Source organism: Sitophilus oryzae, unplaced genomic scaffold, assembly GCF_002938485.1.
Source record: "Sitophilus oryzae breed Bouriz unplaced genomic scaffold, Soryzae_2.0 scaffold_806_pilon_pilon, whole genome shotgun sequence".
Lineage (NCBI taxonomy): Eukaryota > Metazoa > Arthropoda > Insecta > Coleoptera > Curculionidae > Sitophilus > Sitophilus oryzae.
Window position 1 is genome coordinate 242128 of NW_022147424.1, and position 58663 is coordinate 300790.

A 58663-nucleotide genomic window follows, 5' to 3' on the forward strand; every position below is an offset into this window, starting at 1 on the left:
ATTATTTTTCGTGGTTCCAATTTTCGGAATCGGGCACTAGTTAGGTTACTAGTTTGCGCACATAGCACGCCCACTTATGGTCTCTAAAATTGTGCACAGCGCCTGACCGGCACATTTATTAGAGAGATATCGGAAAACCGAATATCGTCATCCAGTATTTACGCCTACCTTATCATGGTTACGATATGCGCGAGTCAATTTTTAACGCAACACCCGCTAATAACGTTACCGCCTGACGTAATTTGCGGATCAATTACACCAAGCGCTATTTCTAAATAACGTTTAAAAATTGCTTGAAATGTAAATTTCTAGTCTAGGTTGGTTTAGGTTCTTTTTTTGCAATGTACTGATAATATCAAAGAAACAGAATGACTAACTAAGTTGATCGATTTCAAAGATAAACAGATAAAATCTGAAAATCTGACAACGGCGTATTTTATTTATTCTAACCTATGATTTTAGGACGCTAATCAGCTGTGCTAATCAGGCTTAAACATAAACAAATCTGATTAGTTCTTTTCTTGCATTTTTGCCTTTTTAAAGTGTGTTTTCAGAGTTTTTCGATATATTATCGTTTTGAGAGTTTTTAAGATTTAATTTTAGTATCGTTTTTGTTGCGTACTAATTTGTAATTATTGTTAAATATGAATACTGAACAGGACACGAGTAGAGCAGGAAAAGACGAGATGGTGGCAATGTGTGTGCTTATAAAGACTGCAAAAATAGGTCTTATTCTTCGACAAACATAATTCACTCTTTTCCAAAGAATCCTGAAAAGTATTTTTATAGAAATATACTATATAATTATGTTATTAAACTAAATGTAATCCATAGATCGAAGACATGGTTAGAAGCTTGTAATATATTTTTACAAAAAAAATTGAGTAACTCTATTTTTTGTACATAAACTCCACATTGTGATATTACACTTGTTCAAGTCCATATGTAAAAAAAATACACGTAAATAAAACATTTCTTACAAATCGACTTGGTCCCTTTATCTTGTTTACCAACGATATACAAAATATTGCTTTTATCATCTTTATTCCCCGACAAATATGTTTCTAATTATAATTTATTTTATATAATATTTAGAAAACTCATTTTTTTTCGTTTCTATTTATTTCTTTACCCATACAGTAAATATTTATAAGCTATACAAGCAAGTTTTAATAATAGTCTATTTCAAATTTCCCGCGAAAAAATTATGAAAATTTAAAGGGACAAGCGAGACGAGGTCACTCTCCCCACCACGCAAACATGAAAGGTACCGCGCGAACTGTCGTCTCTTGTCTTATCTACTCTTTTATTAGGTAATTTGATATTTAAGTAGCTGGAATTAGTTTTAATTAAATAAATATGGCCCAAAATATGGATTCCATCTCTTCCAATATTAAAGAACCTATAAAGAGGCTTATGTTTACAGCAGATGACGACTTAGCCCTTCTAAGAGAATTTGTTGCTTGTTGCCCTAAACCCACTGGCAAGCGTTGAACAATAAAGCACTGGAAATAAGCACTTTAAGCACTTTAGCCCTTTAGTTTTAAAATACTACTACTAAAAGTAAACAAAACAATTTCAAAGTTTTAAATTCAAAGTTAGTTTAAGTTTAAATATCGGACGCGATGCGAGCAGAATCCTTTCCGATCCGATAACTATAAATCAAGAGAGTTAATACCACCTCACGTAAAGGAAATAACACCTGGCGACTTATTAGCGTCCATGCACGCTATTCGGTTTAGCGATATCTCTCTATTACGCTGTTTATTGTTATTTTACGCGAGTTTATTTTTGCACACAGGAAATTTTACTCATTTGCACATCGTCATAAAAAACAATTTTCGTACCACGAATTAGGGACAAGATTTGTATCTGTATACTTATAGGATACCTAATCTGTACTATTACTATATTATTTACTATAAACTTACTAAATATTTTGGAATATTATTTTTATTTTTTTATTCTTTGACATTGTAAATATTTATAAATGTTTATTTTAAACAATAAGACTGACAATGTAATTTGTATACTTGTTTTGTATTCTCTTTTGTTTGTTACTTTACTTTACTTTTGTCTACAAATTGTAAAAAAAAATTGACAATAAAAGCATTTATTTTTATTCTTTGCTCAATTTTGTCAGTTTCTCTAGGCATCCTTTGACCAACTCCGAACTGATGAGAACCCTACATAGTAGGCCCTAAAATTTAATAGTGAAGAACGCTCTCAGTTCTTCCCGCTGATACTCGGCTTACCGGGACATCTTTTTAGATTTTCTCTTTAAAGGGCTGTCAAGTATAATGGTCCTTAATGGTCGACGTAACGCGGCATTTCCCTAAGGGCCAAATTTCTTCCTCGAAGATCTATTAAAAAGGATTCGTTTAAAAAAAAACACTGTATATACTTGTATAGGCAAATTTCTTCTGTTTTTTATAGAAGGTAAATACGTTAAAAATATCTTTCTTCCATAGCAACTGTTAAAATTGCCGTATATCTATCAAAAATAGTACTTTAACCCCAAAGGTAGATTAAATGATACTTTAACAGCGAGGATAGGTTAAAAACTTTATTTTTCTCGCACGTTTTTTAATTGCTTCCATTTTTGAAAATTTTTGTATTCCTTTTCATAAGTTATTCGGGATTTAAATGGGAGTAGTTTGGATATGGCGTTTGTCGCCTCAGCCTGAATATCTGTTGGTAATTTACTTATTTCGTTTTGAGCCATTTCTGGCTCTAATTCAATCAGCAATCGACACGAAAGAGAATTAAAAAATATTGACCCAAAACTGACAACTAAAGAGACAGCTTTATTTATTTGTCAAATTACATAGAAACCAACGCCAACCCAGCACAATATTTTTCTCTGCTCATAATAAATTCCTTGAAATAATAATAAAATTAATTGTTGTCCTGTTTTAGAGGTTACACGGGTTTGAATTTGAACCAGCGGAAATCAGAAATCAGTAGCGGCTCGCTAGGAGAAGCAGATAAAACAAAATTCCACTTTAAATATTGTAGTATCCAGGGAAACATATCAGTTAAATTATTGCTATTTAAATTTAATCATTACACGTATTTTTTTAATTTGTCTTTCCTCTTTATCTTGAATGGTATACTGCTGGAACTAGACAGAGAGAGGTCAAGGCAGTTGCCTATGCTGACAACAATTTAAGGTATGTTGATATTTGATTGGTTCTGCATTGTTACCTGTTCAGTTTTAATTTAAAAATAGATGCAGTTTTTCTTAAATTAGTTAGAATCGACTTGTCCAAAATTGTTCAAATTTTACCTTTTAAAAACCTATTTACGACTTCGCTGTATGGGATTTTCAATGTTTCCAACGACGATGTACCACCCGGTATACCGGGTGCGTCTCAAAAGTGGCTCACTCCTATAACTTTTCTATTTTTTCAGGTAAAAAACGAGATTTGGTATGTTAGGATTAATTGACGTATTCAATTGTTTTTGGTCAGTTCCTGTTTCACCGGAAATGACTACAACTTTTGATTTTTAAATGGCACCTTTATTCGATAGAAAAAAAATGATACTCTGAACAGAATGATATATCATATGTCAACTTTTGACATTTTCGAATATGGTTTATTTAAAATTGTTACATGCGGTTCATAACTACAATTTGACTCGAAATACCAAGTGTATATGGTACCAAATTATTCGTAAAAAAATGTTTTTTTTCCAAATATGCTAATGAGTAGCGATGGGAACTATCGAATGAATTAGACTATCGAATGGTTAATGAATGAATGATTTCAACTATCGAATGGTTTTATTCGAATAAAATCATTCATTCATTTGTATACTAAAGCATATGGGACAACCTCGCTGTGCGACTAAATGGTTATCGTTGAGCCACGACTATCGAATGCTTTTGACAAATGAAATTTAGTATTCGTTTGATTTTTGTATGCGTCAGTGCATTATTAGTTCTTCCAAATTTTTATAACTTCGCCGTATAAATACTGTGCTATTTTTGCGTTTATTAAAATGGTAGTTATTTTTTAATTTTATTTATTGACGATTGTGTGCATGTGCAGGTGGTCAAAATTTTTCCGAAAATTTGTGTGGTTTTCCGTAGTCCGATCTTTCAATTATTTAATTTTATATGGTATATGGTCTATTTTTTAATGGGAAACTTTGAGAAGTAGCAATTTTTAAGAGAGATGAGATGAACTTACAATTAATTTTAAAAATATATATTTGTATTTTAGATGTTTTAACAATATGAATTAGTTGAACTTAATAATCATATTTAAGTAATGTGGTTAAGTAAATGGTTATCGAACTCAAACTATGGAGTGAGAAAATTAATATGAAAGTTTTACACGTGCCAATTAAAAAAAAAGTTAACGATGTTTGTATTTTGTTTATGCTAATTCTCTTACATGTAGTTTTTTGCGAAGAAATATTTCATTTATTTTTTAAAGTAAATGCCAGTAAAAGTAAATATAATTTTTAAATAGTAATATAAAGCACCTAATATAAATAATTTTGATTTCTAATTTTTATTTATATTTTTCTTCCATTACACTGCATGCTTAGAAAATTAATAAATGTTTATATTTCATGATTTTAAAATTTGTTGTTAATATAACAAATTAGTTCTGTAATTATTATTATTTAATAAACCAACGTTGCCACACACAAAAAATTTAGAGACTATATTATTTTTAAATAGGATCTAATATAAATAATTTTGACATCTAATTTGTTGTTTATATTTTGCTACTACTTAAAAAAAATATTTATATTAAATGATTTTAAATTTTATTGTTAATAGGTATAGCAAATTATTACTGTTATTATTATTTATTAAACCAGTCTTTGCTTAAAAACATTAAAACTTATTTTCCTACATCCAAAATAACAAGTATTATTGCAGTGTAAGAATAGAATATTAATAAAAAAAATGCAGAATATATAGACATACTATCCCTAACTAACTAAATCCAAACAATAATATTCTTTGCTAATATCAACTAATACCAAAATATGGCAACAGCGCCCTTCATAATGTATTTTTTGTGTAAATACTAGCACCTCAATAAAAAAAATAATGTGTCCTTATCTATATCTGACTCCGCAAAAAATCAAAGATGCCGGCTTCTTTCATAGCATTGCCACCGACCGCTGTCGGGTTTCTCGGAAAGAAACCTACGTCACCGGGCGACAACTAAAATTCAGTTAATATTTTATTATAATCGATCCTGACGAATAAATGAATTTCATAAATGAATGAATTTTATAAATGAATGGTTTTTGCTGCCGAATTACTAGAATACAATATTTCAAGGCAGATGACGGATCTATTCGATATTTTTTATTCCAATAGTTTTCAGCGAATGTTTTCTTACTAACTATCGAATTATTCGAATGAATTGCAACTATCGAATGTTTCGATAGTATTCATTCGATAGTTCCCACTACTACTAATGAGCCACCCATGTTCCATTTGAAAAAATTGAGATATGATTATAAATACGATTTGAGCATCTTATAATAAGACAGGAAAACATTAGACGATCAATTCTATTTTTCCAAATCTCCTTGATTAAAAATTAGTATTTTTAACCCAGCCATGCCCAGTCTAGATTGAAATTTAAAATACGATTTTTTTTTATAAGCGAAAATGTCAAAAGTTGACATCTGATATGTCATTCTATTCAGAGTGTCATTTTTTACCGAATAAAGTAGAAATATACCGAGGGTTATTGATTTCAAAATCAAAAGTTGTAGTCATTTCCGGTGAAACAGGAAGTGACCAAAAACAATTGTATACGTCAATCAATCCTAATTTATGTCATATACTAACATACCAAATCTCGTTTTTTTATCTGAAAAAATAAAAGATATAGGGGTGAGCCACTTTCGAGACGTACCCGGTATAACAATGCCTTAAAAAGTAAAGACGAATAGTAGTTTAACATTAAAACACATAAAACCCAGAGAAAACTAGATTTGCTTAAAAAAAATTGTATAACGAAATCTGTAAGACTCCAAGTCAACATTAATGTAACAGAAAGAAACGTAAGCAGTTCAGGGTTAAGGAACGCCCTGTATACGTCCCTATCCGCCTCTGTATTCAAAATAAACCCGTCCAAGTCCTTTGCAATATCGGGGGTTGCCGAGGTAACTCGATATCGGGGCTAACAATTGAAGGGCGCGCGCTATTTCCAAGCCCGCCACGATTTGCGATTCCCAATTAGGACGGAAAACGGGCGTCGCGTCGGCGATTAGTGCTTGTCAAACTTAAGTGACACGGGGACGTGGTGAATGTAGAGATTGGAATAACATTTAGAGCTCTGCGTATGGGCAAGTTATTGGGCTAAATTGGTTAAATTATACGCGTGGCAATATGAGATTCGGGTAAAAAGGGATAATTCATCTTTGGTGGCAAATTTAATGAAAGTAGGCTGTTGACAACTGACAATACATATGACGCTTTTAAAGAAAATATTTGGAAATACCATACGTGTACATGTAGAGAGTATCCCATTTTAGTTGAAATCATACGGTATCTCCATTATTCGTGAAGATAGAATGGTACGGTTTGTACAAACCTGTGTCACTTTTTTGTCAAACGGAAGATGCTGTCAACAAAATTTTCATAGCTCTCTTCGTTTCTGGACTACAGGGTCTTTTCGAAAATTTTGCAATTTGGGACAGCCCCCGTATCTCCGTTATTATGGATGATATCGAGAAGGTGTAAACTGATTCTTATAGAACTTTTTACGTAGAATACAGTGGCATAGTCTGCTATTCTACGAAAATAATATTTTTAAAGATATGAACTAAAGTTATGTTTTCTTAAATGGAACACCCTGTATATTTATGAATTATATGATTTGGCTTGCCATAAGCTTCTCAAAAATATATATCACTCTATTTTCACTATTTAGTGCAATATTTAAAAAAAAATATATTAAAAGATCGTATATATCAGTAGGCCATGATGGATAATAAAAGAAACTAAAGAATTATTTAAAGTATACTGCTATCTGTCTCTTGTTTTATTTTGAGAGCCACTAATAAATTCTTTATATATTAGGGAAATTTAACTCTTTACCGCTATTTGTAAATCTTGGAAGCTATCGTATCGGAACTTTTAAATATTCCTTTAGCTAATTTAGGCGAAATATACTTTCAGCAAGATGTGCCCCCCACCCCCCTCCTCACAACTTAAGTTACAACGAAAATTATTATTTCTCAAGTCAATGAATTGGAACCAATGGACCTATATGATGGCCTTCCTGATTTCCGGATTTGTCCGTACCCGATTTCTGATTTTAGGTATTTTTGAAATGTGAAACATATTGTGGGGCAACTACAACAATGTCGAACACCTGGAAAATGCTTTGATAATGCAATTTTAGATATTTGCAAACCCATCTCGTTATAGTAAATTCCGTTATATAAAAAAAGAAAAATATCTTCAGAGATTCAGTAGTAACAGTTTTAGATAGAAGAGTGCGGTTTGCACAAACCTGTGCCACTTTTTTGTCAAACGGAAGATGCCATAAACAAAATTTTTATAGCCCTCTTCGTTTCTGAGCTACAGAGTCTTTTTGAAAATTTTGCAATTTGGGACACCCCCTGTATCTCTGTTATTGTTAAAGGTACTGAGACGATAAAAACTGTTTATTGTAGAACTTTTTACGTAGAATACAGTGGTGTAGTCTGTTATTCAACAAAAAGAATATTTTTAAAGATATGAACTAAAGTTATGTTTTCTTAAATGGAACACCCTGTATATTTATAAATTATATGATCTGGCTTGCCATAAGCTTCTCAAAAATATATAACACTCTAGATTTATTTTCACTATTTAATGCAATATTTAAAAAAAATATATTATATAATACTAGCTCCCGTATATAGCGTTTGACGCCTTGGGAGTAGCAAGGTACAGCTTGCTATACTAGAGCCGTTCGGTATACAAGGTATAAAAAAATCTATTAAAAGATCATATTTATTAGTAGGCCATGATTGATAATAAAAGCACAGATAAACATCACAATAAAAGTAATTAAAGAATTATTAAAGTATACTGCTCTCTGTCTCTTGTTTTATTTTGAGAGCCACTAATTAATTCTTTATATATTAGGGAAACTTAAATCTCTACCGTTATTTGTAAATCTTGGAAGCTATCATATCGGAACTGTTAAATATTCCTTTAGTTAATTTACGGGAAATATAACTTAACTTACTACGAAAGTATTAGAAATTAGAATTGTGGTAAATTATTATTCCTCAAATCAATGAATTGGAATCATTGTACCCATATGATGGCTTCCCTGATTCCCGGATTTGTCCGTTCTCGATTTCTGATTTTGGGGATTTTTGAAATATGAAATATATTGTGGCAACTAATACAATGTCGAACACCTAGAAAATGCTTTAATAATGCAAGCTTTTAGATATTTGCAAGCCCATCCCATTATAATAAATTCCGTTATAAAAAAAGAGAAAATATATTCAGAGTTCAGTGGTAACAGTTCAAAAGTAAAATATATAAATTCCAAATAAAGTTTTAATATGTGTATGTCTATTTCAGTAAATTCCATTTTGATTTTGTTATTTATCACGGCCTACTAATAAGAAAATGATGTATTTTAAATATTGCAGTAAATAGTTAAAATAAATATAGAGTGTTATATATTTTTGAGAAGCTTATGGCAAGCCAGATCATATAATTTATAAATATATAGGGTGTCCCATTTAAGAAAGCATAACTTTAGTTCATATCTTTAAAAATATTATTTTCGTACAATAACAGACTACGCCACTGTATTCTACGTAAAAAGTTCTACAATAAACAATTTTTACCGTCTCAGTACCTTTAATAATAACAGAGATACAGGGGGTGTCGCAAATTGCAAAATTTTCAAAAAGACGCTGTAGTTCAGAAACGAAGAGGGCTATGAAAATTTTGTTTACGGCATCTTCCGTTTGACAAAAAAGTGGCACAGGTTTGTGCAAACCGCACCCTTCTATCTTCACGAATAACGGAGATACCGTATGATTTCAACTAAAATGGGACACCCTGTACAACGAACTAGTGGTCAGAAAAGGCAGTCTAATAAATAACACAGCACTGGAAATAATCTAAAGAAGAAAACATTCGACCAATCAGTCATGACCATTCTACATGCATCCGAAACCTGCACATGACTGCAGGTCGCACAACTATCAATGGAACAAAATATGCTGGAAATAACAAAGAGAAACCGTAAAAGAATAAAGTGGATACGACAAAAGACCCAGGTATAGTCTGTAAAACGAATAACTTTGAATTTGACAGTTTCCGCGGGCTTTTCTAGTGTTAATTTTATTAAGTTAGCAACTTGCGGCCCTGCTGACGCAATGCCGTCTCTAATAGAACAGCCTCGGAGCCAGATTTATGATGTCACGCTAGTTAGATACTACGGATTAATAAATATGTTGTAGAATACATGGAAAACATAATTATTCCTCGTATTTTTGGTTTGTATTTTAAAAATGATAAAGTTTACATGAAATATACATAATATACAGTTAATAAATGCAATATATATACCTATTTATAGTAATAAATATTTTGGCAGATAAACTATGAACCATACAAATGCAGCAAATGTTTTACAATATGGCTGAAATCGTACTCCATAGTCAATGTAGATAGTTTTTGTGTTAAGAATAATAATTTAAAAAAATATTTGGTCATCTTTTGACAAGTTTATATTAGTTTATTATTTGCAGTAAACATTATAATATATAAATAAATTTTGTTAATGCAAATAATAATACATCACTATTAGTAGATATTGAATGTTTTTTGTTAAATTAGATCGATTTTCAAACCCCAAATTTTAAAATATATTTTACATTTTACCCATTATCTTATGTACCACCTATTCATTATTTGTATATTGCTCCGTGGCTGTTCTATTAGAGACGGCATTGGTCTAATATTTAGAAATGTCAAAAGCTGATGACATTTTACTTTTGTCAATTATGACATTTCGTGTTGATTTTTTCAAGAAGAAAACTTGACTGTCACTTGTTTTATTATTTTCCTTTTCTATTTCACGAAAGTAAAAAGAGTTACCTATCTGATTTGTTTAAGCATTCAATTTAAAGAATATCAGTAACTTTTTTGACAGAGGGATTTTATATTTGCCATGTTGGTAAAAAATAACGGTCAAAATTCAAAGTTATTCATTTTATAGACTATAATAGATGTCATCCACAGAATCAAATGAACAACAGATGAATCACAAAAATGACAGCGTGGTACCCACGAGGAATTAAGAGACCAAGAAGACCGAACCTGAGACAGGACCATGATATTAGGAAATTAGCAGTGATAACTTGGGCCCGCATAGCCAACAATAGACAACAATGGACCCAACTACAAAGAGAGAATGTGAGGAAGGCTACACCGTAATTGGAAATGGTTGAAGGGTCTTGTGCAGAACAGGTCCCCACGAAATCGTGGTTTTTTTAATTTTTAATGTGGATCCCATAGTTAATGGAATGGTTTAAAAGAAAAAAATTGTTGGATGAACCACTTTTTCTACGAAAAAAAATAATTGAAAATTCCAAATTTTCACTACATTTCAATGCGAAAACTCCCTATTATAACCTTCATAAAGACAGTAAAATACAAGGTTATGCACAGTGTTGCCATACTCACCCTGTGTAAAATCGACGAAAACGTTCTACTTTATATTCGTTTTTTTTACATTTAGTACGCACTTTAAGAACACGAAAAATTAAAAATATAATAAACGAGGCAAAACAAAAACACTATAAAAATAAATTGACAATAAAATCATTACACAGTATTTAGCACAATTGTTTAAAAATATATTTTTCCCGGATTTGTTCAGTAAGATTCCGAAATGGATGTGATCTGCGTACTTCCAAACACTCCCCACCAACCTAACCTAACCAATGCATTAACACCCCCAAATAACCAGGCTAACCAATGCATTAACACCCTCCAAATAACCAGACTAACCAATGCATTACCACCCTCCAAATAACCAGAATATCTAACCTAACCTAACCTAACCAATGCATTAACACCCCCAAATAACCAGGCTAACCATGCATTAACACCCTCCAAATCACCAGGCTAACCAATGCATTAACACCCTCCAAATAATCAGGCTAACCAATGCATTACCACCCTCCAAATAACCAGCCTATCTAACCTAACCTAACCAATGCATTAACACCCCCAAATAACCAGGCTAACCAATGCATTAACACCCTCCAAATAACCATGCTAACCAATGCATTACCACCCTCCAAATAACCAGGCTAACCAATGCATTAACACCCCCAAATAACCAGGCTAACCAATGCATTAACACCCTCCAAATAACCAGGCTAACCAATGCATTACCACCCTCCAAATAACCAGGCTAACCATTGCATTAACACCCTCCAAATAACCAGGCTAACCAATGCATTACCACCTTCCAAATAACCAGGCTAACCTAATTGAGCCTAATGACAAAACTTCATTGATTACGCGTCGAAAAACAGTATATATTAAAAAAACTTATATTTTCGTAGAACCTGAAAAATCCGCAAATTTTATTTCAGAAATTGCTTTAAAATAATCCACACTAACGAATAAGCTACTAGACAGTTCAATTTTTGTTGCACTAAAGTGATAACTTACCGTTTTAAGTCCCTCCACAACAACTTTATTTCAGAAGAAAATCATATAAAGTAATTTTATTGACAACGTCGCAAATTCTATGCGAAGGCCATAGATGACATACCGATGATCGATTAACTGTCAATCGAAAAAGTCATAAAATTGCTAGCTTGAGCTGATGTAAATAAATATATTTTCTTAATTTTTATGCTTACAAAGAAGATTCGTTACATTTTTGTGCTTAAATTAGATCATTCCACGTCTATATAAGGTAATAAAGTACTAATATGTGATGTTTTTACTGAATCCGTGTAGAAAATTTAACATATTTACTGTCCGTCGCCTGTACCTAAAATACGTTTTTTGCCGCTTTTTAAAGATAAAACACATTCATCCAACAATTTTTATGCTTAGAAATATTCAGTTTAAGATAATCTTGCAAAAAAATCCCAAAAAAGTGTTAAATGCGTGGGGACCTATTGTGCCTGGTTGAATATGCTAAAAATGATGATGATGATAACGACCATACGTGTAGTCCAAAGGCAATAAAACTGAATATCTCTTAAACAAAAAAATATTGTCGTTTCTTGTTCAGATCTTTTTCTGATTTTGTGTTAATCATACATTATAGTCTGTTCCTTTTGTCTGACATTTGCTCTGTTGAGTCTTTCCACCCCTGGCTCACGTACCCACGTTCGAGTATATAACTGAATCATCTCTTACCCACCTATCTCCTTATTATGGTCGTTTTATTAGATTTGTTTTGATTAAGGAGGGATTCCGTGCACTTACAGTGGGGAGGCGTGGTATTTAACTTTATTAATCCGCGCTACTTTGTAGTGAAAACCAGATGAATAGGCTCGCAACGAGGGGGTTAAGATATTTGAAGAGGGTGGCGTGTGACGCCTAATAAAAGACCGCCGCTTCCGAGGCTCTTTGTTGACCTTTAGTGGCAACATATTCGCCGGCTTTTACGACGAGATTTTTATCCCACACTCTTTCGACACGGCATATAAAACAATTTCTTTTATATGCCGGTGCTTTTGATTCTTCTCTGTTATTATCTTTCAATGTATACAGTGCATAATGAAACATGTGGTATACTGATAGTGATATAAAATGCTTGATAATTTATTTTTGGACCACGTTAAATTTTATTCCTAAGTTTTTCTTATTATTCTAGAGAAAATGAGAATTTATAAAACATTTAAAATAAAATTTTTGAGAAAACAGGTATTTAGAATACGTTATCCTTCTTTCTGAGAATAAAAAATTGACGCCGGGGGGCACGTATAACCGCCCATACTAAAATATGTTAATATCTCGAAAACTGCGACTTTGACTGATTACAAATTTTATAAATGTAATATACCAATTTTAAAATGTAATATACCAAATACCCTGCGAATGCGATAAATTTTACATTGGTGAAACATCTAGACCCTTAAATGTTAGAATTAAAGAACATAAAGATTATTTAAGAAAGGGAGATTTTCACAAATCTAAGATTTGTCGGCATTCATGGAACACAGGGCACAGAATAAATTTTAATAACGCCAAAATTATAATGAAAGAAGCGATAGCATCTAAAAGAAAAATAAAAGAGGCTTTTTTAATTCAATCTAATAAAAATAAATGTATTGCATCTTGTAGATGTTAGTAATGTATGGCAATCGCTTCTTTGATTTTAAAGAACATTACATAAATAAACATAACATACGTGAAATTTAAAAATAATCATACAGAAAGTTTGGGCTTTTTAGTTTTACCTTATTAAGTAATTATCAGGTAGTAATTGTTAATTTTGAAGTTTAACTTAATATAATGTCATTTTAACAGAACGTCAACGATTTCTTGTAGACGTATCTGTTTTAAAAAGTAAAGTGTTCTCGAATAGTTCAATTTAAATATTTTAAATAGTTTTTTTCTTGTTTCTTTATATATTTTTTTGCTTCCGACGACGGAAAGAGAAAACTTTCCGAAACGTTAAGCATTTTTTTCTTTGTTAGGCAAATTTTTATTACTGTAAACACAACTTCTGACAAGCAGCCTCCGTTTAGGTTTAACGCCAGAAGTGTTTACAAAAAATAACTATTTTATTTTGTAGATTTTTCTTGCAGTGCAGTGGCGAAAAACCCATAAGGATTTTTTTGGATAGATGAATCCACCACATAGGTATAGACAGTTTTTAAGCTATAATATGTTTTTTTTTTGGAAAAATTACTGAGTATAGCCAATTCTTATCTTTCTTGACTAATTTCACTTAGTTGGTATGGTATTCTTATTATGTTATTTATTTAATTATTATAAATTTATGACTTATAAAAAGACAGAATATTTTATTAAACAGTTTTTTTACAATTTACATTACACAAACTTAAACTTAAACAATAATAAAACTACATACAGTTTAAGTTATTTTAGAAAATATTCAAAAAATATACCGCATAAAAAAATATAAAATAGATAGGTCAGGTGATCGAGGAGGCCCATGCAATTGGTCTACCTCTTCCTATCCTTGAGTTGAAATAATTATGATGTAAATAATTTTTAAATTTTTTTTTCATTGTGGAGAGAGTGTCATAATGAGAGTCATGTTGGAATCACTCTATTGATGCGTGAGTCTCTAAATTTAACTTTTCTAACATGTCTTGAAACCCGTTCTCTAAAAAGCGTATGTAACGTATCCTCGAAAATGTATGGCCAAGAAAAGTTGAACTAATAATCCTACACGCTTTTCTTCATTTGAAAAATTCATATTTACAATTTTTGGCTATTTTAATTTACAAAGTTTGGATGTGACAGTTGACATTTCTGAGAGCAACGACGATTAAACTTGTTTCCATGGCTAACTAAGTGAAATTGTTTAAAAATTATAAGAATTGGCTATAACTCAGTATTTTTTCGAAAAAAAAACATATTATAATTAATATCACTGAAAATCTTAAAAAATGGCGCTTTTTATGAAGTCATGGCCAACTATGGTTTCCATTTAAAAAAAAACATAAGCTTGTGTCATATGTCAAAAATGACAGGCTATAAAAAAAGTAGAACACAATCTCATTAAGGATATGATTATCTACAACTTTTATTTGAAAACTTTTTGTGTGTCTAAAATAGATTATAATTGAATTAGGGACAATTTTTAAAATTGCCAAAATATGTTTTTTTTAAATATCTAGAAAGCCATAAGCTTTTTCAAAAATCTGAAAGGCGCATATTTATGACCTCACAAAACTCCAATTCTTTCCGCATTTAATCGACTCTCTATCTCCGGTAGTTTCCGAGATACCCATAGAGAGACTCGTAGAAACTTACCCTGTATATTGCATAGTAATCGTAAATAAATAATATTATTGTCCAGAAGGTTAAAACATTTATTAGATTTGTGTAATAACATATTGATAAATTATATTATAACAATGTAATAATTAATACAGGTAGGTAGTACTTTATTACAGAGGTTCTTTTAGTGGTCTTAGCATTAATTCAGCTACCTAAAAACAAATACTTTTATAAGAGAATTCTTAAGATAGTTTTTGACTGTTATTCAAGAGGGTTTGGCCCACAGTTTAGAAATTTATCCGAAACAGTGGGTCAAAATTCTCTAAATATTTTTATCTTTTAATTTATTTGCAAAAATAAATAAATCTACATAACTCACATGCAAATGCGGTGGCGTAGATAAAACATACATAACACTATCGACGATGTCCTCTGGTTTTAAAAAATGTTTTATTGGACCGTCGCCATCTTTGCCAATATTGCTTCGGACGAAGAATTCTGTATCATCGACAGGGCCTGGACTTAAACTCTGCAAAATATACACACTGTTATACAGGGTAATTCAATTTAATGCCTAATAATATGCCGTTTAGAAACATATTCGAGAAAAAACAAAAATTGGAGATTTCGATTTTTTCTCGCGTTTTTTGAAAAACCTCGAAACTAAAAGCACATTTTTTAACCGTATATGTATACTGAATATACTCTGTTTTTTTTTCTCAGGTAAGATTTCGACAGACGATGACAGAAGAAAAGCAGATGACGTCCCATACCAATCTATTTATTTTACTACAAAAAGTTTCTAATAATTTTTAAGTTATCTATGGATGGGTTTAAATATAAATCCGTCATGCGTCGTGTCTTGTTTTTTTAACCAGTTTTATTGGTTTATTTAAAAAATGACAGATCGTATTTCAATTTTATTGGTTTGACGGAACGATGAACGACAAACGGACGCCGATGCGTATGAACTCGCCTTTAGATTTTTGTTATTTTTGACGCTTGTCAAAGTCTTGCCAAATTATAGGTTATAATTTTGTGTCAACTTTTGTTAAATACCCTGCGTTTTGGAACATTTTGATTCGTATTATTACGTGTGTTTTGTGTCTTTTGAAGTCAAGTGGAGGAAAAATCGAGTGAAAATTAACTGTAGACCCAGAGCACAGTTATGGTTACTCGCTGCCCAGGCAGAAAGTCTTATACACCAATAAAGTTGCCATCGATAAAGTTTGTATACCATTTCGTCGTAGATAAGTGCATTTCGTATATGGTAGAAGGATCAAACTAAACACATACTAAAAACTGGAGTAGCTGTAAAATATCGACATCACACGATAGGTAAATAATGGATTTTAGTACTACAGAGAAATAATGTCAAAAGGTACTGGTTTAAAAAAATTAAATTTGGTAGGTGTTATTATTAATAAAATAGTTTCTTTTATTTACCTATGTTGTTTTATTTATTCCTGTGGAATATTACAAATTTGTATTTTACATAAGTTATATTGATAAATATAATCATAAATGCGGGTAGTTTCATAAAGCTTGAAAGTAAATAATAGTTCCTTTTTATATTTTTTGGTATGTAGTGGTCTTGTTCCTGTTTGTTTTGTATTAACACATACCGTTTTTATTAAATAAAATAACTCGATTACATTTTTTCAGTTTTATACAGTTTTTTTCACAATATTTTGAAGTAATCACTTGTCATCTTGTCAATCAAATTTTAAAAATATCCTGCTATGCGTTCCAGTTGTACCAACTTATTTCTTTGTAAAATAAAATAAACTACTTTGAAATTAAAATGACAGACACATATATCACTGTCAAGGATCTTCTCGTTGGACAGACTTATACACGTGCCAAATTCAAACAATTTTCAACAAGGCAATTTTAACTAATTGAGAAAAACTGCATTTATTTTCAAATTGAAACTGAACAGTTAACAGTGCAAAATCAGGCAAATGCTAACATACATAAATTGTGAAACTTTGATTCTGTAAATGTCAAATTGTATTTTCTATACAGTAGGGCTTTTGCCTAATTCGAACAAGTTTTTGATTATAAAATGCATTTCGGAGACACTAACAGTAGGTACTATAACCTAGTAGTGTAGACATCAGCACAAGAAATAACATTTAACAATGATAAAATCATAGGTTAACAACTTAAGGTGTATCGACATTTTCATGGTTTTGCATTGAGGTAACAATTTTAACAGTATTAATTTAAAAATTGAGGCAGTTTTTCTTAAATTGCTTAAAATCGGCTTGTCCAAAACTGTTCAAATTTGCCACATGTATTTAATGTACCACCCGGTATACTTACTGTCACTTTGATATCCGAATCAATGCCAATTAATTCCAGTCTCAAAGTTTCCGTCAAAGCGGTCAGGGCATGCTTCGATGCCGGATAAATATTCGCTTTTGGAATATTGTATACATGGTGGCCCAAAATACTGTTTATGTTAATAATCTGACCAGCTATTTTCTGTTCGGACATAACCCTGATAGCTTCTTTGGCGACAATGCATGGTCCCATTACGTTGGTTTCTAAAAAAATATTTTTTTTATTTGAGCCAACACCCTGTAGACAAATAATTAGCAATAATAAAGAAAATATAATATATTCTTTACCTAGAATCCTTCTCCACTCTTCACATTGTCCGTCATAAAGGTTTGTTTTTCCCATTGTTCCGGCATTGTTGATCAGTATGTGAACAGCGCCTATTTTTTTAATTTCTTCAAATGCTTTTTTAACATCTGTCTCATTGGTTACGTCGCACCGTATGGCGTGGATTTTTCCTTTCAAGTTTGAGCATTTTTTCGAAAATTCCTGAATTTTTTCAGCTCTTCTAGCCAACCCAACCGCCTATACAAAAAAAAATAATAAAGGGGCATTCACGACAAATGTTACATGTGTTTTTTGGGCCCAAAATATAGTGTAAAAAATGTGAGAAAGTAACAACGATTAGAGTGGCTAAATCAGAGCGAAGATGAAGGATTTTACTGAAAATCAGATGGATTTAATAGTATCCACAGTCACTCTGACTGAATTAGAATGGATGTTCCCTATTAATTTTAGTAGATCATTTTTTAGATCACTTGAAAGATTCACGTGAGATTAGACTGTTGTCCTAGCCATTTCCGAGAGTTTCACATTTTTGAAATATGTGTCCTCTAAAGGTAGCTACACACCTCCAGTTTTTCCTTAAGGCAAATATTTCTTTAACCTATGTTTAAATGTCTCGAACAAATAATGATATTCAAATAAGTTATAAAGTTACTAGTTGCACTCTGTATAGAGTTTGACTTACAATAATACCACTCTCTGCCAATTTTTTTAGAATTTCGGCACCTATACCGGCACTAGCACCAGTAACAACTGCCACTTTTCCAATCCAGCGGTCTAGAGATAGTACCATCTTAAACAGGTGCAGTCTGAAACGATATAATAAATGCAAAAAAATAAAAATGTTGCTTAACCATAATGAAATTGATATTAGTGCAAATCTTTTTTTTATTTTAATACGCAATAAACTATACTTTAATGTATTCTATTTCATTGTAATTAAGAATCATTAACTGTATTATGAATGACTATGCATATTTTTCAAATGAAAACCTATCTTTCTTATTTTATATGTCTAAAGTTCTATAAGGTACCAGATGCGCAATTCTACAGGACCTCTAACATGTAATACTCGTATGTTCCTTTATCTGAATTTAACCGTTTTAATCTTGATTTCAGAGTTCTGATTTTACAGTTCGGATCACCCTGTATATCTCCTTCTGTTAGAAAAATAATTCAACCAATTTTATATATTTTTCGTAGAAATAAAACTAGCTTTACAATTTTATAACGTCTCAAAAGTGGTCATCTTTATAACTTTTTTTTTAATAAAAAAGTCATAAGGGTCACTTTTGAGACGCACCCGGTATAGATATTCTATATTTCTAGAAACTTTTTAAGGCAAGCTCAGTCAACTTAATATTCGCCAAAAAAATGTACTCCAGCTCGAGAAAATTCAAAATATAAAAGAAGAAAAATGTACCAACTTACGTGACTATTGTTCTTTCCAGCAGCAACAAAATACCACTCACAATGTACAGAGTATTGATAAATACTGGTCAATTATTAATAAACCGATTTAAAAGCAAACATACCTTTCATTTTCCTTGAAAAATAGTCAATATCAAATATCAATGGCGTTCTATATTTCTTATTTTCTCATAATTTAACGAGAATATATAAATTAATTGGAGTGTGGTATTTATTTTTTTGCGTAGATCTAGTTAATACGCGTAAAATTCTTCTTCTCTATGTTTTAAAAATATAATTAATTAAAAAACATGTCTATTCTTTATGTATTAATGACCGTTCTATTAAAAAAATCGTACAAATGTCTCAGCAAGAATGCCTTGTCGAGTTAGTTTCTACAGGGTTGTTCACCACACGGAGTACGACACGGAGTATTGTCACAGATTTGTGGTATTGTAGCTAAACGATTAGATTTTTACAAATTGTAAGTTTTGGGCTCGTTGAAGGACTATTAGAGCTACAATTTAAAAATATTTTTACAATACACAGAGTGTCCCAAATAAGTAAAAAATATTATAGTTTTATTTTTCTAAATGGAACAGCCTGTATATTATTATATTTTTAGATTCTACGATTGAAATAAAGGTAAATTTGATTAAGGTTTATCACACTTAAACCTTACCGTTTTAGAAATATTTTCAATTTTGTAAAATGGCAGAAAAAAAATTCTCCAAGGGTATCAAACTTTTTATTACTAAATATTTACTGAAGATTATTAATTGATCAGATATTGTGTTGCAATAATAAAAATTATAGTACCATATACCAAGCGTCCAAAAATGTATATTAAATAATTACTAGGTTTAAACGGCAATAATTTGTATAATTTAAATAGAACACCCTGTATATTTTATGAGAATCAGATGCACAATTTAATTGTCTATCAAATTGTATTATACCATTTTTTACCTATCTCATCAAGTTTTCAAAGAAAATGCATTTTCTTATAATTTAGACCTCATTCATCACTATACCCATGGAATATTGACATTTTGAATTTTTTTCGCCCATTTATTTAAAGCCCATTTATTTACAAAAAGAAAACTATTTAAATCTTTATAAAAGAGTATACCAATTGAATATACAACCATTATTTTCGCATTTTCCGCCCACAACATAATTAACTGCATACTTAATTGTTTTAATTAATAAATTATTCTAGATAAATGTGGGTTTCACTAAGAAATCGATATAATAATAAGTTATGAAAATGAAATAAAATTTATAAGATGTGTTACTTTTTACCACACTGTCTAATGCACATACAAAATTCAGTTTTTTGGTATTTGGAGCAATTATTATTAATCAACGTAAACCGAAAACAGTCAATTAATGTAGTTTGATTACTGGGATCATATTAATTGGTCCCCTTTAACAAAAAATATTTAAACAGTTTTTTTAATATTTTTTAATGAAATAAGCAAATTATATCGACAATATTAGTATCTGAACACTTTGAAAATTTGTTACATCTTTCAAAAATAATCTAAAATGTCAATATTCCATGGGTATAGTGATAAATGAGGTTTAAATTATAAGGAAATCCATTTTCTACGAAAACTTGAAGAGATAGGTAAAAAATGGTATAATACAATTTGATAGACAATTAAGTTGTGCATCTGATTCTCGTAAAATATACAGGGTGTACCATTTAAATTATACAAGTTATTGCCGTTTAAAGCTAGTAATTATTTAATATAATTTTTAGACACTCTGTATAAGGTAATATTTTGTTTATTATTGCAACGCAATATCTGATCAATAAATAAACTTCAGTAAATATTTAGTATTAAAAACTTTGATACCCTTGCAGAAATGAAGCCTTAAAATTCTTACTGCAATTTCATAAAATTGAAAATATTTCAAAAACGGTAAGGTTTAAGTGTGATAAACCTTAATCAAATTTACCTTTATTTCAATCGTAGAATTTAAAAATAGAATAATATACAGGGTGTTCCATTTAAAAAAATAAAATTATAATATTTTTTACTTATTTGGGACTTTTAAAATAATAGCTCTAATAATCCTTCAACGAACCCAAAACTTACAATTTGTAAAAATGTAATCGTTTAGCTACAATACTGTCGTATGTGGTGAATAAGCCTGTATACGTAAGCTAAAAGAATTATTCTTTGGTAAGCTGATCCAAGAAGATCGACATGTCCCATAGTTTGAAATTGAGGCATCATTGGTCATTTCAAAGGCCCGAATTCCAAATAAAAATTATATAAACGTACCAAAAAACAATTGTGTTAAAAAGTTATCTGCTCTTTTTTTACCTCTATATGCATAATATGAAAAGCAACCCTCGTATAGAGAAAATTCTACTGGATTTAATACCCTGAATGAATCAAATTCTGTTCTAAATTTTCCCGTTCGTCTTTCCAATATTTTCCATTCCCTTGGATGCAGGCCGCAAATTGCTTGTAACGAACGCTATTCTGTCCGTAATTTTTCCAATAACGTTCAATTTTCCTCCGATACGCTGCGCATTACCCAGACTCGCTATCCTTCTTCCTGAGCATATCGTTTTTTCCAGATTTTCAGCTTTTCAGCTTTATTTCATTTCCCTCGTCTCGATCAGGTTTCAGAGTATTCTTAAGAGTCCAAACACAGTTTAAAATGTTAATTTTTAAAGACTGTCCATCCAAAATATGAGAGAAATTCTATTGTGACAGATTATAGTTACTGAATGTTCCGAAAAATTGTTCAAACCCACAACAAAAGTGCGAATAAACTAAAATTACAAAGGAACTGGTAATACATTGTGAGACAGGAAATTGTAGAGAGAAACAAGCCCTATAACATAGGATACAACATTTTAATGAACAGTGCTTTACATAAAATCAATAAAATGAAAAATATACGAAATAATATACATGTACTGATTTCTTTCGAAAATCGACAACTATGAAACTATGAACCCTTCCCGGACACAAACGGTACATTGTGAGACAGGAAACTGTAGAGAGAAACAAGCCCTATAACATAGGATACAACATTTTAATGAACAGTGCTTTACATAAAATCAATAAAATGAAAAATATACGAAATAATATACATGTACTGATTTCTTTCGAAAATCGACAACTATGAAACTATGAACCCTTCCCGGACACAAACGGTACATTGTGAGACAGGAAACTGTAGAGAGAAACAAGCCCTATAACATATGATACAACATTTTAATGAACAGTGCTTTCCATAAAATGAATAAAATGAAAAATATACGAAATAATATACATGTACTGATTTCGTTCGAAAATCGACAACTAAAAGAGAAAATATGTTTCTTTTATCGAGATACCAGCCCTGAAAATATTTGCATTTATTTAAGACTCACCCTGTATATTCATAATTTTACGACAATGTTTACTATTTTTCTAAGAGCCTTGAAAACTTGTAGTCAAAAATATTCAATTTTTCGACTTATTCCATACATGTTTTCACATTTTAACACATCCACTTTAACACACGCATTTTTCACATGTAGGTAACATTTTATCTACCATGGAGAAAGGTTCTAAAACATTGGTTCGAAAAATCCAATTTCTTACAAAACCGAAACACTTAAACTATTAAATCATTATAGAATCTAAATCTACATAAAATTTCCTATAAACGCTGAAATTTCCATAATTTTAGGACTGTGTTTACTATTTTTCTAAGAGCCTTGAAAACAGTCAAAAATGTTGAATTTTTCGGTTTTTTTCCATACTCACGAAATTTATCGATTTTGGTCATGTCACCGATTTTGATAAATATACTGTTATTTGCTAATTAAAAGGTATAGAATCAGAAAGTATACGTTATTTTGGTCTAAGGAAAACGATACTAGATATAGGCAAAGTTTTAACCATAATCAAAAATCGGTCATTAAAACATTAAATTATTTTTTAAAATTAACAAATATTATTTTCTCAATTCTTTATAATTACAATATAATTATTTATAAGACTAGAATAAAATAAATTTGATATCTTACAATCAACTAATTCTATTAGCACTTGACTAACGAGTCAGTCAAGGATAAAACACTAAAATTTTTACAATTTTGTCATTAATAATGAAAAAAAAGTAATTAAAAAAATTTGTTTATAATAAAACAGGACATCAAAAGTATATTAATAAAATTATTTTTTTTTCTTAATAATATTTTTGTCGTACTTCTTATGGTATATTTTACAAAGCCATGCAACAAATTTAATAATAAATATAGGTACCTATATTACAGACTTAAAAAAACATTTTTAAACTAGAAGTCTTGGAAAAACCTACATTTTTATATAAACATATTGTAGTAATTTCTAAAATCTAATAAAACTATATAAAACCTTATTTGTTGATTTTATAATAAATACTTGCAAGTATATAACTAAATCAAGCCAAAAGTTATAATTCTTTCGAATATTGTTCACGATTTATCAATATTTTTATGTATTATGCTTTTTTTATCATTTAAATCAAAAATAAAAATAAACTAATATTAATTTGGTTTAAAATATTATCCAAGAAAATCATTTTTAAGGTGCCATTACACGGCGTGTGGAGCGCCGATCCACGCTCCAGGCGCGTGGAGCGCCGCGCCAAGACCTTAGCCAAGACGCGCCAAGACGGGCCGCACAGTGCGGCCGAATGGTAATTCTAGCGGGAGAAAACCTCAGGAGCGATGTTTGGAACTTAAAATCTAAGAACGTAGCAAATGGTTTAATATATTATGTATAGTACCCATGTGGGTTAAATTTATTTATTTATTAACAACTTAATTTATTAATAAATAAATAAATACAAGATAATAAAACTATTGTATTATTCGTACGTGACACACAAAAACCGTACTGTAAACTATTTCTAATTAAATAAAATTATGATATTAGGTTTGGTAATAATCATTTAGTTTTTATTGGAAATTATGAGAAATTAAAAAAGGCTTTTGCATATAGTCATGCCTTATTTAACTAGAACATCATTTGGATGTTTTTGTCTTGAGAAAAATTGCCGAACTGACTATTGGTGTCATTTATCGATTTTTTAAACTCAGTGTCTTTCGATGGAGTTTCAGTTAAGGTTTCAACGATTACAGCAGCATACCTACTCCCACTAGTCCTAAAGCTCATAGTAGTTGCAAAACCTAATTCTTCTTTTCAGTGCTCTTCAATTAATCCTTTAATGAGACTTTATTGAAATAAAACTTTTGGGCGTCTACCTGTTAAGCTTGAACTCTAAAAAAAAAACAAGAGAAAATGATCGTAGAAGGGTCTTAACACCTTTCTTTTCTTGGTTACTATAAGAGAGTTGGGATCTAAAAATTGCATTACGATGTCCCACAAAACGGTCAAGAGATGATGTTGGATTTAAAACGCCTTTTTACATACCTTTGGCATTCTCCAACATAATTTGGTTTTGGAATAGAATGTATGCACTTGTAAATATTTTGTTTTCGTATGACCTCTACCTGGCTGAGCAGAAAACGATCAAATTTGGTTGATAAAAATGTATACGACCAAAAAATAATTCATGCATTTTTATATCAGTTGGAATGAACACTATTTATTCTTATCAGTACACATTTTTGGCTTATTTTTACAAACAAAACGGTTTTGTCCCGCTAGACTTATCATCCACCGCACTGTGCGCCGATGGGACGACCGACCGGCAGGCAGATACAAAAAATGCATTATATAACTTTTTAACATAGATTATCGGTTTAAATTGGGTTTAAATTAATACAATCCAATAATTTATTCCTCAACTTTATTTTCAGTGCAGTTTATTAAGATAACAGAGTGGAAAGCAAAATCACCTGGTTAAATTAAATTAAATAAGATAATAATACTTTTTAAACAAGGTTTATTTATGTTCAAAAGTTAAATAACGATTTTTTAAATGAGTATATCGTATTTTCAGAAAGCCCATAACAAGGCAAATAAAATAAAAAAAAATAATAGACTGGGTGTCATTTACAAATAGAAGTCAGATTTCGAAAATGAGAGTTACAAGCGAAACTAGTTAACGTCACTGGATTCTATATAAAAACTTAACTAGTCTCGTTGAGTTTTATATTTTTTGGTTTTCACCTTTTCGATAAGTTAACCAATATACGATGGGATCGAAAAATGCAGTATTTTAAAATTCGCCCTGTATTTTAGGAACTAAAAAGACTAGGACAACTCTTGTAGCATCTTTGGTTTCATAAAAAATAGCATAGTGATGTGAAAACCGCATCTTTAGAAGTATAAATGCAATAAACATTATTAAAAATACAGTAATTATTACTCATGCATACATAAGTCACCTCAGCAAAATTTATCTAGTGTTCCTTATACTTTATATTACATTTAGAATAAATAATAATAATTATTTTAAACAATAACATGGTAGAGTATAGCCCATATGTGGCAGGGTATACCCTGTATTTTCAGTAATTTTTCCACCTAATTAATATGATATTTATAGATTTCTTTAAGCGAATATCAAATTATGCATTTTCGCATTAAATGGAAATATTTAAATAAATTATGCAACAATTAAATTTAACTAAATTCAAAAAATTACTGGCGAAAATTTTTCGTGGCGCGTTTGCTTTGGAGTGTGTAGTTTACCACCAGTCGACGGGAACGACACGCCGCCCGACGATCCCCGCGCCGACCCATTCACATGGCGTGTGGAGCGGCAGTTCACGGTTCAGGCGCGTACTGGCGCGTCCTGGCGCGGGATTCCACACTCCGTGTAACTGCTCATATACCAGGCCCGTGCACAGTGCTTCGTCCCATGGACAAAAATCGAAAAAAAAAGTTAGAATTTACTAATATCTGAATATCATCCTGTATATTATTTTTCACAAACAGCGTTTTTTTGTTAGCAAATATTTTCACTAAAAATAAATTTTGCGATCATTATCTTATATCAATGAAAAGAATAACATTCATAGTAGTTCTGTATATGGAGTTAAACGTAAACGAGTTAGTAAGTACTTAATTGAAAGCCAGTATGTATATTGTTAAACAAGGTATGTACTTTAAATTTATTTCTAAACAAGTTCGTGATTGTTTAGTTTTTATTTATTTTTTAAGATGATTCTTAAATGGGTATAAAAATTTTACGTTTTCAAACTTCAAAAAAGCATTTAAAAAAAAACATATCAAAACATATCGTATTTATTGAATATTTTTGTTGTCATATTCATACACGTATAATTTTTGTATAGTTCACCTGCGTCTGCTTGCGACGAACTTTATTTTATAATACTTCAGATAGAGTAAAATTGATAAACAATGCCGATCTGGTTAATACTTGGCTTGATCATAAGGACAAGAACTCAAAATTATTTGTATTTCAAAAAATGTGTTCTTTATTAGATATTGATGAACCTTCCAGTCAAATGAGACCACTTGTGCCTGAAAAAGCCCACTATGTTGGAGCGAAACGTCGCATAAAAAAGTTTCCATCTTTCAATTTATTATAAAACCTCATACCCAAGAAAACGAAAAAATAATATATTGATATGGTCTATTAAAGAGGTAACTATTAACATCCGAACCCCTCATACCAACAAAAAGAACAGTAACAAGGCGAAAAAGTAACATATTAGAAAATGATGTACAGAAATATCTTATATGTGAGGATATTTCATCTACCTGTGATTTGGATACTATAAATTTGGAAGATTCTGTCAGCAGTGATTCTTCTGAATCAGAGTAGTTACGATCTATGCATTTTGTTGTCTTAAAGTAAATTTATAGTATCTTAAGTTTTTTTTTTAATTAAATATAGCATTAATGTTTCTTTTTCATTAAAGAAAAACATTTTTATCTTATATTGGCTTATATTGTAGGAATCATGTTCTAATGTTATTCCAATTCTTTTTTATCACAGGGATTTATTTAATACTTACACCGTTTTCATACTATAAATTATTATTTCCTTAGATGAAAAACAGATCCCACATTTTTATTATTTATAAGATTTTTTTTTCATAAACGTGGGACTAAGAACATCATCATTTAGTACAATGAGAGTACTCATCATTTGTGTCAAATAAACCTAGTTTGAATAAATTGCCTACAATAAAAGAGAAGTTTTGCATTTTTGTCCTCTAGAGCCATATGTTCGAAGTACTGTGCCGTGGCCCGAAAATCGGCGCCGACCGTCGAGGCGCGGCGCTCCACGCGTCGTGTAATGGCACCTTTAGATTGTCTCTATTTTAAGCATAAATAAAGTACTTTAAGAGACTGGACTATCATGTCACAATATGTTATGATAATATTTCATCAGAGAATATATCATTAAGTACTATAATAGGACAAGCTCAGAATCTATTGCCATTGAAATAACTATCAGTTTTTTAAATCTAGAAAATATAAAAAAACTATAATCTAGAGGAGGAACATTAATGTATATGTATATATTTATTTAAACGTGACTGCCGCGTGAATGTAGCTTTAAAGTGATATTATTTTTATTTAAATTATTTTATAAATCATCTGGTTTTCTCTAGCAGCTGAAATATGACTTTTAGACACTGAATATTGCTTAGAAATCCTCATCTCTGGGTGTTGAACTGTAGAATCTTCTAGTATACGCAGCTGGAGAATTATCGCACATGTTAAATAGACCAAACCATCTCCTCTGGTACGCGAAAATGATGAACAGTATTGCTGGTAAAGCTATCAGTACACCTAAAACACAAATAGCAACATGAGATTAATAAAATATTATACCCAATTAGGAAGTGGATGTATAGACCTATTAGTACTCCGACTAGCATGAAGGCATCTTGTTCTGGCTTCGCCCCGTATATATCCAAACACCTCATTTTATACTGTCTTTCATAGAGATCAATAAAATGCTCACCATTCATTTCTATAGGAGCTCCACATCTAGAAACAGTATCAAAATAGTTATTAATGATACAAGTTTCATTAAAAAGTTCGTATCGAACGTGTATCATTCAAAATTTAATCTACGACGCGACACGAGGGACGATCCAAAGAGATTTGATTTAATTTAAAATATCAGAGATATCCTCGTAAAAATTGAAACTCAAAATTATCAGGTGCCCATATTAGTCGACGCCGTGGTAACCGTGCTTGTTGATTGTTTCCATTTTGACTTTGACAACTCAATTATTGATGTTCAAGTTTGTGTTAAACGTTCAGTTTTAGCAAAAAGCAAAAAATAATATTAATATGGGTGATTCTGATTTTGAAAGTGTCCCTTCGGATATTGAAGGCATTGCGCAAAACGTTGTCGATTCCCTACTTCCCGAAAAATCAAGACAAACGTACGAGCAAGCCTATGTAAAACTGGAAGATTGGTGTAAAGGGAATGGAATCAAGAATAGTAGCACAGATTATACAGATTATAATCTTTGTTTTTTCTTTATTGTTTTTCGTTGTTCCAATTTTCGGAATCGGGCACTAATTAGGTGACTAGTTTGCGCACATAGCACGCCCACTTATGGCCTCTAAAATTGTGCACAGCGCCTGACCGGCACATTTATTAGAGAGATATCGGAAAACCGAATATCGTCATCCAGTATTTACGCGTACCTTATCATGGTTACGATATGCGCGAGTCAATTTTTAACGCAACACCCGCTAATAACGTTACCGCCTGATGTAATTTGCGGATCAATTACACCAAGCGCTCTTTCTAAATAACCTCTGATAACGCAGAGAATAGGTACATTAAAGAAATGCTAACTTCATGTTAAAAAATGGAAACAGACGCCACCTGGTGTCGCCTGGCAGTACTAGCGAAATTGAGGGGAATTGGAGGGGCGGGGCTTAAAAGAGGGGAAATTTTAAAAAAATATTTTTATAAGTATTACTGACTTACTGTTTACAGTTAATAAACATATTTTTTATTACTTTAATATAATTTAATGTATTAAAAAATATGTCTATTAACTTTACACAGCAAATCAATGATATTATTAAAGACTTATTATTTTCAGAGAAAATTCATAGTAAATAAATTACACATTAGTAAACAATATCATTTATTTTTTAGAGCTGCGATTTATATTACAATAATATTGAAATATATATATATTTTTTAACAATGAAAAAGAATATCCCCCGAACCTGAAAAAGAAAGATGATCAATTAATGACTTAAATTAGTTCAAAATACATTTTGCAAATAACTAGTGAATTGGAAAGATAAACATACTATTAAAAAAGACATTTTAGTAGTATGTTATCATCTATTTACTGATAATACATTACATAAGTATATAATAGGTAAATAACATGCATAAAGCACTATGATACAACTACCTGTATCATGATAACACACTAATATGACAAAAAATATATGCTAATTTAAATTCCTTTAATGATCTAATGAAACACTATCTAGCCTCAATGCATGACATTCCAAAGGCAAAAAAAACTGTTATACCAAATAAATATAAGCTGAATAAAACATAAACCAAGCCAACGTGCATAAACAACCAAAAAATGCATCAAAAAATACTTTTATCAGATCATACCCTTGGATATATTATGTATTTTATATATCGCACATCCCGTTCAAAAGTTTACTAACTCAAAATAGAGAATATAGAGAATATTGTCAGGAGAAGTAAAAAAAAATTTAAGTTAAGGCAATATGCTCCTTTTTGCATATTAACGGCCAAATAATATAATGTTGATTTAATAAAATTTTACTGGCATCCTTCTGAGGTATAAATCAGATTAAAAGGACATTGTTTTTTTAATAATTGTTTGTTTTGTAAACATTTTTTGAAGACAATACAGTTTTGAACGGGCTGTGCGATATAAACAAAGATCTTACTATTATTTGAGGTTAGAAAGTATTTAAATAATATAAAACATAATCAAAATCATTTTTCATCATAAATTATAGAGGTACTTACGTGTTTTGATATTATTATCAGGAAATAATACGTCTAGTTAAACAGGTACCCTGCCAGGCAAGTTCTATCGGCGGGTCTTTGCAAAAGTTGAAATCTAAAAATACAAAAATACGTTTACATCTTAGTTGTATTTACGAATAAAGTATTTGTGTGTAATTTCTGACTTACCAGTTAACTGAATAATCGCATTAAATACATCCAAATGGTAATTTAATATTGTAAAAAAGCAAAATTGTTTTATATCACTTGCCAGGACAGCCCGGCCAGCTTCTTTGTTGACAAGTTGACAATGATTTAAGCAATATGAGTGACAAAGAAAGCCAATGCCTGGCAGATGTTGCTTTCTTTGTCGTTGGTCCTGGCACGTTTAAATTTGACTGTTGCCTGTTTTCCCATACAAGTGACACCCCCGTGTGATAACGTTTAAAAATTGCTTAAATGGGCATGTGCGGGTATTTGACAACCGGGGCCGCCCGGCGCGAAGCGAGATCTTTTATTTTAGGTTATGTTTGAATTGTTTTGAATTATTACTTTAGTTTTATTAGGTAATTTGATATTTAAATAGCTGGGATTATTTTTAATTAAATAAATATGGCCCAAAATATGGATTCCATCTCTTCCAATATTAAAGAACCTATAAAGAGGCTTATGTTTACAGCAGATCACGACTTAGCCCTTCTAAGAGAATTTGTTGCTTGTTGCTGTAAACCCACTGGCAGACGTTGAACAATAAAGCACTGGAAATAAGCACTTTAGCCCTTTAGTTTTAAAATACCTAGTAAACAAAAAAATTTCAAAGTTTTAAATTCAAAGTTAGGTTAAGTTTGAATAGCGGACGCGACGCGATCAGAATTCTTTCCGATCCGATAACTATAAATGAAGAGATCAATGACCTCTAAATAAAGTAGACCCGGCATTTCATTCATAAAAAGGAAAAGATCAGAATCAGATATTCGTTTCTTGCTCTATGCGAGTGGGAACAAGATGGGCTGATCGCAGTCATGAAGGATTCCCGTGAGAATGGCAACGCTGTTCAGAGATCTTGAGAAAGTGTGTCATGGGCGTAGTTACTTTGATTGTAATATATAATTTAATATTATATCCGCGTAAATACGGGAAAAAAAGCGGCGTCCAGTTGGCTTGGAAATGACGATCGATGACATTTCCCATATAATTTTACATATAAAATGACAGCGATCTTCATTTCGTAGCCATCGTTGACGCCGTTTTTATTCGATCATACGGTATGATTTTTGGATACGATATATTGTTGTGCTCGATGGCTCTTCAAATTTTGAAAATGACTACTTCTGTACTCCAATAAATTGAAAATAACTAATTGAAATATTATGATATGCACATTTCCATAGTATAAAGTCTGTAAATTGCTCCAGTAGTAATATAATCCATCAAGCATTCAATGAATACGAGCCGACGACGACTTTTATAAAACATTTATGTGAATTAATGGTTATTATTTTGCTTGAAGCAACGGTGGAAAATGAGAATATTTTAAAACTGTCGTGACTAATTACAATTTTATATTAGGTATAAAAATATTACTATATAGCAACAATAATAAAGATCTTTGTTAAACAAAAGAAAATTTCTAAAATATTTACTTATTTCTGGAACAGTTTCTTCGCGGATAATCGGGACCTTGTACTGAATAAATAATTAACTTTTCATTAGAAATTACCAAACAAAAAATAAGTAATGCTTTATAAAACATATCAAACAAAGATGCATTCATCTTTTAAACGATATAATTTTTTATAGCATTAATAAACAAAACAAAAAATAAATTGCTCTATAACCACAAACATTATACCATCGAAAAAAGAAACGGCGTAAAAAATGACAATCAGTGATAATTTTGGCGAGGTGATATGTCATGACCCCTACTCTTGTTTATTTTTTAATGGCACTTACTGGCAGTAGTAGGCCTTAAGGTTGTATTTGATTTTTAAATGGTGTAGTATAAATTCGAAATTTTTTTTTGGATATCGGTTTGTGTTTCTGGAAACGTTCTATCCTTTTATAATTTTTCTATAATTAGTATTAGTTTTTGACAAGCTTTATGTCAATTTTTAATAAATGACATCTAGAAATAGACCTCGCCAAAATTATATTCGATTGTTATTCCCAGCAGTCTTCGATACCGATTTTTTCGATCATTCGGTATTTAGTATGAATATCCAACGTACTCTTCCCTTAACTTTTTTTCAATCATTATATAAATCTATTTTGATTTTACACTTAAAAAATCATCTTTAACAACTAAAAATCCTAATAACAATCAGTATGATAGAAAAAAAAGGCCTCCAGTTGGCTTAGAAATGAACATCGATGACATTCCCCATATAATTTTACATATAAAATGACAGCGATCTTCATTTCATAGCCATCGCTGACGCCGTTTTTTTTTCTCGATCATATGGTATTTCGCTTATGCAGATTTTTCGTAATTGTGGCATCTTTAATTTTTTTATATATCTTTTCAACAAATTAATCGCATTTGTATACTTGGTATTTGTATACTTGGTTTTAATAATTAAAAATTATGAGCAAAATATTCAAAAAAAACCAAACGTGACGAAACTAACTTAATGTAATTCATTACTTATAACGGTACATTCCAAAACTGTGTGATTTACTAATACATATTTCCAAAGATTTTTCTCTATTTTACCTTTCGGCACCGCACTGATGTAACATAGCCTTACTCACCTTCGAAATGAAACTTCTAGGTTTAAATCGTCTCTATTTTTGCAAATTAAGCAAGTTCGCACCATTGTCTTATTGTTTCTGAATAAAATCACTAAAAATAATACCACAAAACACTAAAATATCTGGAAATCACCTCATAAAACATTTCGAAAAACCACAACACATTGGCAACGCCGTAAACCAATTTATGAACGAATTCGAACTGAATGTTTTGTTGGCTGCCTGAATTTAGGAGTAAAGATAGTAAAATGCGTACGTTTTCAGTATCAGCTGGCGTTGCGACGTTGTCGATTGTTTTATGTTAAATTTCTTAAAATCTAAAAATTATAATTACAGAAGAGTTAAATAACGGCTAATGCTGATTGGGAGTAGTTCGTGATACTAGGCTACCTTTAATTATTATCGGTTTAAAGTATTCTACGACGTAATCTATATTTGGAATTCCTGGTTTACAATGTGGGTTAGCTATCCCCGTACGTATACGTAGGTAAGATTTCATTTTAAATGCAGCCGGTAGTGGAAATTTGGCATGCATGCAATTTTCTAGGCAATGATGGATTTCGCCAAAATGTAAGTCGCCGGGTCTAATTTATTTCGATGTCATTGGAAGAGATCGAGTTAATACCACCTCACGTAAAGGAAATAACACCTGGCCTTATTAACGTCCATGCACGCTATTCGGTTTAGCGATATCTCTCTATTACGCTGTTTATTGTTATTTTACGGGAGTTTATTTTTGCGCACAGGAAATTTGACTAGTTTGCACATCGTCATAAAAGACAATTTTCGTACCACGAATTAGGGACAAGATTTTTATCTGTATACTTATAGGATGTTGCTTTGTCGATGAAGCTGTTTTGGCTTTTTGTACAATAAAGCGTTGTGTTGTTGTTGTTGATACCTAATCTGTGATAGTAGTAACGAAAAGGTTCTCCTGGCATATGTTGAACATCTTTCAAAACATAGGAAGGCTTCATCACTTTGGGTATATTATTCCATGCTACGTTCAGTTATATCAGTGAAGAAAAATACAGATAATTAGTAAGTACGTCCATTTAATTGCATTTCTAAAAAGAAAATCGGAAGGATTTCGGTCAAAAAAATTGAGAATTTTAAGAACAGAAGACAAAACTTGTTTTTTGTTGGAAGCCGATGATAAAACTTATTTTCTGACAAAAGTTTCATTGATAGTGGGACTTGCGGGAGTCTGCCGGCGTATCGAGTTGACAAATTTGCAGCTGCAAAATGTTAAAGATGAAGGACAATGCATTCATGTCATTATTCCATTTACGAAAACAAAGATATCACGAGATTTTTTTTATAAGGAAAGGGAATGTTGAAGGAATAAATATGGTGGAAATGTAGCTGTGCGGCCAAGCAACACAGAGCATACTCGATTTTTTGTGGGGTACAGAAATGGAAAATGTATTAAGCAACAAATAATTTAGCTACAAGTTGCTTAAAATTCATCAAAATCAGTCCACAAGAACACGATATGTAAAACTTTAAAATAAATGAAAATTTTAAGGTGTGCGTTTTTCGTAATTCGTAAACTTTGTTGAAAGTTGTAACATCAGTCCAACTAAGATTAAGAAAATATGCCTAAAATATGTCCTAAGTTTTAACAAGAACACATACTTTCATAAGAAAAAACTCTAATATGAATTTTAGTGGACTCATAGATGATAACTCCCATAATATTTAGAAACTCAAAAATAACAAGAACGCAATAATACAGTCCTTCGATGATTATTGATTTCTCGTAGAATGTGTGTTTATTTATTTAAAATAATAAAAATAACTTACTTCACACTATTAGCGTTTTCAGGATTAATTTTCTTGTAGGTAGGCATCAAATCTTCAATTAGCCATTGATTTTCACACTCGCAAGTCCAAGGATTGTCGTTAATGTTTAGATATGTCAACAAGTCCCATCTTGACAGAAAATCACTATCTATATATCCCAGTTTGTTGTCAAACAAGTTTAACTAAAATAATATATATATTCTGTTATTGATATATTTAGGTACTCAATTTTTGTCACATCTATGAGATTATTATTACATCACATTATTAAGAAAAATTGGCGTCGGGAGTTGGTAGGCAGTTCTTTTAGTTTCAATTATCTCAAAAACTGCGATTTTGACTGATTTTGATGTTACTACAAATTTTGTTGCAAATATTATTCCTAATCTTAAATTGAAAACCGCGTTTCGCTAGCTACTGTAATTTTGGAGTTACGATTTTTTAAAATTTTTTAACCCCCTCCCATGCCCCCTTACCAACCCCCCACACCCACCAAAAAGTAATGGCCAGATTCTCGGGTGCCGCAGTATTTTTGTGCCAAATTTGGTTAAAATCGGTTTAGCGGTTTTTGAGTTATCGTGTTACAGACAGACGGACAGACAGACAGACAGGCACCATGAAAATATTTTGTATTTAGGTCATTTATGACCCAAATAATTCATTTTGAGTGAAATTAAAAAAACTTTTTTTGCCGATCTTAATAGCCTACCATACCTGTTGGTATGGTCGGCTAAAAATGCACGGAAAAAATTGTACTAAATCCCAAAACTGTAGAAAACAATGCTGCATGCTGCATTTTGCGTCTAAAATTATATGTTCTTATTTTAAGCGTGAATACATACTTTTTTGATCATAGGCCATGTAGCGCCTCCATGTTCATTTATTTTAGCAATTGCAAAATCATCTATATGCGTTAATTTTATGTTATTGCAAATATGTAGTTCTTGAAGTCCACTAAGTCCAGACAAGGATTCACTTTCTATTCTTTCCAAATTGCGTAAATTACATAGATATAGATTCTTCAGGCTAGGCATCTCAGGAAAACCACTAAAAATATTATTTCACTAATCATCACTGAATTTTACTGGTTAGTAAAATATCAGAGTGTCATAATGAAGATATATGTAATCAAATAACTATAGTCTTGAATTTTGTTTTTGGTTTTTGCTATATTATATTATTTTTCTAATATTATTCTATTTATATTATTTTAAATAATATAAATAGAATACACTATTTACACACAAATAAAATAGATACACTATTTTTTCACACCCTGTATATTATATACGTGAAACAAAAGTTCACAAATAGAGCCGTACCTGTTTTTAGTAATATTTATGAAGCCAGTATCATTTAGATACAATGTAGTTAAGTTATGGGATTCCCCTAAAGTTTCGGGAATCTCCTCTATAGGATTACCACTTAGATCCAAGATAGACAGTTGAATGGGAGTATGCATTATCTGATCTGGTAGAGTTTTGATTTGAGTATAGCCTAAATACAATTCCTGAAAAAAACGCAGAATCAAAAAATGAAATAACCAAAAAAAAAATGTAAAAATCTAATGTAATTTTAGATGGAAGTAATACAAAGTACAACTATTACAGTTGAGGGTTGGAACCTTTGGTGTTACAACAGCAAAATAAAACAGTAATTCACCACAATACACCAACACTTAGCTAATCAGCAGATGATTAGAACTAAAACTAATATACAGTTGGTACCGACCAAGAGTAAGAAAACTAGCCAAGCGAGTCAAAACCAACCGAGCGTAACAATGAATTACCGAGTCTAGAGTAATAGGAACAGATAACTGGAAGGAATCGGACCATTATCTCTGTTCATATTATCTTTACGTTTATTAATTTTTACGCTCTCATATGGCATCCAATTGCCTGTAATTTGAGACTAATTTGATCAATTTTAAATTACTAACATCTATACAATCATCTTTATCATCAATATGTTGAGCAACGCAAGATTTATCGGGTGTACCATATCTTATCTGAGCCATATTATATTCTTTAAATCTAGTTAATATTGATCTTCTAGTTTGTCCGCCCAACATATTTTTGATTACAAATATTATATGAAACTAGCGTGTACTTGCGACTTCGTTCGCGTCGAATTAATCACTTGTAATGGTGATGATAAAGCAAAGCAAGAATTTTCATTAACATACAAACTTTATAAATTTTTCTCCCATTTATGTCATCATGGGAAAAAACAATATGGCGATATTATTATATAACTTGGTAATATTTGAAGAGTAGTTTTATCTCGTTGGAATTTGACTTTTGAAAAATCAGTTTGCCAAAAATAAGCTTCTTACGTCAAGCAGTTTAAGCAGAATCGTGGTTAATCAATTACCCAACTTTTTAGAACACCCTGTATGATTTAAAAAAAAATCAAAATATGTAAAAGAAGTAAATAAATTATGCGTGTCCAAGCCTTTTCCCGAAAGACTAACCGTTTTTTAAATAACAAATACTGTAATATCTGAGGGGCGTTTTCACCCTCTTGGAATTTGAGATTCGAGAAACCTCTCCTTATCGAACCTCTACACCCCACAGTCAATTCGTTTGCCAAAAATCAGCTTTAAACGTCAAGCAATTTAAGCAGAATCGTGATTACTCAAAAAAATGGTCATATTTTATGAAACACCCTATATAAATGTTTAAAAAATCTTAAAATATGTAAAGCAATAAAATAAAATATACGTGTTTAAGAGTTTTTCCGAAAAACTCACCGGTTTTTAAATAATAATATTCTAATATTTGAGGGGTGGTTTCACCCCTTAGAATTTGAGTTTCAAAAATTTACAGTTAATATTCGGTGCACAGAGACCGCCAGAGACACAGTTTGCCAGAGACTATGGCCAGAAAGTTGTATTAGCCAAAAATAAAGATGTCGCAACCATCTCGTATATGGTACCAAAAACTGGAGTATCTGTAAAATAACATCACACGATAGGTAAATAATAAATTTTAGTACTGCAGAAAAACATTAAGATTAAAGTTAATTAACCAAGATTAGATTTTTTTAGTTTTATACAGTTTTTTTTACAATATTTTGAAGTAATCACTTGTTACTCAAAATTTAAATATGAATTTTTAAAGTAGCTCAACCTAAGACGTTTATGGATGTAAAGCACCAGATGGCGGGGCGTCTTTTACTACAGAAAAATATTTTTTGTTACTCTGAACTTTGAAGCGACCAATAAAAACAGAGAAAATAAAAATCGATAATTTTCGTACTGTGCCAATTGGTTACTAATCGACCAGATACTTTTTGTCTATTAGATATGCTATAAAAGCTGGTAATTATACAATTCGACCATTGTAAATACCCGACAAATTTCGCAAGGCCGACGAGGCCGATGCTTTTCAATGATAAGAAAAAAAAATGTTTGTTTAGATAATTTTCGAGATATTTTTTCTTTCTGAATGCACATTTTTAAAGTATTTTATATTCTTTGTCCGCTTGATCTATTATACTGGTTGCACGTATCGAGGTTCTGTTTCTTCTAGTTTTAAAAAATGTTCTTATTTCTTTGTAGTCGTAGTGGTTGTAGTTAGTAGTGGGAACTATCGAATGAATACTATCGAAACATTCGATAGTTGCAATTCATTCGAATAATTCGATAGCTAGTAAAAAAACATTCGTTGAAAACTATTCGAATAAAAATTATCGCATAGATGCGTCATCTGCCTTGAAATATTGTATTCTAGTAATTCGGCAGCAAAAACCATTCATTTATAAAATTCATTCATTTATGAAATTCATTTATTCGTCAGGATCGATTATAATAAAATATTAACTGGATTTTAGTTGTCGCCCGGCGACGTAGGTTTCTTTCCGACAAACCCAACAGCGGTCGGTGGCAATGCTATGAAAGAAGCCGGCATCTTTGATTTTTTGCGGAGTCATATAAAGATAAGGACACATTATTTTTTTTATTGAGGTGCTAGTATTTACACAGAAAATACATTATGAAAGGCGCTGTTGCCATATATTGGTATTAGTTGATATTAGCAAAGAATATTATTGTTTGGCTTTAGTTAGTTAGGGATAGTATGCCTATATATTTTGCATTTTTTTATTAATATTCTGTTGTTACACAGCAATAATACTTGTTATTTTGGATGTAGGAAAATGATTTTTAATGTTTTTAAGCAAAGACTGGTTTAATAAAAATAATAGTAATAATTTGTTAACAGTAATAATTTAATATAAACATTTTTTTTTACGTAGTAGCAAAATATAAACAACAAATTAGATGTCAAAATTATTTATATTAGATCCTATTTAAAAATAATATAGTCATTAAATTTTTTGGCAACGTTGATTTATTAAATAATAATAATTACAGAACTAATTTGTTATATTAACAACAAACTTTAAAATCATGAAATATAAACATTTATTAATTTTCTAACCATGCAGTGTAATGGAAGGAAAATATAAATAAAAAATTAGAAATCAAAATTATTTATATTAGGTACTTTATATTACTATTTAAAAATAATATTTATTTTTACTGGCATTTACTTTAAAAAATAAATGAAATATTTCTTCGCAAAAAACTACATGTAAGAGAATTAGCATAAACAAAATACAAACATCTTTAACTTTTTTTTTAAATTGGCACTTGTAAAACTTTCAATTTAATTTTCACACCCCGTAGTTTGAGTTCGATAACTATTTACTTAACCACATTACTTAAATATGATTATTAAGTTCAACTAATTCATATTATTAAAACATCTAAAATACAAATATGTATTTTTAAAATTAATTCTAAGTTCATCTCATCTCTCTTAAAAATTGCTACTTCTCAAAATTTCCCATTAAAAAATAGGCCATATATACAATATAAAATAAAATAATTGAAAGATCGGGCTACGGAAAATCACACAAATTTTCGGAAAAATTTTGACACCTGCACACGCACACAATCGTCAATTAAAAAAAACTACTATTTTAGTATTTTAAATATTTTAATAAACTCAAAAATAGCACAGTATTTATAAGGTGAAGTTATAAAAATTTGGAAGAACTAATAATGCACTGACGTACACAAAAATCAAACGAATACTAAATTTCATTTACCAAAAGCATTCGATAGTCGTGGCTCAACGATAACCATTTAGTTGCACGGCGAGGTTGTCACATATGCTTTAGTATACAAATGAATGAATGATTTTATTCGAATAAAACCATTCGATAGTTGATATCATTCATTCAGTAACCATTCGATAGTCTAATTCATTCGATAGTTCCCATCGCTAGTTGTAGTGTAAAATTAGATTAATTTTATTAAGTTTAATTATAATGTTTAGTGTAGAATACCAGAAATAGTTTAGTAGTGTTTTTATAGTTTATTATTTTGCAGTTAAGTAGTAGGTGAAAGGATAATTTGGTTATTTTTTCTTTTTGTTTGATTAATTAGTAAGTTTGATAATTTTTTCAGTGTAGAAGTGATTGAAGTAGTGAAGAAGTAGTTGTGTAGTGTTTTTATAAGAGATTATATTAGTTTATTTTGTGGATGAGTAGTAGGTGAAGGTATTTGGGTATTTTTTCTTTTTGTTTTTCTTCTAATTGTAGTAATTCTATTAAGTATTGTGATAGATACACTATCTTCCTTCAACTTCGTTGAAAAGTGCGTTATCATATAATTTTGGTTTTCTGGTAGTAGAATATACGAAGAAAAAATCTGATCAAATTTATTTTAAATTAAATTAATCGAGTTTTATTAATCAAATTAATCTAGCCAAATAATAATAATAGTTAGTTTCTAAATACTAAACAGGGTGAGTTTCCTACGATGTTCTCTATGGGTATCTCGGAAACTACTATAAAAGTTGTGGATAATCACATACCTAATGAGTTTGTGTTCTGTTTTTTTTCTAAAGCCTGTCATTTTTGACATATGACCCAAACATTATGTTTTTTAAATGGAAACCATAGTTGGCAATGACTTCATAAAAAGCGCCATTTTTTAAGCTTTTCAGCGATATAGGTATAATATGTTTTTTTCGAAAAATTACAAGTTATAGCCAATTCTTTTCTTTCTTGGCTAATTTCCATACCAATAATACCATGCCAATTAGTTGGTATCAAAAATGTAAAAAGTTTCATGTTTTCAAAAAAAATATCATAAAATTCGTAAAACACTCAATTTAGAATAAAATAATCTAAGAATGAAATGATTCTTTTATAAACCTGCATTAAATCAAATTAAAATAGGTATGTAACTTTTTTTTAAATATTAATTAACAGCAATTAGCATTATCATAAATTATAAATAATGTACCAACATATCCAAACCAAACCAAAAATAATCCACAGTTTACAATAAAATAAAAGTTTCGTTTAAATTTCTTAATCAGCTGATCACTATTAAAGTTCGCAGAAACCCTGGGCTATATTATTACATTACTCTGAGGAAAATAACGAAAATAATCGATATTTTTGACACCGCCCCGAAAGGTTCACGATTTGTCCTCCAGTTGGCAGCACATTTTTTCTAGTCGGTTGGGCAACTTTAAGAATATATAAACAAGGATATTAATTATGCGATCCAATTGTACCAACTTATTTCTTTGTAAAATAAAATAAACTACTTTGAAATTAAAATGACAGACACATCTATCAGTGTCAAGGATTTTGTCGATGGACAGACTATAGCTCTCTATCAAACGGTATAGAAATCACACTCTAAAATATTTTATAACATTTTTTATGATAAACTTTATAGTGCTGTTTTAACGTCAATAAAGGTTTTAGTTACCTCAATTGTATTGCTAAAATTAATAATATTTAAAGTAGACTTACTTTTAAAAAGGGTAGACTGTCAATAGCGATTGTAGTATGCTTATCGATGACCTTTAAAGGGTTGTAGCTAAGATCCAATATCTCCAAATCGGTTGTGTGTTCAAACAAATTCATGTTCAGTGTATGCAAATTATTGTGATCCAATCGTAATTCTTTGAGTGATCGTAATGGCATATAACGCTCTTCCATGTACAGCCCCTATAATTTAAAGATTATTTAAACTTTTTTTGATAGAATAAATATATAAATCTTTACCTTAAATGAATCTGGCATAAGTAAATCCAAGCCATTATTACTCAATATTAACGTAACCATATTCTCCAAGTTCTTGAACGGACTGTTCACTATTCGGTACACCTCACTGTTAGTGATACTCAAATAAGTGAGTTTGCTTGTGGGGAATGTAAAATTCAAAAACATAATTTCTTGATTGGTTAGAGTTAATTCCGAATACTCGTAGGACTGATTGTTGAGGGGGTTGATCCATGTTGACTCGGCTTGGAGCAAACGCGTTACGTCATCTTTGCAGTTGACTTTTGCCGGAAGTTGATCGTTATCGAAAACACAAGTACAGGTGCCGCAGAGTGGTAGTTTTTGCTTGTTGTTGTCGTTATCGCATTTAGTAAAAGCGGCACAAAGGCACAGTAAAATTAATAAACAAAATCTGTAAAAAATATTTTGAATCAATACATAAAACAATTGGAAACCATAAAAATATCGAAACTTCCTAGTAGATATTATACCGTCACATCCCTAGGGATCCTTAAGCCTTATGATTCATTCTTATTTGTTCATACAAAAACGATTAAATTATAGATTTCTAGATTTTATAGATTAAAAATAATACGTGTTAATGTATTTTATTATGTGAAATTACAAAGTAGCAGTAGTAGTACCTAATAGTAGTTGTTTACTGACCTATACATTTTAAGTTTAGGCTAATCCGATATTTTTATCACATGCACTGTTCAAAACGCGATATTTTTTATAGGGAATTCTATATTGCACACTAATTTTGTTTGTGAACTAATATGAAACGATCTGTTCAGGTAAATAGGCAGGGGCCCGATAACGTATCTTATCTGAAGTTCATTATACAGTTGATTCATTAGATTTTTATTTATAGTCGGATGTAGATTAAAAAAGATGCTTCATATAGTTAGATTTCGGCGTAGTGTATAGGGTTTATACTCAGTATACACATGCTGTTATATCTGATAACTACGATGTAATTATAGTGCTATGATATCAACACCATCATGTAAAATCGCTTATTTCTGGGGCTTACTCAACTGGGTCTCACAATGCAAATTCACCTCAAATATCCATTTAGTTGGTCATTGGCAAGCACTCTCTCATTGTACATGAAAATAACAAAACAAACATTTACTGATCTGGATAAAATTGATAGTTAAATAGTAGTGTTGGGAAAAATCGGATGATTTCAATCCTCGAGTATTGATCCTCGAGGATTTCAACAATCGGATGATCATTCGAGGAATCCTCGATCATAAAATTTTCTCTGTATAATATCTCGATCGAAACCTGAATAATACTCGCCGTTGGGTATGAGTGATTTTGCTTGCTGTTTTTAACACACTGTTGCCATGTACTTGAATGACTTAAATAATATTGTAATAAAAATAAATACTAATTATTTTAAAACACTTTTTTAATAATTTTTAATATGTTCGTGTATAATTTCATGTGGGAAATTTTCATAGGTTTTGCTTTAAATTGTGCTTATTTTGTTTCTTTATCTCCGACTTTGAGGCTAATCTGGCAATCTTTCAGCACACTTTCAGGCCAAATGAAACCAAGTAATTCTAGGAAATACGTGCCGCACAAGGGCTCGTTGTTTATTGTTTATTTGAAGGCGGTCGGTCATTGAGATAAAAAATATATTTTGTTTTACTTTTTAATAGCGTACTTTCACCAAAAATCAACTGTAGTACCTAATAAATTGTAGTAGTATTGTGTTATTTTGCATATTTTAAGTTTTTGTGCGACATAATATCCAGTTTTAAAATTGAATTTACCAACTGTATTGTTTGGGCACAGCTTAACTAATAATCGAAAAAAATTGTTAATGATGATTGTTTCGGATTTTCAACCTCTTTCTCTTGTGAACCCTCATAACAGAAAAATATTAACTATTAAAATTTTACTTAAGGTCAAGCTTAAGGCTTACAACGAGTCAGCTGTCGCTTTAAAAACTGTTTGAAAAAAAATGAAATAAAATATACAGCAATATTATTATTGTTCTTGTTGGCAAATTCCGCCAAATCATTCACTTTATATCTACGTTCCATCACATTAAATTTCGATTATACTTTCATCAGAATATAGTCTCCCAACGTACAACTACAAGCAAAGGTTTTTTTACAAAAGGAAAAACGTAAATTGAAAAATAAAAATGCAAATAAAGCAAAATCTCCAAAGCCTTAACCCAAATAAACAACTATGGTTTTGTCAAATGGAATTTTGAAAATCGAAAACTGACGTATTATGAATTTTCAAATGTTTCAATTCTGAATTATTACACAGAAAAAACAACATTTTATTATTATATCAATGGTTAAAAAACTATAAATCTTAAAACATAAAGTATGGAGAAAAAATCTTTATAATTTAAATAAATATTATAATTAATATATCCCATCTAAATATCTAAACAAACCAAAACAAAAATATGTAATGTATTTCTATTCAAAAATGCAGGTTACTACTCTGAAAACCGATTATTATCCTCTATCCTCTATATAAAAGGTTTCAGCATAAATCGTCTGTATCGTCGCGAGCAGCGAGGACGGTACGCCACACCCGATGTTAAGGCTCATTTACATTTGTCACTTTGGATGTACAACTTGGATGAATCATCCAAAGTGATAAGTATAAATTGCCTTTCATCACTGTTTCATCCAAAGTGTACACTAAAATTGAACAATGAAACAAGTTCACGGTCTTCCTACTTTTGTTGAAAGAAGCGTTCAACGTTCGTTGATTCATCCAGATTGAACGGGAAGTGAAAAATGTAAACAGCCGACGCCGACCCGGGCGGCCAACCTCAATATAGAAAACACTGGGAGAGGTGGCAGCCTGCGGAAGATGAAACAGTGAACTGCTGCGAACTGAATGAAAATATGTAAACAAGGTTGTTCAATTTGAGTGATTCATTTTGGTTGTACATCCAAAGTGACACAGTGTAAACTCTGCTTTAGTTGCGTGCCGAGTAATGATCGGGAATCGACAAAAAAAGGTTTCAGCATAAATCGTAAATCGCCTGTATCGGCGCGAGCAGCGATGACGGTACACCACACCCGATGTTAGTTGCGTGCCGAGTAATGCTCGGGGATCGACAAAAAAAGGTTTCAGCATAAATCGTAAATCGCCTGTATCGTCGCGAGCAGTGAGGATAGTACACCACACCCGATGTTAGTTGCGTGCCGAGTTATCCTCGAGGATCGACAAAAATACTCGAGACATACCGAGGATATGAATACTCGGATGATCGAGTATTTTTCACTCGAGTGATCCCATCACTATTAAATAGTAAGACTCACCCGGGGGTACTCCGCCCCCTAGCCACTGATATATTCTATTCAATATATCCCATTCCATATTTTCCATCTAATTCAAATATCATTCGGATCTATTGGTTAATAATCTTCAACAACTAGCTAGTGTCACCTGAAATAGTATAGGGGCTTCCCCCGGACGCAACTCTGCCGCTAAACAGATTCGCATCCCAATCGAATAAGCTAATTGGGGTACCTCACTAGTCTATAGAGAACATCTGGAAGAAAATTAAAGAAGCGCTGCAGGAAACACAAGAACAACTAATAACGAGAAGCACCATAAAGCGTGGATGACTCAAGAAATTTTAGACCTCATGGAAAAGCGGCGAAGTTTTAAAGGCACAGACCCTCAGAGATATAGAGACACTCACAGGCTTATCAGAAATAAAATCAAGGAAGCCAAAGAACTGTGGATGACGGAGAGGTGCCACGAAGTCGAGGAGCTCCACCAAAAACATGACTTGTTTAACCTACATAAAAAAGTCAAAGAAGTCACTGGGAAACACAAACCTCGAACATGTACCAGAATCGTGGACGGCGAGAATAAACCAATCCTAACCGAACAAAAACTAGAGGAGCTATGGACCAATTACATAAGGGAACTGTTCGATGACGGTGGTCCCTCTTTTCACTCCCAAATAGAAACTGAAAATGGTCCAGATATAATTATCTCAGAAATCGAGAGAGCTTTAAAGAACACCAAAAACGGGAAAGCAGCTGGACCGGACAACATCTACCCAGAATTGATAAAACTAATAAACGGAGACAATTTAAAGATATTGGTAAACCTCTTCAATTCTGTATACAATACCGGAAACATACCGCAGGACTGGCTAAGGTCGACCTTTATACCTATTCCTAAAAAAACTGGTGCAAAAAGATGTGATGAGTTTCGTTTAATAAGTCTGATGAGTCAAGTCCTAAAGCTGTTTTTAAAGGTTCTGCATAATCGAATCCGAAGAAAATGTGAGCTAGACATAAGTGAACAGCAAATGGGATTTCGCGAGGGACTGGGGACGAGAGAAGCCCTGTTTGCGCTATCGGTGCTTTTGCAGAAGTGCAGAGATCAACGAAAGGAGGTACACCTATGCTTCATAGACTACACGAAGGCATTCGACTGCGTCAACCACAGGGAATTGCTGAGCATCCTTGAAAGAAGAGGCCTGGATACCCAAGACCTGAAAATTATCCAAAAGCTATACGAACAACAAGTAGCGACAGTAAAACTACAGGACACTGAAACAACAGCAATACCTATCAAGCGTGGAGTTAGGCAAGGATGCGTATTGAGCCCTATGCTCTTCAATATGTACTCCGAACTAATATTTCGAAATGCGCTTGAGGGATCAGAAGACGGCATAAAAGTGAATGGCAGGCTGATTAACAACATGAGATATGCTGATGATACCGTCGTTATTGCAGACACCACTGAGGGCCTGCAAAGACTTCTTGATAGACTGTCCTCGGTGGGCGACTCAATGGGTCTCAGGATAAATACAAACAAAACAAAAGTCATGGTGATAAATAGAGATGCAAGACAGGCAACGGAGGTAGTCGTAGGTGGGACACCAATAGCAAGAGTCTCAAAGTTTAGATATTTGGGCAGTTGGATTAGTGAAGACCTAAACCCAGACATTGAGATCAGAGCTCGAATTGAGATGGCTAGATCAAACTTCCTAAAATTGCGGAACCTACTGTGCGATAAACGTCTCAACATCCATATAAAAGACAACTTCGTCAAGTGCTACGTACTTTCCACACTTCTCTACGGGGTTGAGTCGTGGACACTCAAAGTAAGCGCAATGAATAAGTTGGAAGCATTTGAGATGTGGGTATATCGCAGAATGCTGAGAATACCATGGACTGACCGTGTCTCGAATGAACGAATTCTAAACCAAATGAACAAGGACCGAGAACTCCTCGACATAATAAAAAAGAGGAAAGCAGCCTATTTGGGCCATATCATGAGACATAGCAAGTATGAATTCCTTCAGCTCATCATCGAGGGTAAAATTGAGGGAAAGCGCGGACCCGGACGGCGGCAATGCTCCTGGCTGAAGAACATCAGAGATTGGACAGGCCTGGACTCACATACTTTGCTGAGAAGAGCGAAAAATAGAGAGGAATTTGCCATGGTTGTTGCCGATCTTCACTGAATGGAGAAGGCACTTTAAGAAGAAGAAGAAGAAGACTAGTCTCTCTACCCCAACGCCGCATCGTGTCAATCGAGAAGACAAGGGAGACCTCAAACTCTCAAGACCAACCTCGAAGGAAAGCCGTCACCAGAGGTTTTCTTCCGGTCAAACGACCCGTTGTCTTACAGTACTTGCAACGTTTATGGTCAAAAGACTCTCAACCCCCAAATATCAGCTCTATGACAAAACACAACACAACAACCGGCTGGCCAGTCTCCTACTGAACCGCCGTAGGCAAGCTAAGCCTCCTCTTACATCACAATTTTACCGAATCGTAAATGTTTACATTACTTGCCAATGAATCAACTTGTGTCTAGCCCTAGCAGGCAACTGTTAAGCCCGACCAATCACGTTAGAGTTTTTGACAAACACAAATGAATTAACACACTCCAAATAACCACGCTAACCAACCTAATTGGTCAAGCTTAATAGTTGACTGCTAGGACTAGACACTTCTATGAATCATACTATTTTCTCTAATCGACTTTAAAATAGAGTGTTTTAGCATTACTAGATAAATAGAGAGTTTTCGAATTATAAAACCATTATTATAACCAACTTATTTTCCAAGTTTTACAATCATTTCCAGAGCTTTTTCAAAAACTTTCAAATTGTTGGCTATGCGGGTCCAAGTTATCCTTGCCAATTTTCTAATATCATGGTCCGATCCTAGGTTTGCTCTTCTTCTAGGTCTCTTAATTCCTTGTGGCCCATGCTGCAAAAGCAGTTTCAAAAAATCTTAAGACTCTATTACCACAAATTATAAATGTATCGTCAAAAGCATTGTTTTTCGTGGTTCCAATTTTCGGAGTCGCGCACTAGTTAGGTTACTAGTTTGCGCACAAGCACGCCCACTTATGGCCTCTAAAATTGTGCACAGCGCCTGACCGGCCTTGTGACCGGCCCAGTTATTATGCTGTTTAAGGATGATTCACGGTACACCGGGCCGTACCCGAGCCGGGCACGTTCCGTAAAGTAGACGCCGAGCCACGTCCGGGCCTTCAATATATGCAACACCGAGTGGACAACGGGATCATGTCCGTGCCGATTATATTCTAGAAAACAGTGTTGCCGCAGTGGTACATTTGTACCAAATTTGATACTTTTAATTCTATTTCGTACAGTGGTACTACATTTTCAAATCCAGGATGATTCGGTACAATAATTATTTCTCACGCGCACCGAAAATGAATAGATATTTAATAATTATCGTCGTTGATATTGCATTAAACGCGCTTACCGATACCATTCGGAGAAAATCCGCATTAATTAACGGCGTATTATAAACGTTGTAATGTCTATAGGGTTGCCTATATTAAATAACCCGAAGAAAAAACATAAAAATTTGCTGTTTCTAATATGCTTCTATATTTGCGTTTTTTTTAAATAAAATTTCAGTTTTCCAAGTATCGTGTGTAGTATTAGAATTACTTACATTTCTTCAACCTATACATACTTATAATTGGGTTTTCTGAATTTCTATTTCATGTTTTTCGTCTCGATTTGTGTCTTTCTCCAGGAAGTTTTTTTATGTAGAAATTTATGAAAAAATTCACAACGATCAAACCGGTTAAAGTCATTTGCAGATGTATTTTGTTGTGCTTTAAAAAATTGTACCGAAGTGGTACATTTTTAGTTTATAATGTGGTACGCGCTAAAAGTTGGGTGCGACAACACTGCTAGAAAACAGTCGCTATAGGCCCGTAGACGAACGAAGTATTTAAGGCTGATTCATGGTACACCGGGCCGTACCCGAGCCGGGCACGTTCCGTAAAGTAGACACCGAGCCACGTCCGGGCCTTCAATATATGCAGCACCGAGTGGACAACGGGATCATGTCCGTGCCGATTATATTCTAGAAAACAGTGTTGCCGCAGTGGTACATTTGTACCAAATTTGATACTTTTAATTCTATTTGGTACAGTGGTACTACATTTTCAAATCCAGGATGATTTGGTACAATAATTATTTCCCACGCGCACCGAAAATGAATAGATATTTAATAATTATCGTCGTTGATATTGCATTAAACGCGCTTACCGATACCATTCGGAGACAATCCGCATTAATTAACGACGTATTATAAACGTTGTAATGTCTATAGGGTTGCCTATATTAAATAACCCGAAGAAAAAACATAAAAATTTGCTGTTTCTAATATGCTTCTATATTTGCGTTTTTTTTTAATAAAATTTAAGTTTTCCAAGTATCCTGTGTAGTATTAGAATTACTTACATTTCTTCTACCTATACATACTTATAATTGGGTTTTCTGAATTTGTATTTCATGTTTTTCGTCTCGATTTGTGTCTTTCTCCAGGAAGTTTTTTTATGTAGAAATTTATGCAGAAATTCACAACGATCAAACCGGTTAAAGTCATTTGCAGATGTATTTTGTTGTGCTTTAAAAAATTGTACCAAAGTGGTACATTTTTAGTTTATAATGTGGTACGCGCTAAAAGTTGAGTGCGGCAACACTGCTAGAAAACAGTCGCTATAGGCCCGTAGACGAACGAAGTATTTAGCCGCGGCGCGGCGGCTCATTTATGTTTGCCGCAACGGGGCCGGAACGTAGCGGATCCGAGGAAAAATGTACACCGACATTTCTTGGACGGGGCACGGACGCGTTCCGGCGAAGCTCGGACCGTGCTCGGCTTAGCATGAATGTATAAGTATAAATAACATTTGACAATGTTTGGCCATGCCTTCACCGTTTATTTTTGCGCACAAGAAACTTTACTCGTTTGCTAAAAAAAATAATTTTCGTACCACGAATTAGGGACAAGATTTTTTATCTGTATACTTATAGGATACCTAATCTGTGCTATTACGCTGTAAGGAAGGAAATATACATTATATTTCAGAAATTTGCCTAAGACAGCCCGATCCTGTCGTATTAAGTCACACCCAAAATTCCAAACACACGTGCTTTCATTAAGGCTTGATTAAAGTTTGCAGAGTTTAGCATTTGCCATAAAATACCGATATATTTGTTACAAAACCATAAAAATTATATATCAATGTAATCACAAAACTTCAATCTATTTCCGTATTGTAACGGAATTTGAAATTATCTCTTTATTTTCGAGAAAATTTAGTCCAAACCATAGACAAACAAATAAAAAGAGACTGACAAATCTCATGGTAAAGAGTGGGACCGCGTTCCCGTAGCGCAACTCAGAATAACAATTTTGAAACCAATTAGCAGGATCATGGCAGGACGTACGTCTTTATTGCTATCTTTCTTTATTATATGTGCTTTATATGAAAAAGAAAGAGATAGGTATAAAACGTATCGTAAGACATTATCGCACATTCTGGCTGGCGGAAAATTTAAATTAGCCATTATTAGTAGTATTCTTTTATACTGAAACTGAAAATTTTCACTTAAACTGATTTATTCCCTATACCACGTAAAGGGAACATGGTGTAGGGAATAAATCAGTTTAAGTGAAAATTTGCAGTTTCTTTCAGAACGAAAGAATACTACTATTATAAGGGAAATTATAAAAAAAAAACAAAAATTGTACTGTTTTATAAACATATTTATTTATACATAAAAATAAATAAACTTTTTATAATATAATAACAAAAAAAATAGTGTTTATTCCACCCACCTACCAATTTTAACTGCAGAAGAACTGACTGTTGCAGGAAAGGATCGGCCAATTTTTTTAAAGGGTATTAAAAATCTCATTTTCGAAAAAAACTGATATAATAACAAAGTGAATATCCAAGCAAAGAAGACTTTACGAGAATCATAATCCTGAACCATTTTGAAATCCAGTTTTAATCCTAAAACAAAAGTAAAATAGGTATATTAATAAAGTTTCTGGTTACTATAAACCAGCTATAAACTACCTACCCAAAAAATGAAAAAATTAGTTGTATTAATTTGTTATGTTAAGAGAGGTTCGAAATATTTTTGACAAAAATGATAAATATAACTACTTACTTTTATTTTACCGGGTGTCTTTAACATATCTATTAGAGAAAGGGGGTACCAGTACATATAGAAAATAGATGATACTGGCTTCTGCAGCAAATAAAATAACAAATAGTATAACCTAAAGTTATAAGTAACAAAATATAAATACCTATATGGAACAAAAGAATTTGTTCCCTATCCATATTCATAAGTCAATAAAATGGAGAGTTTAGAAAAAAAGCTAAATCACCAAAAGAAAAATTAACAAACATGACGAATTGTCATGATGTTGTCATCTTGGTTGTCATGATGACGAAAACGAAAGGCGATTGTTCTAATTTCTATTTAGAAATTACGTTTTAGATGGTTGCTTTTTTCTCTCTTGTTATATCAGAATGAGATAGTGGGCTCAATAGACGCAATGCGCAGATCAACATAAATAGAACGAAATTTTGCGTTCTGAGATGCGCTACGGGAACGTTGTCCTTCTCTTTGCCATTTAATTTGCCAGTCTCTTTTTATTTGTTTGTCTATGGTCCAAACATAGGGAATATTTTGTTGATGATTGGCCATTGGCCGTCAAAATCATAAAAATAAAGAAGTTCCTTTTTTCCATAGCAACTGTTAAAATTGCCTTATATCCAGGTGGGTGACAGTAAACCGGAAAATTGGAAACAGTTCTGGCGCGGTCTTACCCAGACAGAAAGCATGGCCTTCTAGACTGTCCTAGACAAAAATCTGAATATTTCTATATGATTTCTGTCAATTTCAGTTACGGAACATTTTTATGCACGTCGGCGTCCTCTTCTTTTGTCTGTGTGTCAGCCATGTGTCAACTCCCGAGGCCTCTGGCAAGGTCGGGCGCCATTTTAATTTTTGCCGTTTAGATTTGATTGGAAGTTTGTTTCTGATATTTCGGCTGAAATTTATAAGTACAAATATGTTTTTTGATATAAAGTTCCTTGTTAACACTTTAATAAAGTATATATGATATTAATTACATGAAGAAAATGATGAAATCGACGTTTCTGCGTGTAGTAGGTATAAACCCATATTTTATGTAAAAATAGGTATAATAAATTAACTGTTTTTATATTTTTTTAGCTTTAGATCCAAGGATCTTGGGATATTCTTTACCAAGGATTTTTCCGTATCTCTACTTTAAAGACTGATCGGTGATTTTGAGCAATTGAAAGCAAGTTACACAAGGTAAATTATGATTATTGAACTATTATTAGCCTACAGCCTATATTAATTATCTACAAGATGAACAGAAATGCGTAATTACATATCACATAGATACCTATTATGTATTTTCATAGCAATGATGCTATGTATGTAGATTATTTTTAAAATACAAATGAGGTATTAGATGTATAGGTATCATATTTTTTATTCTTTTTATTTTCATTCAAGTCCTGTTTGATTTAATTTATAACAGTCTTATGTACCTATATTTATGTTTTTTTTTACATATTTTTTTTTGATTCCAGGTTTTGCGTGGGTTCCTGTTGTCTTTTTCCTGCTTCCAGTTAGTTTTACGCCCATGAAGCTGTGAAAACATTTATTTATCTTCAAGTTTCTGTAAGTCAGTGCATTGTTACTTTACTAATTCACTTTAACACAGCATCTCTGATGTTATTTAAATATTTTGATATTGATACAGTAGTTTATGGGTTTATAGATCTTTAATTGTGTTGATTTGCATATTTACATTGTTCTAAATTCCAAATAAATATTTTGAGTAATTTTGTTGTATTATTTACTACTAGAAAAAGTAAAAAGTATATTAACCCTCATTTAAACCTCCTGAACAGCCCGCCATTAAAAACCGGAAACGGAAATAAATTTCATAAAATTGAAATTGTCATGTCAATGAAGTGTCTATGTCATGTCAAATGTCCCAGCCGCCATATCTGAAAATTAGTTACCCAGGCAGCCACGCTGTTTCCATAATTTAACATTGACTTGACACTTCTTCTTGTATTTATTATTTTATGCTTATATCTATCAAAAATAGTACTTTAACCGCCAGGGTAGATTCAGATACTTTAACAGAGAGGATAGGTTAAAAACTTTATTTCTTCTCGCACGTTTTTTAATTGCTTCCATTTTTGAAAATGTTTGTATGCGTTTTCATAAGTTATTCGCGACTTAAATGGGAGTAGTTTGGATATGGCGTTTGTCGCCTCAGCCTGAATATCTGTTGGTAATTTACTTATTTCATTTTGAGCCATTTCTGGCTCCAGTTCAATCAGCAATCGACACGAAAGAGAATTAAAAATATTGACTCAAAACTGACAACTAAAGAGACAGCTTTATTTATTTGTCAAATTACATAGAAACCAACGCCAGCCCAGCACAATATTTATTCTACTCGTAATAAATTCGTTGAAACAATAATTTCTGAATATTTTTTTAAACGTAACTCGCTATGGAAAGAAAATGTTTTATACACGACGATAAAATTGAATTATCGTCTCCCGAAATTAATTCACTCGCGATTTCATCGCTTGTGAATTAATCTTTTATCGTCTTCTATAAAAAAATAACTATTAGTTTTGCTAAATTCATCTTTTTGCGTCTTCAGGACAATTGACATCGCCGAACCTTAGATTGTTAAGATATTCTCCATCTATTTTCAAGTCTTTGTTGGTCCATTCTAGTTGACGGAAGATTTATTCTAGTGTTGGCTGTGTAAATAATTTTGGGGATTTACACTCATTTTACATCAGATTTAGTAAAATCATAATATTTGTATGCCTCTCTACAGAAAGAAAACGTCTATTTACTGCACGGTAAATTTTAAACTCATTAAATCTAGCCTCCCGAAAGCGATAAGACACGAATTGACTCAAAAACAAAATCCTTTGCGCCGCAGACGTGATAAAGTTCTCAAACACGCCCTGGCATTCATTCTTAAGGGCCTCATTATTTTACGAAGGGCATACGGGTCTGAGAAGCCCTTTAGAACCAATAGTGGAGTCACCGTGTATTGTCCATAAACAAATAGAAGATTAGAGATAGTCGGTGTGTCTGAATGAGGAAAATGCATGTTTTTAAATAATGGTTTTAAAAAATAGTTCATATAATTACAAATTGAACAAAAAAAAATCGTTGATATCGGTTAAGAAATGCCCCAAATATAAAATAATTAAATATTGTTAATTTAAATGGCCGGGCAAACGCTCTCTACCGCGCCTTGCCGCTGTGACGTCTCCCGCCGTTCTTCTGGTTGAGTGGAGCCAGACGCGTGTTTATTTTACACAGTTTGCTTTTAACCGCTGTTGAATCCGAGTCAAAATTTTAGTTATTTGTGTTAATTTATACATAATTAGTAATTAGTGATATTTATAAATAATAGTAATGGATGAGCGAAAACAGAAAAAAATGGTCCAAGGCCATGAGAAGAGATGAAAAGAAAAACGTTAAATTATCCTCTATTTTTACGATTTATTGCTGTGAAGATCATTTTGATGTAAGTTCATATATTTATGTATATTGTCTTACATAGGTATATGAAATTTGAATGTACAGGGTTATTCATTATAATTTGACACCCACATACAGCCTTAACTGCAAGTTTTAGAAGAAAACATTAAATAAAAAAGTTGCATGGTTTTTCATATACTCTCTTTTAAAATTAATTCTAGTTATACAGGGTGTCTCAAAAAAGGTGGTCCAGAAAATTGTAGGTATTTTTCGCTTTTCAACTGTCAATATTTCGTAAACATTTGAAGATAGGTATAAGGATATTAACATGAAATATATCTAGAATATCTAGAAATTTCCGAAGAATCCAAAAATATATAGGGTGTTTCACTTAAAAAAGTATCTTAATTTTGGCGTTTGCTTATGGGACACCTTGTATAATATTTTCATTACTGATAAACAATTTATTTCCTATAATTTCGTAAAAAAACAATCTTTAAAAATAACAGGGGTAAGGGGGTGTCAATTAATATATATATAAAAAACTTTCTTTTTATTATATATATATGCTCTGGAGTTATTTTTCCACGTACTAAACAAATATTTTTGTCTCTTTTCACTTCTACATAACCTACAGCATTATCTCCATACGTCTCCCTACCTGATCTGAAAAATAAGTTTATAACATTAATTCATAACTATATAATAGTTCGTAACAGTAGGTACCTACTTATACTTAAATATGCCTCAGTACTACAAAGAATAAATGTTACCTCTCTGTTTTTTTTAATACCTCTCTGTTTTTTTCCTCGTAATTCAGCACCAATAAATTGGGAATTTGTATTTATAAAAGCAGCCAACATAAAAGCATCGACTTTTGAAAGTTATCTGATTGTGCTTTTACAAACCCGGAATCTGCCATTACTTAAAAAATTTTCAGAACACACAACACATACAAATAATAACTGCACAAAAAAGCATAAAAAGCACCTTCAATCAACGCTACAAGCAACAAAAATGTCTTAGTACGCCACCTAAATACGTACATAAACGGTACACGTCTGGCTGCTGCTGGCCATCGCGCGTCGACGAGAACGGCGGGTGACGTAAGACCAATAGAATACCGTTTCAATTCGCGAGGCGTCGTTTGCGTTGTCCATAGTATTTTAATGGCCCGTTTTATAAAATTGTGGTACTGCTTTCAAGAAAAAATTTTTTTTTGCATCTACACATATTTATTCTAATAAATTGAACAGTTTCTGGCGAAAAATAAAATATATGCATCTTCCTCATTGTCATTTAAAAATTGTTTATTTCTTATTTAATTAATAGAAGCGTATCTTATACAGAGTGTCCCAGAAATAAGTGCAAGTGTTTTAACTGGTAGTATAGTTCAGCCTCAGAAACACGCCTATAAGGTTTTTTTTGCGAAAAAAAAAAGTTCGAATTTTTTTGAAAAATTATTTGGAATTTTTTTTAGTTTTTAGTTAAAAAGCATAATTTCTTGATAATATGGCAACATATAGGTATTAAATTAAATTTACCATAAAGAAAATCCAGAAATAATCCACTGGTTCTCAAAATTTTAGCAAAAAATCATTTTTTGGGAAATTTTCTCTGTAAAATAACTCCGTTATTTTGGACTTATTTGAAAAACGATAAAGAGAAAATATCTTTCTTTTATCGAGATCTACCACCCTTTAAAATACTTTCACTTATTTCTGGGACACCCTGTATAATAGATAATAGTTTAACTATACATATATAGAGAAATAGTTAAGCGCTAAATAAAAAATATATTTGTTTTATGTATATTTTTTAAAAATCTCATATATATTTTCAAACGCTGTATTCCAAAAATAAATTCGCCATATTTAATTACATATGCAAATTTGTCGAATTCAAATTATACGTTACGTGTAATAATAGCTAAAATATCGCAATTAGTAGCTTTATTATTAAACCCGCGGTTACATTTCGATTAAGCGACTTTAATTAAATGCATTGTACGCCAAATTAGTTCGTCAAATGCCGTTCAGAGGGCCCGAAATTCTGTTTTAAATGCCGCCGGGGCAATATTTTTCCCTTGGACAGGACAGTCCGCACCATCGTGCATATCCATGAAAATTAGGGATATTATCTTTGAATAAGAAGACTAAGGAAGGAGCATATCAAAAATCTTAGGTACACCGCGATGGGCCTCAAATATGGCCGACTTAAATTCCGGTTTATCAGTGCAATTTTATTTAAAAAATGTAGAACTATAATGTAGGGTAGACGTGGGGTAGACTCAATAATATGTTGTTTTATTTGACGTTGTGAATAAATGTTGGTAGTTATTAAAATTGTTACAAAAATATATAATTCTAATAAAAATAGATAAGTTATAATAATTATTTATTAACACAAATACGGGCTACTGAAACAGGTAAATCAGGTAAATCAACTTGACGTATCTAAATTCTTTGACATTTAATCTTTGACAAGTAGTAAATAAAAGCAAAAATGCAAGAAAAAATATATAATTAGTTAATTTAAGTGAATTTCAGAAATGATCGGTTTACTACACATATGTATATTATATATTCACTTACTAGCGAAAAGTTGTTCCATTATTTCACTCGATTTTTGCCGAGATCTACCAAAAATGCTACATCCACAACTATTAGTATCTGTACTCTTTTTAAAATTTTGGTACATCTTTAAAATAATCTAAAATGTCAGCATTCCATGTGTATATCGATAAATGGGTTCTAAATTACAAGAAATGCATTTTCTACGGAAACTTGAAGAGAAAGGTAAAAAATGGTATAATACAATTTGATAGGACAATTAAATTGTGCATCTGATTCATAAAATATACAGTCTTTTCGATAAATCGCAGATAGTGTCACTGTTAATTTAAGTTCTGCCACAATTTCCATCTAGATTTACTACCTTTATACAACTATCAGTAGTAGAATAAAATAATAAATAACATAAAAATAAGCTCCATAAATACTGAAAATTCCACAAAAATTTCAAATCAAATTCAAATGTTTCAAATGAATCGTCAAACAAGAACTGTCAAAAATCCCCACCCTAGAGAGCTTTTATGGAGCCTTTTTCCGCCCACCATGCATGAATACATGGACAGCATTATGCTCCTTCAATTAGTCTTCTTATTCAAAGGTACACTATCTTCTTGTAAAATCTTCTTAAAGTGCCTTCTCCATTCAGCAGAAGATCGGCAACAACAATTTGTAAATTCCTCTCTATTTTTCGCTCTACTCAATAAAAGTATGTGAGTCAGGCCTGTCCAATCTCTGATGTTCTTTCCAGCCAGGAGACATTGCCGTCGTCCTGGGTCCGCGCTTTCTTCAATTTTACCCTCGATGATGAGCTGAAAAAATAAATTCGCCATATTTAATTACATATGCAAATTTGTCGAATTCAAATTATACGTTACGTGTAATAATAGCTAAAATATCGCAATTAGTAGCTTTATTATTAAACCCGCGGTTACATTTCGATTAAGCGACTTTAATTAAATGCATTGTACGCCAAATTAGTTCGTCAAATGCCGTTCAGAGGGCCCGAAATTCTGTTTTAAATGCCGCCGGGGCAATCTTTTTTCCTTATGTCGAGGACAGTTCGGTCCTTGTTCATTTGGTTTAGAACTCGTTCATTCGAGTACACGGTCAGTCCATGGTATTCTCAGCATTTTGCGATATACCCAAACATCTCAAATGCTTCCCAACTTATTCATTGCGCGCTTACTTTGCCGTTCTCACGACTCAACCCCTTAGGACTAGTGTGGAAAGTACGTAGCACTCTGACGAAGTTGTTCTTTTTATTTGGATGTTGAGACGTTTATCGCTTGCAGTAGGTTCCGCAATTTTACAAAAGTATTCCATCTAGCCATCTCAATTCGAGCTCTGATCTCAATGTCTGGATTGTTTAGGTGCTCACTAATCCAACTGCCCAAATATCTAAACTTTGAGACTCTTGCTATTGGTGTCCCACCTATTTACTACTCCGTTGCCTGTCTTGCATCTCATTTATCACCTAGGTACCTATAGAAACGTTAAAAACTAAATATTTGTATAGGTAAGTATACTACCATTAGACCGGAGAGCTGGCTACATAAAAACCTTATCATCGTTACATGGCTAGTTTTTGTGTAGCCGTTGTGAACAGTCATGTCTGCCAGCGCGCGATCCCGGGGCTTAAAG

The 58663-nt window shown here is 31.9% G+C and overlaps 2 protein-coding genes across 2 annotated transcripts; both read right to left on the minus strand.

Annotated features, from left to right (window-relative positions):
- Positions 1-15034: 15034 nt before the first annotated feature.
- LOC115888691 (farnesol dehydrogenase-like) lies at positions 15035-19173 on the minus strand. Its single transcript, XM_030908480.1, has 6 exons — positions 19019-19173; positions 18273-18396; positions 17593-17827; positions 17285-17508; positions 15336-15485; positions 15035-15168 (listed from the first exon to the last, which is right to left on the minus strand). Exons 2-6 carry the CDS (start codon positions 18378-18380, stop codon positions 15127-15129), a joined length of 759 nt encoding a protein of 252 aa, XP_030764340.1. The 5' UTR covers positions 18381-18396; positions 19019-19173; the 3' UTR covers positions 15035-15126.
- An 8262-nt stretch (positions 19174-27435) lies between these two features.
- LOC115888665 (toll-like receptor 3) lies at positions 27436-42385 on the minus strand. The gene is made up of 8 exons (XM_030908448.1): positions 42236-42385; positions 41573-41981; positions 41318-41515; positions 35800-35987; positions 35320-35524; positions 34478-34659; positions 27803-27936; positions 27436-27735 (listed from the first exon to the last, which is right to left on the minus strand). The coding sequence occupies exons 1-8, from the start codon at positions 42241-42243 to the stop codon at positions 27590-27592; spliced, it is 1470 nt and encodes a 489-aa protein (XP_030764308.1). The 5' UTR covers positions 42244-42385; the 3' UTR covers positions 27436-27589.
- Between the last annotated feature and the right edge of the window lie 16278 nt (positions 42386-58663).

Coding starts and splice junctions, on each gene's coding strand:
- LOC115888691 (XM_030908480.1), bottom strand. CDS start 18,380: ATGGTACTATCTCTAGACCGCTGGATTGGAAAAGTGGCAGTTGTTACT. Junction 17,828..18,272: donor TGGCAGAGAGTGGTATTATT/GTAAGTCAAACT, acceptor TTTTTTGTATAG/GCGGTTGGGTTGGCTAGAAG. Junction 15,169..15,335: donor CTACGCCACCGCATTTGCAT/GTGAGTTATGTA, acceptor ATTTGTTTTTAG/GTAGCTGAATTAATGCTAAG.
- LOC115888665 (XM_030908448.1), bottom strand. Junction 41,516..41,572: donor TTATGCCAGATTCATTTAAG/GTAAAGATTTAT, acceptor TTTAAATTATAG/GGGCTGTACATGGAAGAGCG. Junction 27,736..27,802: donor GCTAGTCGGAGTACTAATAG/GTCTATACATCC, acceptor TTTGTGTTTTAG/GTGTACTGATAGCTTTACCA.